Source organism: Carex rostrata, chromosome 6 (assembly GCF_964058835.1).
Source record: "Carex rostrata chromosome 6, lpCarRost1.2, whole genome shotgun sequence".
Taxonomy (NCBI): domain Eukaryota; kingdom Viridiplantae; phylum Streptophyta; class Magnoliopsida; order Poales; family Cyperaceae; genus Carex; species Carex rostrata.
This window is the reverse complement of record NC_135923.1, coordinates 12,400,509-12,472,144: the sequence shown is the minus strand read 5'-3', so window position 1 is coordinate 12,472,144 and position 71,636 is coordinate 12,400,509. Positions and strand designations below refer to the sequence as shown.

At 35.9% G+C, this 71,636-nt stretch overlaps 6 protein-coding genes across 7 annotated transcripts; 4 read left to right on the top strand and 2 right to left on the bottom strand.

The window, feature by feature from the left end:
* Positions 1 to 17,959: 17,959 nt before the first annotated feature.
* On the top strand, positions 17,960 to 24,728 carry LOC144555410 (cell division control protein 48 homolog C-like). The gene is made up of 12 exons (XM_078303730.1): positions 17,960 to 18,250; positions 19,086 to 19,872; positions 20,294 to 20,657; positions 21,009 to 21,228; positions 21,895 to 22,047; positions 22,123 to 22,239; positions 22,529 to 22,633; positions 22,874 to 22,939; positions 23,030 to 23,094; positions 23,530 to 23,731; positions 24,161 to 24,301; positions 24,442 to 24,728. The coding sequence occupies exons 1-12, from the start codon at positions 18,059 to 18,061 to the stop codon at positions 24,490 to 24,492; spliced, it is 2,463 nt and encodes an 820-aa protein (XP_078159856.1). The 5' UTR covers positions 17,960 to 18,058; the 3' UTR covers positions 24,493 to 24,728.
* Positions 24,729 to 28,548: 3,820 nt separating this feature from the next.
* On the top strand, positions 28,549 to 31,581 carry LOC144555536 (Ankyrin repeat family protein). The gene is made up of 3 exons (XM_078303915.1): positions 28,549 to 28,918; positions 29,641 to 30,050; positions 30,595 to 31,581. The coding sequence occupies exons 1-3, from the start codon at positions 28,648 to 28,650 to the stop codon at positions 31,453 to 31,455; spliced, it is 1,542 nt and encodes a 513-aa protein (XP_078160041.1). The 5' UTR covers positions 28,549 to 28,647; the 3' UTR covers positions 31,456 to 31,581.
* A 1,516-nt stretch (positions 31,582 to 33,097) lies between these two features.
* On the top strand, positions 33,098 to 36,733 carry NFXL1 (NF-X-like 1). The gene has a single exon (XM_078303360.1). The coding sequence runs from the start codon at positions 33,308 to 33,310 to the stop codon at positions 36,557 to 36,559; it is 3,252 nt and encodes a 1,083-aa protein (XP_078159486.1). The 5' UTR covers positions 33,098 to 33,307; the 3' UTR covers positions 36,560 to 36,733.
* Positions 36,734 to 38,310: 1,577 nt separating this feature from the next.
* LOC144555130 (Zinc finger, C3HC4 type (RING finger) family protein) lies at positions 38,311 to 42,679 on the bottom strand. Of its 2 annotated transcripts, none has more exons than XM_078303362.1 (5): positions 41,943 to 42,679; positions 41,545 to 41,664; positions 39,422 to 39,554; positions 38,921 to 39,082; positions 38,311 to 38,825 (listed from the first exon to the last, which is right to left on the bottom strand). In XM_078303362.1, the coding sequence occupies exons 1-5, from the start codon at positions 42,404 to 42,406 to the stop codon at positions 38,664 to 38,666; spliced, it is 1,041 nt and encodes a 346-aa protein (XP_078159488.1). In that variant the 5' UTR covers positions 42,407 to 42,679; the 3' UTR covers positions 38,311 to 38,663. The 2 variants fall into 2 exon arrangements, with proteins under 2 accessions (XP_078159488.1, XP_078159489.1); XM_078303363.1 differs by having other exon boundaries at positions 38,921 to 39,079; positions 41,943 to 42,670.
* Positions 42,603 to 52,569, bottom strand: LOC144555639 (uncharacterized). Its single transcript, XM_078304038.1, has 5 exons — positions 52,175 to 52,569; positions 47,553 to 47,820; positions 47,220 to 47,472; positions 47,028 to 47,125; positions 42,603 to 42,701 (listed from the first exon to the last, which is right to left on the bottom strand). Exons 1-5 carry the CDS (start codon positions 52,567 to 52,569, stop codon positions 42,603 to 42,605), a joined length of 1,113 nt encoding a protein of 370 aa, XP_078160164.1.
* A 13,052-nt stretch (positions 52,570 to 65,621) lies between these two features.
* Positions 65,622 to 70,893, top strand: LOC144555409 (microtubule-associated protein 70-2-like). Its single transcript, XM_078303729.1, has 11 exons — positions 65,622 to 66,087; positions 66,173 to 66,258; positions 66,437 to 66,502; positions 66,584 to 66,754; positions 67,913 to 68,083; positions 68,167 to 68,322; positions 68,647 to 68,793; positions 68,877 to 68,948; positions 69,057 to 69,602; positions 69,714 to 69,901; positions 70,459 to 70,893. Exons 1-11 carry the CDS (start codon positions 65,862 to 65,864, stop codon positions 70,496 to 70,498), a joined length of 1,869 nt encoding a protein of 622 aa, XP_078159855.1. The 5' UTR covers positions 65,622 to 65,861; the 3' UTR covers positions 70,499 to 70,893.
* Positions 70,894 to 71,636: the final 743 nt, after the last annotated feature.

Here is a 71,636-nt window from a genome sequence, read left to right as displayed (position 1 = left end):
TCTCCGCATCAATCTTTCCCAATCGTTCCTGCGTCAACATTTCTCTAACAAAAATAACTGACCACATAGGTATAAATACTTCAGTGCATAGGTATAAATACTTGTAATACTTGATATTAATATTTTTAAATGTCAGCAGTGTCATATGTGTAAAATACTAGGTATAAATACTTAAATGACGAGGTATAAATACTTGCGTAATTACGAGCTCGAAAGTATGTCATCATGGATCTCATTTGAAAGATAAAATTGCGTAGAAGACGTTCGTGGTTTTAGATTCGCAAAATTCCTTATAAATCATGAGAAATGTGGACAAGATTGAATAAATAAAATTGGAGAAATAATAAGAGAATGAGAGTGGAGAGACAATTATCACGCTCCTAAAAAGAATTGACACGAATAAAAAACAGTACGTACAAATCTTAAAACAAATAGGACAAACTAGAAAGCCATCATACTCAAATTTGTATATGATGGACATTAATTAAACCCAAATTATTATCCTGAGCAAGAACATCCACCCTCCCGCTTTAAGGCATGAACCTTATTCAGAATTGAATATATTCGATCTCTTTCTCTCCAAGTGCGAGGAATATTTCCAGATCAAGTCCACAAAACACCAAAAAGAGAGATTTGTAAAACACCAAATTGAATATTTTCTAAAGACTTGTTTTACTTAATTTAGAGGGAGAATAAATATATGCTTTCATCACTGCACGAAGCACTCGAGGTCGTAATTTTTTTTGTTATAAATAACCTGAAAATTAGTTTCGTGATGTGATCTCTGATTAGTATATATATATTTTTGACGATATGAGTTGCTATACAAGATATAGCGAATGGATTTAAAAAACATGTCTAAAATGTTATAAGAAAAGAATAGGCTTTTATTATAGTAACAAATATAATGTTCTTTGTGTGAAAAGTTGTAATGTTCAAATAATTTAGTGATTTTATCTCCAACTTTTACTTAAAAAAATATTAAAGAGGCTTGCGCTTTAAATAATCTACAATATCCATTCCAAATACTATATCAACATCTCATCATAGACTATATATGTTTTGTTTGGCCAATGGTGGATTAATTTATGCCAACTTAATGCCTATCCTCAAATTACAAAGGTTTTACAGACGTTGACTTTCGTTGTGTTGAATTATTCTAAAAATAATTAGAGTGCATTCAATCATCCAGATAGCAGCATTAATTAGTGGTGATTCTCTTCACATGCACATAAACTGACACAGGTTAATATTTTAATGCATTTGAAAATTTATGAAAAGGACTAGTTTAGGGGATTCTAATTTCTAAACACTAATGCTGTAATGCATCTTCTGATGTCGATCGGATGTGTTTTGTATACAGGGGCACGCTATCTAAAAGATACCAAATTATTTACGGCGAAGATGATGAAATGATCGATGTAATTTAATTTTCCTTCTTTCTTTGTTCTTTTCGTACTTTTCTTTTTATTTTATTTTAATTTCTTGAAATCGACATATATATACTGCACGGATCTTGCAAGTAGAGTTGATGAATTCAGTGCAAATTCTCTGTGGGCAATGTATAATTTAATCAAAGGAAACGGAAGGAACCAACTTAATTATTTTGAGAAATATGATAATCCATACTAAATAAAATTAGTAAAACTTAAAAATGAAATTATACACATGTTATTTATGATGTAGATTGATTTATTAAATTTGATGTAATTTGAGTATATATATTAAGCCACTTGAAAATCGCTGATCCAACGGTGGCTTACCAAACAGTAAAAATCAGAAGCTACCGTTGGATCAGCGATTTTCAAAGTGGCTTAATAAATAGTAAAAAAATTCAAAAAAATGTAAAATTTGGTCTCTAAGCACATTTTAATATGGAGATGACATCTAACGGTTTTGATCGATCATTTGGACTTTAAAAATCGGAAAATGAATCGGTAGCACTTCGGCCGAAATGCTATCGGCAACAAATTAGCCACAACCTATATATATAGAGAGAGAGAGAGAGAGATGGGCTATGGTGCATTGCAATGCATGAACCCTCTTATGCATTGGATTTAAAGTCCAAACGACCAATCTGAACCGTTCATCTTGTTCTTCATATTAATATGTGCTTGGGGACCAAATTTTACATTTTTTGGAATTTTTTTACTATTTATTAAGCAATTTTGAAAGTCGCTGATCTGATGGTCCAGAAAATTTTACTGTTTTTACTGTTCACAGCAAAACAACAATTTTCAAAAATGCTTAATAAATAGTAAAAAAATTCCAAAAAATGTAAAATTTGGTCTCCAAGCACATTTCAATATGGATTAAACATTTAATGGTTCGGATCGATCGTTTGAACTTTAAATCCGTGATTATAGTGCAATGCATAAGGGGGTTCATGCATTGCAATGCACCATAGCCCATCTCTCTCTCTCTCTCTCTATATATATATATATGCTATGGCTAATTTGCTGCCGATAGCATTTCTGTCGGCGGTGCTGCTGCGTTTTATTTATTTTGTGTTGTCCAAACAACAAATCCAAACCGTTAGATGTTTAATCTATACTATAATCTACTTTGAGACCAAATTTTATATTTTTTGGAATTTTTTTACTATTTATTAAGCTGGTTTGAAAACCGCTGATTTCAATGCTGCAGAAATTTACTGAAAACAGCGGTTTTCAAACTAGCTTAATAAATAATAAAAAAATTCCAAAAAATGTAAAATTTGGTCTCCAAGTAGATTATAATATAGATTAAACATCTAACGGTTTGGATTTGTTGTTTGGACATCACAAAATAAAAAAAATCTGGCAGCACCTCCGGCTAAAATGCTGCCGGCAGCAAATAGCCAAACCCTATATATATATATATATAGAGTAAAGCTAGGGTGTGATGTGCTCACCAAGAGAGTTTGGTGAGCACAACTCCAAAAGTTCATCGGATCGATTTCAAACGCTGAATCTAAACCGTCGAAATCCATGTGCTTCATGAGTGATGCATGTGCATGCAAAATTTTGAAAGTTTCGAGTTCATTTGCTACACGATCAAGTGGTCAAAGAAATGAACATTTTATTAAGTTAATTTATAAGTTATTTTATATAGTCAATTTTTATTATTTCTTTGACCGCTTGACCGTGTAGCAAATAAACTCAAAACTTTCAAAATTTTGCATGAACATGCATCACTCATGAAACACATGGATTTCAACGGATTGGATTTGACATTTGAAGTCGATCCGATGAACTTTTGGAGTTGTGCTCACCAAACTCTCTTGGTGAGCACATCACACCCTAGCTTTACTCTATATATATATATATATATATATATATATATATAGGAATATGCTAGCATGCTATGCATAGCATAGAGCCCCTCCATGCAACGCCTTGGATTTCGACTTTTCAAAATCCTAATGGTCGATCCGAACCGTTCATCTTGTTGTCCATATTAATATGTGTTTGGGGACCAAATTTTACATTTTTTTGAATTTTTTTACTATTTCTTTAGATTTATTGAAAATCGCTGTTTTTTATGGTCCAGATTTGCTGAAAACAGCGATTTTCAATAAATCTAAAGAAATAGTAAAAAAGTTTCAAAAAATATAAAATTTGGTCCCCAAATACATATTAATATGGAGAACAAGATAAACAGTTTGGATCGACCGTTAGGATTTTGAAAAGTCAAAATTCAAGGCGTTGCATGGAGGGGCTCTATGCTATGCATAGCGTGCTAGCATATTCCATATATATATATGAGTGTGACTAATATGCATTTGGTAGCACTTCGGCCGAAGTGCTACCGGTCCAAATTTCAATTTTCAAAGTTCAAAACGTCGATCCGAACCGTTCAAGTTGATCTCTATATTAAAATGTGCTTGGAGACCAAATTTTACATTTTTCTGAATTTTTTTACTATTTATTAAGCCATTTTGAAAATTGTTGATCCAACGGTGACTTAACAAAACAGTAAAATCAGAAGTCACCATAGTACTTCGGCCGAAGTGCTACCGAAAGCATATTAGTCACACTCTATATATATTTTAAAGAAAGGTGGAGCTCTTTGTCTTTCAAATTCTATCTTCTGAGTTGCAAACATGCGGTCATGAACATTGTCTTTTGTCACTAGACCAAATGTTAATTACTTATTTCTTATAATTTGGGCAACCTTTATATTTTAACAAAAAAAATAAACGGTTAATTAAAAACCTCTTGACACGGTGGAGTCAGACTTTGAAACTATATATGGATGTCAATCATACAAAAAAAATTATGTCAAAAATAGAGATCAATTTTACCATACAGTGGAATTTTATTTTAAATTATATAGAACGTCATACATAAATACAAAAAATAAAGATCAATATGATCCATTAGCTATTTTTAAATCTGCATGTCTTAAGAGATGATCAATGAATTTTTAAATTGTATCATAATTTGATAAACAATCTATCTATATCAAATGCACCGACAAAAAAAAATAGATATATTACGATAATCTTAGTTGATCGTCACTGCTGTGGAACAAATTTAAGGTTATTTGTTCCCATAATTTCCTTATAATTTTAAAATTTAAAATTATATATATTAAAATTTAATTGAAATTTGTTTATGTTTTTTTTATATAGTTCTACTCCATCATACATTACTAAATGCATCACTGTAGTCTAAATTAAAATTCTACTTTGTGAAAATTTAAATTCAAATCCTATTAACTATATTCAGATTAGTCATTTTACATTTTAGTTCTCCAATTTAAATTTTCTCGTTAAGATATTTGTCTCGTGATTCTTTTTGGTGCTCCCCATCATAATAGTTGTTGATATTTTTATATCTGAAATCTAAAAGATTAAATAAATAAAAGATAATATAGATCTAATTAGATGTTTAATTCTTCAACCCCTGGTTTCTTGTCGAACCACATGTCTGTGCCGATCCGCAAGCCTTTTTTCAATTAGATGTTTAATTCTTCAAGAAAATGATTTAGTTGGTCACCGGCTTTCCATTGGTTCATTTTTTGTACTTATGAGTTATGATGTAGTTACAATTAAAAAATTCATATTATGCGTGCCTTTCAGATATGACGTAGACAACTTGACAAAGTTAAAATATATAGAGAGAGAGAGATGGAATATGGTGAGTTGTGAAGTAAAACAACTATTTTACTTCACACTCATATTTTGTGATTTTAAAGTTCAAAACGTCGATTCAAACCGCTCAACATGATCTCCATATTGAAATGTGCTTGGAGACCAAATTTTACAATTTTTTGAACTTTGTTTTGAAAATCAGTTGATCTAAAAAATATTGTACCATTCAGATATTTGATTTTCTACCTATCTAAAAAAATAGTAAATTTTTTTCAAAAAAATGTAAAATTTGGTCTCCAAACACATATTAATATGGACAACAAGATGAATGATTCGGATCGACCGTTTGGATTTTGAAAACTCGAATATTGAGCCTTCGCACCGTAGGTCGCTATGCAACCCATAGCACCTTAGCCTTTCCCTTATTAAAATATTAGTCAATAATTATGTCATAGTTGTTGTTCGTACAATAATCTTTTACGTCTATTTGACTAATTTGCAAAAACATATAATTATTGAATTTTACGATTTCTTCTACTTTGAGATTATGTAGGTTCAAAAAGAATTGGAATGGCAATATAAAATACTTGGACTGAAGAAATCATGAAAATATTCGTCAAGAATGTAAATTGTAATATTTAATAAATAGTAAAGCATGTTTGAGGCTGTTTTTATAGAGCAAAACGTTATGTAACGTTTGTAAATCGTTATAACGTTTTACTCCTATCAAAAACATCAAGTAAAAGCTTGATCAAACTCAGAGAAAACATAAAACGTTATAACGTTTTATATAAACGTTATAACGTTTTAAGGATATTAAGGGACTAAAATTCAGTTGTACAAAAGTCCTAAAAACGTTATAACGTTTTCACAAAACATTGTAACGTTTTAATTAAAAAATTAGAATTCAAAAATTATGTTTTTGATCAAGATTTTACAGAGCAAAACGTTATGTAACGTTTTATAAACATTGTAACGTTTTATAAACATTTAAGCTGAGCTGTCAGTCAATTTGAAAACCTAAAAATCGCAAAAGGAAAACATTGTAACATTTTCTGAAAACGTTATAACGTTTTAGCACAATTAGCTCATTTCTGAGCTGACTCTATAAATAGGTGATTGGGCTTTCTTCTCAAATCATCTTAGCCGACCCTAATCTTCTAAAAAGCGATTTTCTGAGAACTTAGCCTACTCCATTGTTGTGAGAGTTTAAAACTTCAAAATCCCTCAAACAACCTCAAACACACTTCACTAATCTCAAATTAGATTAGGTTAGAGTGATCTATTGAGTGTTTCTCTTGAGTAGCTTGAACTAAGAGACCTTGTTCTCATCTCTTTGAGTTGGTCGTTTGACTTCCCGCTTGGTGTGTAAGGGCTCAACGGTTCACAAGTTTTAATCCTTTCGTATTGGGTAATAGAAAGGCGCACCACTCAAGGTTGCGAATTCCCGGAGACGTAGGCCTTTGTTTTGCCGAACTCCATTAACATCCCGCGTGTCAAATTTCTCTAAACTCATCTATTTACTTTCAATTGCAATTTAATTTCAGTTTTGTTCAATTAGAGGTGCACTTAGTTTAACAATAGTGTTATATTGTTCATCAAAATATATATCTATATGTAATTTAATAAATTATTCGTACAAATATACAATTTAATAAATCAATTTAAGAACATATATCACATTTGTTGCGTTTTAAAGTGTAAACGGTCGGATACGGATAGTAAAAAGCCTTACCGTATCCCTATCCGTTATAATTTTTCGGATATGGATAGTCTCGCATACGAATACGGATCGGATAATTTAAGTACTTTTTCTGAATTCGAATTCGGACAAAATCGGATATTATTTGATCCGTTTACACCCCTAACCATAGCTCATCTCTCTCTCTCTCTATCTATCTATCTATCTATCTATCTATCTATATATATATATATATAGAGAGAGAGAGAGAGAGAGAGAGATGGGCTATGGTGCATTGCAATGCATGAACCCTTTTATGCATTGCACTATAAATTATGGATTTAAAGTCCAAACGACCAATCCGAACCGTTCATCTTGTTCTTCATATTAATATGTGCTTGGGGACCAAATTTTACATTTTTTGGAAGTTTTTTACTATTTATTAAACAATTTTGAAAGTCGCTGATCTGATAGTCCAGAAAATTTTACTGTTTTTTACTGTTCACAGCAAAACAACAATTTTCAAAAATGCTTAATAAATAGTAAAAAAATTCTAAAAAATGTAAAATTTGGTCTCCAAGCACATTTCAATATGGATTAAACATCTAACGGTTCGGATCGGTCGTTTGGACTATAAATCCGTGATTATAGTGCAATGCATAAGGGGGTTCATGCATTGCAATGCACCATAGCCCATCTCTCTCTCTCTCTCTATATATATATATATATATATTAATATGTGTTTGGAGATCAAATTTTATATTTTTCTGAATTTTTTTACTATTTATTAAGTATTTTACAAAATTGTTGATCCAACGGTGGCTGCTGATTTTACTGTTTTGTTAAGCCACCATTGGATCAACAATTTTGTAAAATACTTAATAAATAGTAAAAAAATTCAGAAAGATATAAAATTTGGTCTCCAAGCACATATTAATATGAAGAACAAGATGAACGGTTCGGATCGACCGTTTGAATTTTGAAAAGTCAAATTTAGACCGTATGTATTTCGGCCCATATACATTCGAATGTACCTTAGTCACTCTCTCTCTCTCTATATATATTCGGATACCAACCGGGCAAACAGTTCATTTTGGCATTGATTCCTGTACGAATAGGTTCACAACTTATTTGCTTATTGTTCTTATAATGGGTCTAAATCAGAATAAAATTCTGGGTTTAAAGCAGTTGGCTAGTCGTCTTCTCTAGTATTATCTACAAAAATAATTAACTAAATGACAAATCATAATAAATAAATAAAATGAATATAAGTTCAAGATAATTATAATTATTTTTAGAATATTATGACATCTGCATATCTCAGAGTTAGTTGTTTTATGGTTCGTATTAGAATATTATGACATCAAATAATGAATTCATCATTTCAGAATCTAAATCCAAAACAACAGTCCTCATAAATCTAACAGCTGTTTGCTCCTAACGCCAGAAAAATTTCTATGGTTTAAACTAGTTTATGATCAGGTGAAATTCTGTTTTGACCGTAAAAATGTGTGTTATTTACTGGTAACACTTGGAGCTGGAAAATAAATACTATATTTTAAAATCCTAAAAAAAAGTTTTTACAGATCTGTCCTCCAATTGGTTTTTTTTTTTAAACTGCACCAATCGCTAGGCCCACTGGCGACCCAGCTTCCATACCAGACCGCCAAGCCCACAGGTGGTTCACTAGAGACCTGACCGCTTGGAGCTAGGGCGGTCCTCTTTTTTTTTTTTATAAATATTTTCATTTAAATAATTTTGTGAAGTTTTGGTTTTCTTGTTTACAGTGTATGCTAAAAAATAAGACATTTGATATATTTATGAGTGAGATGTCATAATTCTTTATAATTTTGATTTAATTTGTTAGTTGGATATCATAACTCTAAAGATAACATTAATTAAGAACTTGACATTGATTCTTAATCATTTATTTTATTCAAATATACACAAAGAAATATAGTTAGATTGCCTCAATGAAGTTAACTTTTTTTTTAGAGAATAATTAGATTATTTGATTATTGTCAATATATACCATTTGCTTGGAGATAGGCAAACAAACACAATAAATAGTAAATGCATTTTACAATAATTATATGGATAATTCTCGAATAATCTCTCAGACTTTTGACTAAACAAAATACCAATTGTTGTATGTCTATCGTTGAATTAAAATTTAAACTGAATTTTTGAGGCACTAAACGATGTTTTTTGCAATTATGATGCTTCGGATGCACTTGGGGGTTCTCCCTCGAATAAAATTCGGATCCATCTCGTCCCCCCCTCCTAAAAGTGGTCATATGCGCAAATCCGACTTTCCTAACCAAAGTTATGGCTATTTAAAATTTTTTTGAAGCTAAACTTTGGAAATTCATAACTAATTATAGAAAAATTCAAATAAATTGAAATTTATATCAATTCTGTGTATTTTTGAATGCTCTACATGCTGGTATAATCACTTTTGCAGTTTGGTCCTTGTTTAGTTCAGACTTGATGATTTACCAGTAGATGTCAAATTTGATATTTTTAGTGCATTGCACTATACCAATGACCTTTGCTTAGTGCTTGGCTGCTGAGTTTGGACTTTGTACTATATCAGATGTCAGTCTATGATGCTTTGTGAATGGATAAAGATCTAATTTGAAGTTTGAACATATTTTAGTAGCTCTAGACGAATTCATAATACCCTCAACTGCACAAATTAATAAAGGCAGTCGAAATTTAACTTTTTATTTCAAATTCAGTTGTTCACATTTTGTGCAATACGTTTTTCTTTTCATTAAAGGCGTTGGTAACTCTAACATTTTTTTAGATGCTATTCTCGATAATTAAACCTATATTTTTTTTAAAAGAGTCAAAAATTTGTGCCACTAAATCAATTTGTTATTGTTGACGCACTCCTCGTGAACTCCGCGCAAAAAATATCGGAGATATTGGAGCGATATTGATTGCAATTTTGAGAGTCGGTCATCCACTGCTCTGCTCCGCCCACTCCATCCCTCGTTTGTCCGGTCCATCTTGCTTCGTCTCATTGAGCGGATGACTCACTTCAAGGGTTTCGTCTCTTGTCATCTCGCTCATCTATCTCAACTTTTTGGATTCGACTGAGAGTATTGTAAATTCGTCTCACCCTATAGTATCTACTATTGTGAATAAGGTATGCATTTTTATGGCTGATCCCGACAACTAGAATGTAAAGAGTTGTCGCTTTCCTCTTCTCTTTCTTCTTCTTCTTCTTCTTCTTCTTCTTCTTCTTCTTCTTCTTCTTCTTCTTCTTCTTCTTCTTTCCCTTCTTCTATCTCCTCTCTGAGGGGTGATTGTTTTGATCTGGTTGATTCAGTTCTTGGTCTGATTTGATTCAGTGCCTTCTCGATTTAGTGGTGACTGTCCCGGTCCGGTTTGATTCAGTGCTCTTTTCTTACTCTTTGAGTGGTGATTGTCCCGGTCGGTTTGATTCAGTGTCTCTCGGATGTGCATTCCTCTGGGTAGCGTCAATTTTGGAAAGAAGAAGACGTTTCATCCTCAAGGAAGGATGCGATGCGGTATTGGTCCGCCAGTCATGCAACTCGAAAAAATTACTGCTGCTACATTTCCAGTGAATAAAATCAGAAGGTCCACCTACTTGCTAATTGGGCGCGAATAGACTAATTCGCATTCTCTGGCTTTACATATTTGTTATTTCATAAATGATTTAAGTAGCTCAATGTATAGGTTTTAATTAAACAAAGAAAATCTATGTAATAACTACCTTGTAACCGTTGGATTAATGCAATTGCCTACGGGCTTTCAACCTAAAAAAAATTATGCCCACTACACTGAGTTTGTAGTGTCACTACATTAAGTCCGTTGTTCTGTCATTACTATCAGCATAAAATTCATCATGTTTTTCGCTCGATAAAAAAACAAACAATATGCTTGCATAAATTTTAATGTAACCAAAGAATGAACAAACAAAATTTATATAACAACGATTAGCATGCTTCTTTTTGAAAAAGAAAGGCAGAAATTCATTAGTATCCCTGACTAATTTTGAAATTACATAATTTTTCCTCTAAAATTCATTATATCATATTTATTCTTCTAAATTTAAAAAGCTCACAAATTCATCCAATGTATTGTCAATCTATTAAACTCATTTTACATTTATAAAATTATCATTTATCCTTTAATAAAAATAAAAATATGTAGTATGTCTGTTAAAAAAATGTTCAATATTCTCATTGGTCAGTTTATGTGGCAAATAGTTTATTTCTCTACCTGTGACGCATACACGGTGATATTTAGACATATGCTTGTGTTTGCGTCACAAATAAAAACAATGAACTATTTGCCCTCATAATTGGCTAATTTGAAGACAAAAAATTATTTCCCTTAAGCAATCTATATATTTTTATTTTTTTAATAAACAATAAAATTGATATTTAAAAACTTAATATGAGTTTTAATAGAAAAATAAAATAAATTGGATAAATTTGTGAGATTTTGAAAATTAAAAGAGTAAATATTATACAATGAATTTTAGAAGGGAATATGCGTAATTTTGAAGCTTTTGAAGAATATACATGCAATTTCCTCACAATAATTAAATATAAAATCATTTGATTCTCTTGCCGAGTCAGACATCAGTTCGAAAAAAATTCAGGTACTAGTCTACTAGATCCCACATTTAAGGTAGCTTTTTTTCAACCAAGATGACAAATAGTCAACAAAAGCAGCATCTCACCAACTGTGATCCAACAACCTGCGTTAATTCAGAATAGTCTCCATTCCTATGTTTATATACTGATTACTATTGATATTTTATGAGAATTTTGAACATGTATCTTCTACGGCCATTTTTATTAATATCTTAAAAAAAAAAAGATTTTTTTAAAACTGTCCGCATTCTTTTTTTTTTTTAAACTGTCCCGATCGCCAGGCCCACGGGTGGCCCAGATCCTCTAGTAGACCGCCCGGGCCAGGGGCGATCCGCTAGGAACCAAACCGCCTGGGGGCCGGGCGGTCCTTTTTTTTTAGAGAGATATCTTAATATTTTGATTCAAATAATTTTGTGAAGAAAAAATTATATTACAACCTTCAAAAATTTTCTTCACAAAATTATTTAAATCAAAATATTAAGATTTTTAAAAAAATAAAAATAAAAAAGAGGACCACCCAGCCCCCAGGCGGTCTGCTAGAGGATCTAGGCCGCCCGTGGGCTAGGCGGTGGGAGCAGTTTTAAAAAAAAACATAATACAGGGGCAGTTTTAAAAAAATCTTTTTTTTTTAGGGTATTAATAAAAATGGCCGTATCTTCTATGTACAAAATACTATTCAAAATTAATTACACTTATCGTAATTCTCTTTATCGACGACTATATACATAAATTTTATTCACTGCATTATGTAGGAGAAACAGTGCTGAAAGTGAACTCTAATAAAAAATTTAAAAAGTCTTTAGTGGGTGGTTATAACATATGATTTTGATTTTTGAATAGTTAATTCCTTGCTGACGAGGAAAGCGATTCATTTGTTGATGCCTCGATGGGTTCCTCGATGTGAATAAAAAAATAGAAGCTATATTCTGGGGTAGATAACTAATTATGGTTGGTTGGAGAGAGCAAAGTTTTATTGTGAAAAATGTGTTGGAAACTTAAAAGAGTCCGGTCCTCATTTATTTTTGTATCCCTCCTCTGAGGTTGGTTTGTTCATCAAACTATTTAATATTTAAAAAAAAAAATTCATCCGAATTTTAAATTTGCAATCTCTCACACATAAGATATTGTTTTTATCACTAAATCAGATATTGGTTTCTAAGTCTCGATATGTAAATTTTCTTTATCTTTTTTGGTTTCATGAACATAATGTGAGATGCTGATGTAAGACGAAGCACAAGCTACCAAACCAGCCTGGGATGTTTTCTTTTCTAAACCAGTATTAGTTTTCATTTCTGTACCAGTACCAATTTCTTATTTCACATATGTAATGAACTTTATTTATGTATTTATGTCTACAGATCTTTCTCAACGAAAAAAAAAAATCAACAAGAAGTTTCGGAATGTAACAAAATCAGGGCAGAGCTACTGGAGATCGAAAATAAATCTGCTGTAATTCTTGGGGAATTACAGACCCTGTAATCTCAATCCGAACCGTTGGTCTTTCTCGAGATTTGTGCATGAAAATTTACTTTTTTTGAGATCTGTGCAGAAAAAATTTGAACGGTTGATATTGGAATTTCAGGGCCCTGTAATTCCTCCCGGGATTACAGCAGATTCAGACTCCTGGAGATCAGGGAGAAAACACTTGTATATCTTTGATCCAAATTTCTCACCACTCGAGAACCAACCCATGTAACAAATCAAATTAATATAAATGAGGACTTGACTTTCGTTGTTGACGACAGCACGTCCCAAACTCTGCTCCTCTAGTACAAGTTTTGTTTGATTTAGTGAGATATTGAACAACAAGAAAAGAACAGATAGGTTGCTCTGATACCACTTGACCCAATCTCGGTCCCGGATCTCGACTTCGCTAGTGACAGGTCTCGAACACAGTTTAGTGGAATTAGAAATAAATAGTGCTAAGTAACAAAAGCAAGAATAAAATCTCTCTCGAAAAATTATATTGATACCAAAAGTTAACCCTTTCAAAAAGATGGCATGCCATGTCTTTTATAATACGGCCATCATAATAAATAACTTAGAAAAACTAAAAAGTCCAACTTAGAAACTAACAATACATAATGACTAATTCGTGAAAACTCTCGTATTTAAAACAACATAAAAAATATAAATAGTCAAATCTAAAAAATAGTTACATAAGTTTCATAGAAAACACATCATAATTTAATTATGCAATTAATTATTATAGGAAATGATGAACCAGTGGGATCTCCTTCTTAAGACTTGTGACTAGCTATTCAAGAGGATTGAAGAACAATTAACCCGTACTGAGTTCGAATTCGAGTTCTAATATGGATTTAAGTTCAAACCGGAATTCTAGTTTTCGTCAATTGTTCTTAAAAAAAACATTTTTTTTGCGAAATATTTTTATTTTATCATGTTTTTCACATAAAAAAATATTAAAAATTATATTTAAATAATTATCTCTTATTCTGAACATTTGTGTTCCATTCTATTCTATTTCCTGACACCACCTGATTGTCGACAGAGTTTTCCCTATTAAGAATAATACTATCAATAATATTTTTTTTTGTGCTGAGATAAAATATTATTAATTTTAATTAAAAAAATACTATTAACAACAGCATTTTTATTATATTTTCTTGAATAATTTTGTTAAAACACTACTAATAAAATATTGGGGGAGACTTGGAGTCAAGTCAGCCTATTTTATTTGTCTTGTTTCTTTTTTTTTTTCTTTTTACTTCCGAGGTTGGTTTGTACTTTTCACAGTCATGCTCAAAATTCCGATTCAGACAAAGAAGCACGACTTCCACTGATAACCTAGTCAGCAAAAGCTTGATGGAAACATTGAATCAGATTCTTTATATTACAACCTTCAAAAGAAGGATTCTTTATATTACAATATCTGTGTTAATATGTGGCATCGAATCTGATTCCATAATCTAGTGTGGTAGTTAGTAATTACTACTTAGTACATGTGACATCAATATGAGAGACTCCTTGGAATGTATAACTATTGCATGTGTTTGGGTCGTATTACTGTAAAAACGAAGGATGATGGAAATATTCGTGTCACGTATCACTAACTCGATGAGGTCATAGCATTATAAATCAAGTAATTTAGCAAAAAAAAAAAAAAAAAAAAACCATGCAAATATTAATTTTAGTGGGGTCAAATGGTCAATTGACCCCATTATCTTCCATCTCTCTCTGCCTGCCACTAATAACGTGTGTTGAATATTGGCGTTCACATTTATATTTTTGCTATAAAAATGTGGTTCATAAGTTTGAATAAAAATGTGGTCTAATATCAATATTTACCGTGTTAAATAGATAAACGAAGTTAATATAATCTTTCTAAATAAATTATTCAAACTAAAGGAAACTTTTTTGTTTTTATATGTAATTTTCTATATGGTAAAAGATAAAATACTATGGATGTTATAAAATTAATCGTAATTCATAATTTTTAAAAAAAATTTATATATAATTGATCTATATTCAAATTTGACCTCTACAGTTTAAATATATGGCTCCGTCTTGAAGAGTCACTTGATTTATTTTTATTTATTTATTTATGTGAGCTCATAGCTCTTGACTACCCTCTATTTTGAAACTCCAAACTCCAATTAAGCATTCGCATTAATTTGAACTCAAGTGTCATTACAAAAAGAACACTCTAGATTTACTAATAAAAATAAACCTCAATTAAAAAAGCTAGGCATCATATTAAAGAGATAAAAATTTCGACAGCTAAGTTTATATTTTGAATTGACTTAACACGAACATAATTAATTCTCGTACGGAATGGCCTTGATAAGGTACAAGTTACAATCAAAGAAATTTTAGAGATCAACCCCTTCTTTCCTGGTAAATCCCTCCATAAAAGTCGCACATATTTTTTCTTCTTCTATATCTCATTTCAGATGTATTAATTGCTATATACGGCACCAACATGTCCCCTTATTCTGTAATCTATAACCCAGTTTGTGATACACACAAGTCTTTAAATATTAACCACAAATTACCCACTAGCCCAATTATTTCAAGATTTAATTGACATTAAATCCGATTGAATATATATATTCTCTGTTCTCTTTGTTTCACACCATTTGTGTGGTACCCAATGTCTATCTAGATGGATAGAGAATTTCTGATACAAGTTGACCTAGAAAAGGAGAGTTTACTTTTCTAATTTGAACTTGAAGATTTCAATAGAGCCACTAATAAGTTTGATTTCGTGGCAACAAAACAAATTAAAAAGTTGTGTTCCTAATTCAACATCATCCTCTAAAGAGATGTAGAACTCGTGAATGAAAATCAAAAGAGTAACCCACCACCCACACCTCCACTTTGTAATTTACCACTTGTTTATTGTACAAATTTTTTAATGATACGACTAGCAAATTGTAAATTGCTGTGAATTAACTAATTCAGATTGTGAATGTTCAGAGATAAACATCTGGTTCAATATAGCTCCGCCACTATACATATTATAAATCAAACGAACTTGTACTATTATAAATGGATACATTACTGCAACTCAATATTAAACTTGTTTATATTCCACTCGTGGGCATTTCTCGTGACCAAATTATAAAAGAGAAGGGATTTAATTATATTATTTTATAGTGATACATCTTGACACCATATGTTTATAAGTTATTTTTACAATTTTAAATTTTAAATAGTCGATCCGAACCGTTTAACATGATCTCCATATTAAAATTGTACAAAATTGTTGTTTTCATACAATTATGAACCTTTGAAAATAGCAATTTTCACACATTCTAAATAAATAGTAAACTTTTTTTTTTTAAATGTAAAATTTGGTCTACAAGCACTTTTTACTATGAAAATTATGTTGAACGGTTCAAATTGATTATTTGCATTTTAAAATTACAAAAATAATTTATAAATATATAATATTAAAATGTGTCATTTTATGATGTAATTGAATCTCCCTCGTTATAAAATTCACGGGTAAAACTTGGATTATTGTTTTCTGATTTTGCAAGAATGTCCCCAAAAGGCCGAAAATTAAAACCTGTTCAGCAGAAAAAAAAAAAAAATGATAAAAGAGCTACTTCTTAACTTCCAAAAACCAAGCTTAACCTAAGCCCAAATCTAACATCATTGGGCTAAATCGAATTTTATCTGGGCTGAAAACACAAGTCCGTATTTAAACCAAAGAGGCCAGATATATGTTAACATCCCTCCTCTAAATTGTATTCAGTATTTAACATTTTATTAATTAGTTCTCTCAAATTCTCTCTTCAAAACGCAAGAAAATTCACACATATTGTGTTATGTTCGCTAACAGCTCGTTCGTTACTAGATCAAACTGTTAACGAGCTAGCTTGGTATTATTAGTTCGATTTAGAATTAACGAGTTCAAGCTGTGATCTAGCTAGCTCGACTAGGCATCAATTTGTGAATTTGTAAGCATTTTATACTGTCCAGTTCGATCTAGCTTAGTTCAGCTCAATTCAAAAAGTTCGTAAAATTTATTTTCTTCTTAAATAAAATATAGTCATACCCAGCGAGCCAACTAACTCGGTTCAGCTCATAACAATTTCAAACTGAGATTTCAGCTCGAACTCCTAAAATTAGCTCGCTCGTGATTTAGAAGAACCAGTTCGTAACAAATTCAAGCTGGACCCAACTCGTGACGAGCTTGTTGCCACCCCAATTATGGTATTGTGGGATATAAAAAATGACATTGTGTAATACATCTAAACCTTAGAAATTGCTGTTTTGTTTGTAAAATTTTATATCATAATAACGCGATAAACTTTTATAAAGCGAAGGCCCGATCGAATTCAAATTATTTAAAGGATCCATACCAAACTAGTTTGACAACATTAACGATCGTCAATATAACTTAAAATTTAAAAATCCGATAAGTAAAAATATAACCTATAGTTTATACATCATATGAATGAAATTTATAAATTCTTATGCACATTTCGCCATTTATTAAATTAAATGAACTCACAACCGTTCGTATTTAAAGACTTTTGATAAAACTCTATATGATTTTTAGATTTATATGAAAATTGATCATGATTAACCGATAAAGAAAACAATATGCTTTTAATTTTAATTTTTTTATGGCATGATCTGAAAAAATAAAATCGATCACAATTAATCCAAAAGAAATATAATAAGCCTATCTTTTTTCTTTTTCTTTTTTAGCATGATTTGAAAAAAAAATTATTATCTAAAATTTCAAACTAAAGTATTACCAAGAAATTATAATTCTTATTTAAAACCTAAACGGTTCAAAATCTGGAATGATCAAAGATCCGAGAACGGCCCAAATTCGAAACGACTAAAACACGAATCGATCCAACCCAAATGCGATCTAACCCGTAGATTCTCCTCTGGAGCGTGGCGCCCAAGTTTACGTGAGGTGAGACGGTGACGGTGAAAGGGACAAAAAAAAGGGAACGCTATCCTCCGCGGAGCTTTTAATCTGATCCGTTCATTTTAATTGGACGGACCAGATCAGATTTCAAAATTTGAGTCCCTCTTCGTCCGAGGACCAAATTAAAATCTCCGCACAGCTCCGCAGAGATACTCTCCCAAAAAAAGGGAAGGATTGGTAAAACCCTAAACAATAGTCGGTAGGGGACAGGCAAACGGAAATAAATCCCGAACCCACGCCAGAGAGAGATGGGGAAGAGGATGCGCCGCGGCGGAGGACGGTCGCCGTCGACCGGGCTCTCCAGCGAATCCCGTCTTCTTCGAAAACGCATCGTCGAGTCGAAACTGGAAGCCTCTCTCGACGCAGAGTCGGTTGCCTTGAGCCTCCGGAACCGCCACCCGGCGTATCGCCGCCTCAAGCTACAGCCATTCTCTCATCAGGTCCGTTCAACCTATTTCATCCCTTTCCTGTCTCCCACGTGTGCCAGTTAGTGAGGTTTTGTTTCCTAGCATGGAACTCAGGTTTTGTTTGGCTGAGAAATCAGGCATGAATTAATGCGGTTGAGAGTTGATATATTAATTGGTACTTGAAAAGAATTTGGCAGAACGACTGACTTACAAGTGTTAATTAGTTCAATCAAGTCATAACATCAATATCTTTGATGGAACTCACCTTTTCAATCTCATGAGGCCTTAATCCAGCTATACATATCTAAGAAAGCGGTTACAAGAGAAAAATTTACCCCTGAGTCAGTTTGGAACCTTGAAAAACACCACACTTGATACTGGAGATTAATTACAGTATTTCATTTTTCACTGGACTAAACCATGTTTTGAATTTTGTGTATTGAACCACATCGAAACATTTAATTGAAGTATAACATCTTTCATGGACCCCATTTTATCATAAAGTAAAAGAAGCATGAAAAGTGCGTGAACAGAAAATAAATGTTCATTCAAGACAGACTTGTCCAATATGGTAACGAGAGCGCAATAATAATTAATTACCATAAAAAAAGTTTTTAAAATCATAAAGCTAACCAAAACTTGTCTACAGGTTGTCCAGTTCGGCTCTTTTTATCGACCAAAATTACGTGTTCAGATCATTATATTGAATTATAAAACTCGAGTACAAAAAGAAGAAAAAGAAAAACTACTTGGATCACCAGTTAAAAAGGCAAAAAAGAAGAAGAAAAGAAACGGAATTGCCTTTCTGTTAGTACTGAATTCTGACATCATCCTATGAATTTTTTATATAAACAAAGTCTCTCTCCAGGTCAGCCAAGTCCTAGCATCCCTTCGCCATCCTTCCACCACTGTTGACACTTCCCATGATGATGCCTCGGACAGCGATAACTCCGCCTCTCCTACCACCTCGCACAAGCGCCGAAGTCGTCGTCCCTCACTCTCTGTGTCAGAATCTCGCCTCCTCCAGTTAGAATCCAACCATCATATCCGCCATATCCACGTAGACACATCCGATGAAGAATCTGATGGGTCCCAATCCACCTCCACCTCAGAAGGCGATGATCCTGATCCTGAGCTTGATTTTGATGTCACAAAATCCATTCTCAGAGACAGTTACATAAAAAAATCAACACCAAAACAACCGGTCAAAAGAGTTCAGGATCGTCCGCGGCCACAGGTGTCGGAAGAGTCTGCCTCGGCCAAATCACCGGTGAAAAACAGACAGGAGAATAATATGGAGATTGATGTGGCAACAGAAAAGCCTAAGGTTTTGGAAACAAATAACGGGCCTGTTAGTGAGGGAGGAGTAGCTGAGGGGTATAATGGTAATAGTGGAGGACAGGAAGGGAAGGTGGGGCCGAGGTTTGCAGATTTGGGAGGGATGAAGGGGGTGATAGAGGAGCTGATGATGGAGGTGATTGTGCCCTTGTGTCATCCTCAGCTGCCCAGGTTTCTTGGTGTCAGGCCTATGGCAGGATTGTTATTGCATGGTCCACCTGGGTGTGGTAAGACCACTTTGGCACATGCAATTGCAAATGAGACCGGGGTCCCATTCTATAAGATCTCTGCACCAGAGGTCGTCTCTGGTGTTTCGGGTATGGATTGTTTTTTTTTTTTTTTTAATAATTTTATGGTAATTGTACTTTCTTTTCTTCTCTCTCTCTCTCTCTCTCTCTTACTATTAGACTTCATTTTGTTTCTAAAGGATGTCAATTGTTTCTAAAGAACTATATTGGAAGGCTTTCTTCCTCTTTTTTTAAATTGAAAGAGGTGGGTAAGTTTTGAAATGAGGATTGCATTATTGATTTAAATTCCCCTTACATGGTGCTTATTTTTGAATGGAAAAACTAGAAAATTGTAATACTGTGCTTTATTGTCATGAAAGTAATTTTTTCTGAGTATTTCTCAGAAACTTGATTTAAATGCTATGTTATAACTTACTAAGCTTATTTAAGCTGCAAATTATGTGCCGATGATTATAACACAATTTTCATTTATTTGGTTCTTTCATATCAGGTGCGTCTGAAGAGAACATAAGAAGCTTATTTAAAAAGGCATACCGAACTGCACCTTCCATAGTCTTCATAGATGAAATAGATGCCATTGCATCAAAGAGAGAGAACCTCCAGAGAGAGATGGAGCGACGAATAGTGACACAGCTGATGACTTGCATGGACCAGTTTCACCAGGCTGTGCAAGATCAAGAACCAGACCTTTCACAGGATAAACCACCTGGTTTTGTGCTTGTCATTGGAGCTACAAATAGACCTGATGCAGTTGACCAAGCGCTGAGACGACCAGGAAGGTTTGATCGGGAGATAGCACTGAGTGTACCTGATGAAGCTGCACGTGCAGAGATATTGTCCATGCTGACACAAAGGTAGGTCTTAAGAATCCATATGGTACCCACAACTCAATATCCTGTACCTCTTTTATGTTATGGTATTTTTGGAACAGCTTGTGAGAGATATGTGACTTATTTGTGCTTTGTGTCGATGCTGTCTACATCTGGTAGTGTTATGTTCCCATGATTGCAACTTTGTGACGAGATGATATTTGCTGTCACATAACAGTTGAACTCGTCTCATCAACTTGGCAATTGACCAATCATGCATTAGGGTAAAAAAAAAAAAAAGCATCTGTGGATACAAGTTGGCCGACTCGGGGTCTGTACTTGACCAAACAAGTCTGAGACACATAAATTTATGCAATTGATATGCTGTATGTACAGGCTGAGACTGGAGGGCAAATTTGACCTTTTCAAGATCGCAAGGTCAACACCTGGATTTGTTGGTGCTGATCTGAAATCTCTGGTGGATAAGGCTGGGAACCTAGCCATGAAGAGGATAATTGATAAGAGAAAATCCAGCTTGAATCTGGAAGATTGGTGGAGGCGACCTTGGGATGAAGCTGAGATGGAGAGCCTTAGCATCACTATGGCCGACTTTGAGGTGTATATATATATATATATATATATATATTTTTAATTGCAATGGTTTTTTATTTAGAAAATCATAAAAAGAATGCCTAAAGCAACTCTTTTTCATTGCTGATTGTCTCTGCTATATACAAATGATATTTAAAGATTGATTTTGTGAGCGTTTAAAAATTTAGATTGTTTTTTTGTGGTGTTACGATCATTATGGCCACTTGTGTCATTATGATGTGGTTTTCTTTTTGTGGGACTTCTTTTTTCTGCTTTTGTGTGATGGTAATCTCCTTCACTTTACCCCTAAAAGCTGCAAGTTTTATAAAAGTGAGAGATACCTTTGTGGAAAAAACCTATAATTCTTCTTTGCCCTGTTGAGTGATTGATAGTAGACAGGTTATTTGTTTTGGCTTCCTTTCCAAAAGCAAGGGAGTTTAGGCGCATGATAGATGCTGATCAATCATCATGCTTTCTTACTGTTCATATACTTTGATATTTGAGAAGACTATGCATGTAAGCTTTTAATATGTTATAGCACATGTTATATCGGCCCTTATCGATAATAAAAGATGCACAGTTACAACTACTGACGAAACCAATATGGCTTACTGCTCAAGTTGTATCTGGATTTTTACCTGCTTAGCACTTTTTCTGATGCTTTAATTCCCATCTTTTATTATTTTTTCAGGATGCAACTAAAATAGTACAACCTTCTTTGAGAAGGGAAGGATTTTCTTCAATACCTAATGTGACATGGAATGATGTGGGCGGCCTTAGTTTAATAAGAAAGGTGTTTGAGCGATACATTGTTCAACGAATCAAACATCCTGAAAATTATGAGGTAGACTTCTTGTTAGTATGTTGCAGTTTTTGCTTTGAACTGTTTTCACATGCATTGCTTGATTTGTTTTTGAAGGAGCTGGGAATAAATTTCGAAGCAGGATTTTTGCTTTTTGGCCCTCCTGGCTGTGGCAAAACCCTTATTGCTAAAGCAGTTGCAAATGAGGCAGGTGCTAATTTTATACACATAAAGGTACTATTAATTTGTCATTTTGTATGTTGTTCCTTATTTATCTTCAGATTTTGTTCCTCCAGAGATTTTCAGTGTACTGGATTTTACTCCATTTGTGTGTGTGTGTGGGGGGGGGGGGGTAAGTTTAAGTTGAATCAGGACTGTCATTCTTCATAACAGTTCATATATTGGAATATGTTTTATCATTTCTTGAAAAACAGGGGGAGTATGCATTTTATTTATTTTTTATTTTTTGCTTTTTTTAAAAAAAAAGAAGTTGCTAGGATTGATTAATTTTTCTTTATTTCAGGGGCCAGAGCTATTGAATAAATATGTAGGTGAAAGTGAATCGGAAGTTAGAAAGATATTTGCGCGTGCACGTACCAACTCTCCTTGCATTCTCTTCTTTGATGAGGTAATTTGTTTTTCAGTTTTACATTATGGCCATACCATAAAGATAGCACCGAACTGGTACAAAACTGATATTTAGGCATAGTAGGTAGTTATTTGTTGGCAACATAAATGTAGCATGAAAAAGTTAAAGACATAGAATGGCAAGTTTTTTCTCTCTATATATAAAGCAAATAGTATAGCAAGTACATTATTTTTTCCTTAATATTTCCCAAGAAATTTCATCTTTCGTTATCTTTTTCAGGTAGATGCTCTTACTACAAGTAGAGGCAAAGAGGGAGGACGGGTAGTAGATAGTCTATTGAACCAGGTGTGCTTTACGACCCCTAAAATACTCTCTCACCCTCTCTCTTGCTAATTCATCTTTATTTTTTATTTATTTGTTCAATTTGGTTATCAGCTTCTTATAGAGCTTGATGGGGCTGACGACCGTCAAGGTGTTTTTGTTATTGGAGCCACAAACAGGTACGAGGTCCCACTTGTTACTGAATTTGATAAAGATCACATACTCAGATTCATACTTCTACCACATACATTATTTTTATTGAGTTGTCAAAGACTAATGTTGGTATCTGCTCTGATTAGTTTAGTGTGCAGAAATAGTAAGAGCCATAACAAAATACCATATGAGATTTTTTTTTTTTTTTAAATAGAATTCTCAGTATTTTCAGCCTTCCCTGCTGTATATCCTGTTCGGACTAACATAAAGATAATGAACTCACCAGGTGTAGGGACAAAATCAGTAACTTTTGACAGGATAATACCTTTCTATGTTTATTTTCCATTGTTTTGACTTTTGATAAAAGTGATCTTATCCGCATTATATGGGTTGTAATGCGGAAAAGACCTAAATCTTATTGCACAAAAATCCAACATTCTTAGCTTATTGTCACATGACAGGATAGAGGTGATGGATCCGGCAGTACTGAGGCCAGGAAGACTTGGAAAGAAACTATATGTTCCACTTCCTGGTGCAGACGAGCGAGCGGCCATCATGAAGGCCCATGCACGAAAGAAGCCCATTGATGTTGATGTGGACCTTGATGCTCTGGCCCGAATGGAGCGGTGCAACAACCTAACTGGTGCTGACCTTGCCTCTCTGGTAAAATCTCTCTCTCTCCCTCTCTCTCTCTTGCTCGCTCGCTCCCTCCCTCCCTCTCTGGGATGTTGATTCTGACTTTGTCTTTTGACCCAAACAATATTCCAGGCTCTGTGTAAGTCGTGCTTACATCCAATATGACCTGATCCAGCTTTATAGCATATTTTTTCAAGTTCTAGATCCTTATACATATTGTGTATGGGGATAATTGTTAATGAATTTCTTAGACAGAAATGTAGATTAAATTGTACATGCCACTGTAAATAATAATAAAACAAATCTGTATTATTTTTCAATTCTAGTAAAATAAATAAAAAAGAGAAATGGGGATAATTGTTATGGCCAAAACATCAAACCAACATGACTTGACATGTAATAATTATTGTCCCTATCTGTTTTTTTTTATTTTTCGTTTGTTTTTCGTGGTTGTAGATGAATGAAGCAGCTATGTTTACACTAGAAGAGAGACTAGACTTGGCAAATGAAGCCGGTAGTATTTCAGATACATGCTCTATTAAGGCATCTCATTTTGAGCTTGCTTTATCGAAAATAACCCCATCTGTCACCGACAAGGTATGTCCTTTGCTATTCTCTTTTACAGTGTATGGGTGGCAACTTGTTCTTTTGCCACCTGGTGTGCTGTGTGTTTCGTCAAGCATACCATGAATTTTTGTTTCTCGTATCTATTATATTTTGTGGTTTATTTTTTTCAGCAAAGAGAATACTACGAGGCATTGTCGAACAAATATCAAGCCACGAGGTAGCTAACTTTATTTACAACGTATAGTTTTTGCTCCGTTGTCTGTAGAAATGATGTATTCACATCAACAATTTTGGCATTGAGTTATTTTTATGTTTTTTTTCTTTTTATTTTTTTTTTTTTTTTTAAAGCTTGACAGCGACTGTCAAGTTGTTTGTATTAATAAGAACGTGCTATTACATCACACCTAATTAAAACAGAGAGGATATTAATGTTAATAAAAAACATCATCGATATGAAGACAGTATCCCCTTTTTCTGTTTCTCCTGTATTGCCTGAATCAGCAATGCTTTATCCACAGCATCATCTCCTGTACGCACCTACCAGCAAGCACACTTGCTGCTATCCTTTCCGCATCAAAAACATATCTGTTACGTTGTTTCCAAATACACCAGATTGTGCACATGAAAAACGCAGCCCAAGTCTTCCTTTTTAACCCTCTTGAGTTCTACACATACATCCAAGACTTATTCCATACCAGCGGTACCGTTTCTGCCGGTACCATGATTACCCTTCCCAACAACAATGCAATTTTGCCCCACACCTCTGTAGCGTAAGGACATAAGAAGAAAAGGTGTACTGCATTCTCACATGTCCCAGTAGTACATAAATTACATATCAGGTCAAGAGGCCCCGATATCAACTTCCTTCTGAACAATATATCCTTTGTCAGAATCTTGTTTTTTTTTTCTTTTTAGAAGTTGCTTTTTATCTGAGTTCTCAGTTGAACTGAATGATGAAGGTGATGTATGGACAGAAGCTATTTAATTCAAAATAATAGTTCCACTGGAAAAATAGAATTTTGTGAGAACTGTCTTCCAAAATTTAGTACTAGCATGTGAAAAGAAGAGGGTTCAAATGCCATGATCTTTTGTACTTTTATCCCTATTTTTTAAATGCTAATAACTTAAAATTTAAAATTCTAATGTCAAAATAAAATCGTTTGATTTGATCTATATATCATTTTATCTATGCACATAAAAGATTACGACATTTCGATCGTGTTTTTATTGTTATCAATAGCTCATAAATTACATTAATATGGACAAATTTTGGATGTTGAGTTTTCAACTCATTGATTCATATAAAAATAAAATTGATACTTTATGATGTTTTTTATGTGCTTTTCACATTAAATAGTTTTATTTTGACATATAAATTTGAGAAAAAATATTATCAGAAAATAAAAGATTTTTGAACCCTTTTCATGTAAAATTAAATCAAGTAATTCTTCTTTGTTTAATAATTCAATAGTACATATTGCCGATATAACTGTTGAGATTGTAATTCAATGATACAACAATGGACATATTTTTATGGTCACAAGCGGATTAAGGACGGAGTCGTTAAGGCCAGGCAACCATATGTGAGGGGAGGTACTTAGTAAATATGTTTTTTTAGTATCAATATATATCTGTTGGTGGCAATGCCAATAATAAAAAAAAAAACTGTTGAGATTGTATTTGCAGTGCCATACTTTGTTTAATAATTCCGGTTACGTGAAATAACCAATAAGCAAGAAACTTAAAAAAAGCGTAGAGTATTTTAGCTTCTGTACAAACCAATGTTATCAGAACTGGATCGGACCTCGACCTGATAAAGCTATAGGTTAATGGTTCACTGGTCGAACCGGTAGGTCAACTGGTTCAACCGCTGTTTTTTTTTACAACAATTATAGTTTATAATCAAAGTTTAACTGGTTATTTATTTTTGTGTCTAAATCTAACAAAGTCAAAGTAGTACTTGTCGAAATTTTGTAACTGGCATGGGAGAAAGGTAAAACAAAAAATAGTGTGTACGAGACTACAAAACTAACTTGTTTACAAGGCACAACCTAAAATATGATCGTAATTGAAAAAATAAACTTACTGCAATATTTAGATGAAAGCTACATGCAAATAAATTACTAATCTTTAGATAAAAAATTATGAATTAATTATTAATCGTCAATCGTCATTTAACAATTGCTACATGCATACTACAAAAAACTACATGCAAATAAATTACTACATAAACTATTTTTTAATACTACAATTACAACATAAACCATTTATTTATACTACTAAAAAAAATACACATAAACTATTTATACTACAAAAAGAAAAAATTATACATAAACCATTTATTTATACTACAATTACTACATAAACCATTTATTCTATCATTTATTCATAATTGAGAATTATTTATCAAAAATAAAAGAATTAAACACATACCTAACGAAATTTGTAGATCTGAAACTCTTTTTGTTCCTCTTTTTAAAATATACAAACTTATGTAATTAGAATAAAAATGACACTAATTATGAGAGTTAAAAAAAATTTAGATGAATGAAGAAAGAAAGAAGAAGCAGAAGAAATGGGGAAAGGAACGCACTGAGTGAGAAGGAAGAGAAGAAGGGAGTCACGAGTATGGGGATCGAACCAAAAAATAATAAAAACCGTGGGGACCCAACGGTCTGGAAAAAAAAATGAAGATCGTGGGGAGCCAACGGTCTTGAGGGAAAAAATGAAGATCGTGGGGAGCCAATGGTCTTGAGGGAAAAAAAATTAGAGAATGTGTAGACCGAGTGGTTCCCACGGTCTGGAGAAAAAAAAAAAATCTTCTATGGTACAATCGCAAAAAAGTAGAAAAATCAGAAGAAAAAAAAAAAAAAATTGGTAAGACCATATAGTTCCCACAGTCTAGAAAAAAAAGACAATTTTGAGACCGTGGGGTATAGTTCCCACGGTCTAGAAAAAAGACAATTTTGAGACCGTGAAAACCCCACGGTCCTTGTGATTTTTCAAAAAAAAAAAAAAGCTATCATATTATGTTCGTAAAATTCATTTAATTATTTATAGTTTACAAAAAAAAAAAAAAATTCCTCACTTTTATCAAAACGTGTTTTTCATCTTTTCGAGGTGCGGTCCCAAACGCTTGAATTTGGTGGCACACTGCAGTTGTGGGTCCCAAACGCTTGAATCGGTACAGTACAAAAGATACTTTATCGTGGAAAGTACAAAAGTCGACGCAAAGAAGTTCATAGTCCTTTCGCGGAGCAGAGGTAATCCACATGGACCACACCTATTTTTGTATTTCACAAAGCAGGATCATGAATAAATGCTTCGAGTACTCAAAATATCTATCATCTAAATGCTGCCAATATATTTCTCTCAATTATTTGAAAGGAATTTTTGCTAAACATTTCTCGTATTATTTTGATATATACAAAATTCCAAACTCAACCGAGTTCTAAAATTTCAAACATTTCTTGTATTTTTTATTTCTCATTTGTACTTTGTATTTCTCTGATAAATAATATTTTTATTTTTTCTTCTTGCACTGTACAGTATTCCAATTTATGCCGATGTTTATCATCCAATCATAATCATATTTTTCTCTTACAATTACATTACATATTTACAATATAAGCATTAATCTTGTTTTATCTTGACAGTAATATATCCAAGTCAAAAGTCATCAAAATTTGAAATTCAATTGATACATGATCGGGAAGTAAAATATTAACGGTTCGTTATGATATCATAACCGTGTGTTGATTTATCTATTATTTTTTGTACGCGACCAGCTTTGATTATACTTACTTTATTTGTATGCATTATATTTAATTTATAAATGAATACATCATTTTTTTTTTCATATGGACAAACATCAACCGTCTATATATATTTTTGTTTGATACTTAATTTTTAAAATTTTAATAAAAAATATAATCATGACGAACTATAAAAAATTAAGCATTATATACTTCCTCTTTAATTAAAACGCCTCAGTTTGAAAATGATAGATATAAAATTAAGGTGTACATGTATGTGGCTGTTGGAACTAAACAATATCCAACGCCACCTGTCCAGAATCCGAATTCCTGTGGCTTCACGAATAGCGTACAAAAGATGTCGCGGATTTATATCAAGCTTCAAATACCGAACAAGGTGTCACTTTCGCATCCCAAATCCCAATTTCTCAAATCCCTCACATGCTCAACACCAATCACTACACAATTACAACCAAAGACAATCTCGATTGCTTGTCACTTCCTCTGTTCCTCATCTCATATGATATCATTTTTTTTTTGTGGGAGACTATCACTCCTTCCCCAACTACTGAAATAGATAGATTGAAGCGAGGATAGAGACAGAGACACAGAGAGTTTTAAATGGATCTACGGCTCCACCAGGCCTTCTTCTCCGCCGTCCGATCGGGCGACGTGAAAGCCGTGCGAGAGGTCGTCGACAGCGCCGATGGCTCGCCTTCTCTAGCGGGGGCGCAGGCGGAGGGAGGCGAGACAGCGCTATACATAGCAGCGGAGGGAAACATGGAGGAGCTGTTTTGCTATCTCCTACCGTTCTATACTCTTGAAACCGCGACCATCCGATCGCGCCTTGATTTGGATGCCTTCCACGTGGCAGCAAAGTATGGCCACACTGGTAATTTTGCAGCTTTTTTTTTTCATCTATTCTGTCGTTTATTTATTTTATTCTAAAATACTTTGTCGTGGATGGGTATTGTTTTTGGAGATATAATTAATTGTGGGTCTAAGCTGGCAAAAAATTGGTTCAATTTTTGGCACTTTTGTTGTATCCGTCTTAATTAACATGTAGAGAATTTTTGACAGCGCAATTTTTTGCAACACAAATCTTAATATGGGTTGTTGAAAACTAAAATCAGTTGTACCAATATGGAGTTTTTGAAAACTGAAATCAATTATACTTTCTGATCTGAAACGACTAATGTCACCAAGAGAGAATCAAGAGATTTGAGAGAAAGAAGAATGAATCTTGTATTTTTGTATATATGAATTAGCACACGTTACAGAGAGGTCTATATGATATATATAGCCAAGCATACAGAGGCTATATCACAACTAACTAACTCAAGTCAATACAGCTACATAACAGAACAACCATCTAAGCCATCTAACTATAGTTATCTTATCATGATCACTTCAAGGGTTCTTATCAGCACCTAATTAAGTCAACAAAATGAGAAGAGTAGTTCGTGAAGTCAAACAGTATTTTCTGAGATTATTCAAGTCAAGATCCTGAAGGCATTTTGTCTGTCAAAACTCAAAAATTTATTTATGAAGATAACAAAACAAACCAAACACACTATTATGACGACTCTTCTTGTTAACTTTTTGCCTTTTCAGGAATTGTGAAAGAATTTCTGAATAAATGGCCTGAGACGTGCAAAGTTTGTGACTCATCAAACACCAGCCCTCTCTACTCTGCTGCAGCAAAGGATCACCTGGACATAGTCAATGCTATCCTTGACATCGACCAATCATATGCGAGAATAGTTCGCAAGAATGGCAAAACTGCTCTGCACAATGCCTCACGGATCGGGCACTATCGGATTGTAAAGACCCTAGTTCAACGGGACCCAGGAGTGGTTGCCATCATTGACAAGAAGGGGCAGAGTGCGCTTCACATGGCTGTAAAGGGAAAGAATCCTGATGTGGTGGAGGAACTGCTGATGGCTGATGTGTCAATATTAAACTTGTGTGACAAGAAAGGAAACACTGCTCTTCACATTGCCACGAGAAAATGGCGGCCCCAGGTATGCATATGTATTTAAATTGAAGAAAGGTTTACAAATACCATTTAAATATCCGACTCATACGCATGGTAAGGATTAAATTGTATCGGATATGAAGTATACTGGGCATGTTAATGAACATGATTATTTCAATAAATAATATGCTGGCCCCTAGGAATGTCTTGGAATTCGTAAGACATGGAAAAAATTGATAATTTGGTAATTCATATTCCCTAATTTTCTGAATGACAAAGTAACAATAGACTCAAGAACTATTATGTTACCTGTTGCATCTCTCAAGCTGTTATCAGATATGAAGTAGATCTGTTAAACACATTACTGAAACAAACATTGATTCATTATTAGTTCACGACGGCTTCAGTTTCAGTTTCAGATTTAATAAATTAAGAAACTGAAACATCTCATCTTGTTGTAGCAATGGAAAGCTTTTTAACAGCTTATTAGTTAAATTTTGTAGAGATTTCTTTGAATTTGCATGCCTTAGTTCCTAGTAAGTTCTAAATGATAAATCTATAAAAGACCTAATTCCTTGCACTTCTCCCAGATGGTACAGCTCTTACTCACCTACGAGTCCACTGAGGTGAACGCCATCAATAACCATAAAGAAACTGCACTTGACCTGGCCGAGAAAATCCCATATGGTGAATCTCAAAAAGAAATCACTGAAAGCCTCTTGGAGCACGGTGCGAGGAAAGCCTGTCATGTGGGGAAGGTTGACGTGAACTCCGAGCTGCGTCGAACTGTCAGCGACATAAAGCACAATGTGCAGGAGCAACTCATTCAGAATGCAAAAACAAGCAAACGGGTCAGCGGCATAAAAAAGGAGCTGAGGAAACTCCATCGAGAGGCGGTGCAAAATACCATCAATTCGGTCACCTTGGTGGCAGTTTTGATTGCTTCCATAGCTTTCATGGCAATTTTCAATCTGCCTGGTCAGTATTCTCAAACGGGGGAGGCATACATAGCTGATCGTATCGGGTTTCGGACCTTTTGCTTGTTGAATGCAACTGCATTGTTTATTTCTCTTGCGGTTGTGGTGGCGCAGATCACTCTTGTTGCATGGGAAACTGGTGCACAAAAATTGGTTATCAGTATCGTGAATAAGCTGATGTGGTCAGCATGTTTAAGCACATGTGGTGCGTTCCTGTCTCTGGCATATGTTGTGGTTGGGAAAGAGCAGTGGATGGCCATTGCCATCACGGCAGTTGGTGGGCCCATCATGGCGGCTACTCTGTTAATTTTGGGCTATTTGGTGCTGAGACAGAGGTTCAAATTTGGGGAAGATAAAGAGAGGCGCATTAAAAGAGCAAGCGGGAGCAAATCATTCTCTTGGTCTCTTCACTCGGATCACATTTCGGACATAGATGCATTTTCAGATAATGACAAGAAGATTTATGCGCTTTAGTTAACTTCTTTTAAATATGCCACGGTTGTTTATCTTGTACAAAGGCATGTTAGGCTGTAAATTTGAACGAATATGGTGTTTCCCTGAATTTGGAAATGGAAATGGGAACACCTCGGAATTTTACCATTCGCCATGTGTTAATAACTTAATATAGTGAGATTAGTACGAGGGAGAATCTAAGGGGTATTTTTTTGGGACTTTTGACTGTGATTCCAGTCTTTGGGTGCTTAATCTGTTAATCAACTCATGGTGCGATATGCACTAAACTAAAGACTTAATAGTTGTTTGTGCAAACTAGGGGAGAGTGGTATTTATATCATCCGCGTGTTATAATATCTTATTTGAATGCTAATGCAAACCAATGCATCACATAGGCAATGCGGTTAATGTGAAAATTGCGTAGGCCGACCCTTACTGTGGCTGTGAATAGGGGTGTCAATGGGTACGATGCGGGTAGGATGGAAACATTTTCATATTCATACTCACTAAGAATAATCTTATTTATATCATATTCTTATCTATTAAGATTTGATCTTACTCTATTGTACTCTTATCCGTTAAAATTATCGGGTAACGAAACGGTAACAAGTGAATAATGAATAATACAATTATAATAATTAGTTTTATTATATTTTACAAATAGAACATCAAAATTCAAAACTCATATATTTTGAACATATACAATGATATTACTAATAAAAAATAAAAATAAAAATAATTGTGCAATCGATTTTAACTAAATTATATTTTTTATAAAACAAGAAAATTCAAAAACAAAAATATATCTTTTGAAAAATTTAATTATTTAATTAAAGAACAAAAATATACAAATAAAAATAATATGTTTAATATTTTGCTTACAACAAAAATAATACACTAAATAATAAAAGTAATCACTAATTATTGCTCAAATATTATCATATTATTATATTTTATATAAGTATCCTATAGGATAACGGGTACGAAATAGTCTTTACCCATACTCTTACCCATTTAGTTAATGAAAAAAAATCTTTACCCATATCTAATAAACTAACGAAAAAAAAACCTTATTTAAATCTGCTTTATCAAATACTGTACGGATCGGGTAAATGGCTAAAAGGGTTTCATTGACACCCCTAGCTGTGAACCTTTTTTTTATAATTGACTCAACTTGATTGGTTTCCGGGAAGAGGCTTTGTTGAAAACATTTGTGAGGAATTTGTGTGACCAGTATTAGTATATCTGATCGCATTTTAACTTCTCTTTTTTTACATATTAATAACTGATAACAACATAAGCCGAGTCTCCAACTAAAAACATAACAGAAAGTGTGTCTTTAAAACAGATTACTGTAAATAGCTTGGCTTACATCTCTTGTATTCTCTTCTATAAATACATCTACTGTAAATGTACACATTGTGATAATACAAATGTTCATTATACTGAAATCTATCTTCGTCATATTATGTCTCTACTGTTATTAATCGCCATAATAACCAAACCAGAGTCGTCACCTAGCCTTTTTCCTTTTTGTGAATGATTTTCTTAATTAATTAAAAAAAAAGATTTAGCGACAATTGATTTCTTGACAAGTGTTCGTCCCTACATTCTCAGCACGTAACAAACCGACTCAAACGAAGCCGCCTCGGCCGCGCCAGTCAAACCGATCGACTAGTCGCTTCCCTCCTCTCCACGTTTGCTTCGCTTTTTATGACCTCGACCGCACATTCTGACATTCACCTCCATCTTCCCCATCTGTATTAATTTTTAAATCCGCACTCTCCTGAAAGCAACGATAGAGGAGCAACCTCTTTTCCTCCTCCACCCACCCGCAATTGCGTCTCCGGCCTCGCTGGAACGACCAATCGCTATGCGCCCGGGCCGTCGGAGCAACACCACCTCTGCCTCCGACCATCGTGTTTGGGTCCCACGGGGCACCGCTGAAACTCCAACTCCGTCCCATCCTGCACCTGCCCCCATTCCGCCCCCCGCCTCCGATCAACCGCGCAACAATCCGCCAAACCCTAATCATGCTCCTGGCCATCGCTACAACCACCCCCGCACCCGCACCCGCTACAACAATTACAACCGTCCATCTCAACAGCCCACGCCTCCTGCGGGGCCCACAATTGATACCTCGTCAGCCTCTGTCGAGGGGGTCCCACAACTGGTGCAGGAGATCCAAGACAAGCTGGCGCGTGGGACTGTGGAGTGCATGATCTGCTATGACATGGTGCGCCGAACCGCCCCCATCTGGTCTTGCAACAGCTGCTTCTCCATCTTCCATCTTCCATGCGCGCGCAAGTGGGCCCGTTCGCCCTCCTCCATGGCGGATCCCATCACCGGTGGCTGGCGCTGCCCCGGCTGTCAGTCTGTCCAATCCCTTCCCTCGAAGGAGCTTTCGTACACTTGCTTCTGTGGCAGGCGCCGCGATCCACCGAATGATCTCTACCTCACTCCTCACTCCTGTGGTGAACCGTGCGGTAATCCTCTTTACAAAACACAAAACACCGGTGAGGAAGGTACGAAAGATAAGGAAGCAGAGGAGGCAATGAAATGCCCCCATGTGTGTGTGCTTCAGTGCCACCCAGGACCATGCCCGCCTTGTAAGGCTTTTGCGCCAAGGCGGCCATGCCCTTGCGGGAAGAATATCCTGGCCCGGAGGTGTTCTGATCGAATGAGTCCTCTTTCTTGTGGCCAGCAGTGTGGCCGTTTACTGGAATGCGGCCGACACTTGTGTGCGAAGGTGTGCCATACAGGACCCTGTGAATCTTGCACAGTTCTTGTTGCGGCCTCCTGTTTCTGTGGGAAGAAAACTGAGATGGTTCTTTGTGGTGACATGGCTGTCAAAGGTGAATTGAAAGGGAATGATGGGGTTTTCTGCTGCAACTCAGTTTGTGGCCGGAACCTGGCTTGTGGGAACCACACTTGTGGTAACAGCTGCCATCCAGGTCCGTGCGGGGAGTGCGAATTGGTGCCAACAAAGATTAAAACCTGCCATTGTGGAAATACGCAATTGAAGGAGTTGCGTGAGAGCTGCTTGGACCCCATCCCCACATGTTCCAAAGTATGTGCTAAGGCACTTCCTTGCGGAACCCATTTTTGTAAGGACACTTGCCATGAAGGGGACTGCCCTCCTTGTCTGGTCAAAGTTGTTCAGAGATGCCGTTGTGGGTTGTCAACCCGCAATGTTGAGTGCTACAAAGTCTCGGAAGCAAAGGAGGTGTTCCTATGCCCCAAGCCATGTGGCCGCAAGAAGAACTGTGGGAGGCATCGTTGCAATGAATCCTGCTGCCCCTTGTCACAAAACTCATCCCAGATGGATTTTATCGAGTGGGACCCGCACCAGTGTTCTATGCAATGTGGAAAGAAGCTTCGGTGTGGGCAACACTCGTGCCAGGTTTTATGCCACAGTGGCCACTGCCCACCTTGTCTTGAGACCACATTCACTGACTTGACATGTGCCTGTGGAAAGACCTCCATCCCGCCACCTGTCCCTTGCGGGACCCCACCCCCTTCATGCACCCACCCTTGCATGGTCCCCCAACCGTGTGGCCACTTAGCAACCCACACTTGCCATTTTGGAGCCTGCCCTCCTTGCATTGTCCCAGTGCCTAAGGAGTGTATTGGAGGCCATGTTTTGTTGAAGAACATACCATGTGGCTCAAAGGAGATCCGGTGTAATCATCTGTGTGGCAAGACACGTCGCTGCGGGTTACATGCGTGCGGCAGACCTTGCCATGCCCCTCCTTGTGATGCAGAGTCTCCAGATTCTAGTTCTAGCTCAGAGTCGGACGAGGTGAAACACTCCTGCAACCAAGTTTGTGGCGCCCCGAGGATGGATTGCAAGCATACATGTGTTGCCCCATGCCACCCTGACATGCCTTGTCCCCATCTGAGGTGTCAATTTTCTGTCTCAATTACTTGTCTGTGCGGAAGGATTAGTGCCTCTGTACCGTGCTGTGCTGGCGGAAATGGTGAGGTTTCGTCATTTGAATTGAACTTTATTCAAAAGCTTCCTGTACCTCTCCATCCCCTCGAAACAAATGGGAAGCGAGTTCCACTTGGTCAGAGAAAACTTGCCTGTGATGAAGATTGTGCGAAGCTGGAAAGGAGGAAGGCTCTTGCTGATGCATTTGACATAACCCCTCCAAACCTGGATGGTCTCCACATAGGTGACAACTCAGCTGCTGTGTCAGAGTTGATCTCGGATTTCATGCGAAGAGATGCCAAATGGGTTATTTCTATAGAGGAGAGGTGTAAGTTTCTAGTTCTTGGGAAGTCGAAAGGATCTAGCTCGGTTAGTGGTAGTAGCTCTATGCGAGTGCATGTCTTTTGCAGCATGTTGAAGGAAAAAAGAGATGTGGTAAGGGTTATAGCTGAGAGGTGGAAGCTCTCTGTGCATGCAGCTGGGTGGGAGCCTAAACGGTTTCTGGTTGTACATGCTACTCCCAAGTCTAAGGCACCTCAGAGGATTTTGGGGTTGCGACCAGGTATGCCAGTGACAGCTCATCCACCGATTTTTGACCCACTGGTCGATATGGACCCACGATTGGTTGTGGCAATGTTGGACCTGCCACGGGAGGCTGATGTTAGTTCACTGGTGCTGAGGTTTGGAGGTGAGTGCGAACTGATTTGGCTAAATGATAGGAATGCTCTTACCATTTTTACTGAGCCGGCTCGGGCTGCTACTGCTTTGAGGCGACTGGATTATGGGTCTGCTTATCATGGAGCAGTTGTGGTAACGGCAGCCAGCTCTGGGTTAGTATCTGGCACGGGTACTGGAATGGGAATGGGAGGGAGTGGTGTTGGTAGGAGTGTTACTAATCCATGGAAAAAGGCCCTCGTTTCTGATCCGAATCCATGGGGTGATAGCGGGTCAGTGGTGGATTCAGTTGATGATTTGACAAGGCCAGTTCGGCTTGTGAATGAAGCGGCCCCTCTGCCAACTTTGACTAATCGGTGGAAGGTTCTTGGGTCTGATTTGGGTTCAAATAGGATAAATAATGCATCTGTGATTGAAGTCAATAAAGGTGAGGAGGGTTCTTCAAGGGGTGGAAATAAACAAGAGGCTGCTGAAGAAGTGGCGGATGATTGGGAGAAGGCATATGAAGAAGAATGAAGGATAAAAAGCTTCTTTTATTTTTTTTAATTTTTTTTAAGCCTTGATGTAGTAGGGTTTTAATGAATATTTGCCAAGCTTACAAATATTTCTATGCTTGGTTTAAAGTTACTATTCGGGGTACCCTCTCTATAAGAATTTTGCTGGTACTTGGAATTTTAGTTTCCTTGTTTCTAAGAGTTAAAGCTGCTTATTTTTTGCAGCTTAAGGTAAAATCACAGTATATCTGGAAGAAGTTTGTTGAAATTTTGTCTTGCTCATTTCATGTTTCAACCTGTGCTGTTATTTGGTCAGTGCTCTTTACATGTCATTAAGTGCTCATTCGGTAGATCCTTTGTGAGCCGACCAATTTCCACACCAACTTTACCCACCTTTCATAGCTTCTCTTCATTCTCTCTCTGATATTGTCTTCCAAGGTGAATTGATGCGCAGACCAAGAAGGGTTCAAATAGAAGCAATCACCCTGGTCTCTCTATTAAGTTCTCCAATGTGAAGTTAATAGTTTCCTAATCTTTTTTAACAGATAACTTCCTCTTGATTATTCTATACAAAGAGGAAATGTGATATATTTTATTGCTTTAATTGATACTGTTGGTTTATCTGTTATCTGATTCAGCTTATAAGCTTTGATCTTTTGTCCTAATTGTTAGGTGAAACTTATTTTATTTTCTCTAATTCCGGTTGTTTTTTTCTTACCATCCTTCTCACACTTTCTCAGTAAAAATGTCTTTCAAGCTACTGAAACGGGTTTTTATGCACTGAAATTGAACCCACAGCACAGTGGATCAGTACAAAATTTGTTGACAGAGAAAGTGCAATACATAGTCATCTTTAGTCCATAAATTGGAGAGGAGCCTAACCGTATTTTTATCATTTACTTTGAGAAGCTAAAATTTGAATTAACTATCAAAAAAATGAATGTGTAAGATTTGAGATCTTTTTTGTATTTTTGTGCTTGTCAAAATTTACCAAACGATAGCATGATCCAATTATTTAAATGTATTTTGCAGTAGACTGGTATCAGAATGATACAGGTGCAAAATTGTTGGTATGAATTGCTATGCTAGGATTTCCATTGATGAAAGCATTGCATTAAAATTGTAGGTATGATCAGCAAAGCTGCTATAGCCATATAGGTAAGCCAAGCACCGTCTTCTTTTCCCTTCATCATTTACCTGATGTTTTCTGATTTTCTGCCATGGATATCATGTAGTGTTAGGATTACTGGTTCAGTCTTGGGATGCTCAAATTGTAATGATTTGTTCAGCAGATTTGGCATCGTGCTGTAATTTTGATCTTTTTCAGGGTTAGATCAGTGAGAATTGAGAAGGATTGTTAGAATGACTAGATTTTTCAGGTTTTTGTTTATTGAGGTTTTATAGGGGCCAGTGACTTTTAAAGGCAATGTGGTTAGCAAACCAGGCGCATGTTTGATTTGGTCCAAGCGACGCCTGTTTGATGTATGTTAGAGATGTACAAGATACCATAACCTAGCTCAAATGAGGTAAGACGGCCAGACGGGAGTCAGTTTTTAATTTGGGTATCTTTTGCAATTTTTCATGTTTGAGGGTTTTTAAATTGAGGCCACTTTTTAATTGAAAGAACATTTAAATTAATTTCAACCGTTCCATTAATCAAGGTAATGAATGCTGCCTGTTTACATGGTTTCTCAACGACTTAATATGAGATTGAAGAGGAATACAATTTAAACGTCCATTACTACAAACAGAGCAGTACTGAGAGCACGAACATGCACAGAAAGATTGCATCACCTTAATGATAAATTCAAATCAATGTAACACATGCAATAAGTCACCCCCTTGAGTCCTTGACAAAACCGATGATAAATTACAAAAGCTGGAAAGTTTTGTTCAAAGACTAAACCCACAAATTACCGTCATGGAAGGAAAAACTACAAACATTTTCGAAACCTGTAACTGGGTTACCCCAACCTCAACACTAGCTATATAATCTAAACAACACTGACTTCATCGGTGCTGATGAAAGCTCTAAGAATGTCTATCACAAGTTTCTACAAGCTTTGCAGTAGTGTTTCACTATGTACATGACAAGAAGCTTTATATCTTAGTGTAAAATTAGATATTCATGGAGTTTCAGAGCCCTTGAGAATGTTGTACTTGCAAAGCGGACAGGTTGCATGGATCCGAAGCCACTTGATAATGCATGTAGAATGGAAGTGATGATTGCATGGAAGTGCAGAGAGCTCCGTACCATCTTCATATGTTGCGAGACAAATGCAACATTCCTACAAAAGATCAATTGAAAATGAGAAGGCTAACCCACTATTAATACTTGGTATGGAGAAAAAGACTAATTTCTGAAAATAAAAGGAAGATTTACCGCATCTTCTCGAAGAAGAATGCGTTCACCAGTTGATGACCCGCTGTTATTCAGAATAGGAACCATTACCCCCTCGTCAGCTGATTTTTCTCCAGTCTCAGATGATTTAGTGTACTTGTATCTTGGAAGTATGCCAAGGTCTGCATCTGATGCACCATCCTGCTATTTTCGATAAACAGTAAAATTCAAATAATAAAAATGAAGTGCGCCAAACTACAAGTTGTTTAACTATGGTAGTTTCATGCATTCACTTCCTGGCTTTGGCCGACACCAGTCACACCACACTTGTTGAACAAAGACCAGCAGGTACAACATAGCATTTTATTTTTATTTTTCCTTCACCTTATGCTCTTTTTTAGCTAATCTCCAGGCTTAAGTATCCAATTATAAAGTTAAACAATTAAGTTGGTACCAAAATAAAAAATTAAAAGCATCCTTATTGGGACCAAAAGAATGTACAGGTATTGGATGATTAGCACAATCTGAGGATAAAGTTCCTACCTGGCCAGCAAAAGCATAAAGAAGGGCGATAACACAAGGCAGACAACAACAGAGGGCAATTCCAATAAAGCATGCTAGTGCCACACAAAATATAGCAAAGAATACATCGAATGATAGAAATATAACCATAACCCTGTCAAAGATCAGATACTAAACATGATCAACCAAACTTGAAAAACTTCCAAAATAGTACATGCTTTCCCAGAAAATTAAAAACAGGCAAGCAACATCATCACGGAGCTTGATTGGTTGATTGCCCCTAATAATAATTACACTTGGACCAAGGTAACCTAAAATCACCCACAGGAGCACAACTCGTGATTTGGTACAGACATTCCCAATCACAGGTGGCCGGTGACCCAGTATGGTGGAAACGCCACTCCGGTGAAGAAGAGAAATTTCATAGATTTTATACTCACAACCCTAGTTTTCACTTTGTATACCGAGGTTCAAAGCACAAAAATTGCATCATATCTTGCTTTAGTTTAAAGAAAAAGAAAAGAAAACAACGCGGGTCAAAAAAAAAATAGGAAGGTGGTCTCTGGCTGGATGAGGAAGAAGAAATACGTGCGTAGACGGTTTGCACATCTGTATTACAAAAACTAAAGTTTGTATTGGCTTATGATTTGTTGATAAGTAAATAACTTGCTCTGTTGTCAAGCATGTGACAGACAACATGGAGCACATTTTATTGACTTGTCACACTGTGTAACACAGTCGTAATAAAAAGATTTTCAATATATTATTAAATATCACACCAATTGTTACACACATTTACTTATCAGTATTGATCCATTTGTTATTATGTTTTCCATAAATATCTTATTTCATTCCAACTTAAAGAGTTCTGAGTCTCATATTTTATTCATCATATAAAGGACATTTGAGGCTTTCTTCTAAGTAAATTTACTTTCTTTCAACTCTAACACCCTGTTTGGATGGAGAGTAGAGAAAGGAAGGGGAGGTGAAGAATAGAAGGGAATGGAATGGAATAGAAAGAAAGATTAACATATTTAACTTTTTGTGTTTAGATGATTAATGAGAAAAAATAAATTTAACTTTTCTTTCCGTCTCATTTCTTGTCTGGTTAATTAAAATTTAGAATGTTAATGAGAAATTTGGTGGCTGTTGTATGTTTGTAATAAAAAACTTGTATGAGAATTATATTGGTAAGATATAGAGTTGGACATTTGTATTATTTTTTCTAAAAATATTTGCAACAAAATTTCTTTCCATCCGTTACACCCCAAATTGGGAGGAAAACCGATTCTATTAATTACAATGATATAAGGTTAAACCTTTCACCTCTGTACCCTTCACCTCCGATATAATTTTGTCAACCAAACACGATTCGACGGAAAGTTTTCTTTTCTTTCCATTCCCTCCCTTCCTCTACTCTCCATCCAAACATGTAAAAAGAGTTAAAAGTTTCTTTTTACTATAGGAGAACCTCAGTACCTTCATTTTTTTGTTTTCCTTTTCTATTGATGCAATATATTTCTCTTAGTTAATAGAGTTTTAAACTTTTAATCTATTCTTTTCTTGTATCTCAGTGAAACTATGTGGCTTCTCATTTAGATCTGTTGGTTACACAAACATTCATAAAAAGAAAACACATCACAGAGAATATGTTACAGTTTAGTTTTACAGCATTGGGGTTGGTCCTGGTGAGAAATTATTTAGTGTCACAACAGTGGGGTCGGTACTGCACATGAACCTCTACTAATGCAAGGGATTAAACCTCGATTGCCCTTTGTCATCTCTCAAAGTGAAAAAATGTCTACCATTTAGAACCAAAACAACTTTTTTATCACATGGGGAAGATATGGATTCACTTGAATAAAAAATACAAGAAATTCATTTTGTTTGTCACATTTATAAAATAAAATCCAAGGATCCAGCTAGATTTGACCTCCCGGAATTCTAGGTAGTTGCTATTTCTGACAATTTTGAATTTGGGCGCCGGAATATAGTTAATGAGGTATCCGTTTTTCTCATGTAGTATATGATTGTACCATATATAAAATAAAATGCGACCAACTCATGTAGTTCCTAATACCATGTAGTATATGATTGTACCATAGCAAAGTTTGGTATGTACCGAACTGAAATGTGAGTCTTACCAGTAAAGCCTAGGAGCACTCTCCATGAGCTGATCACCACCTGATACAACCCAGTAAAAGCCAATTACCCACCAAAAGAATGACAATGTAGTATTGATAGACTCGCATTTCTTCACATAACTGTAAAAACAAGCCACTGTCCATCAGTCCATTATCCATAGTTGTAGACATATCTAAATGCATCAAGCAATTATAAAAGAAACAGTATTTCTTTTGCTTTTTATGTGTACAATAAACAACATTAATTCCGCTCATTTTTCGGCCAAAATTTATGCATCACAAAATGTGACCTCTTCCATTAATTAAAGCTGATGGTTATATAATGCCAATTCCATGGCACTTGCAAATTTCTAGCTACATAAATTTGTTATTTAAAATTTAAGAGGAAAAAGACGAACCTGCGGGATTCATGTTCCTCTTCACTATCTTCATCCTCTGAATCATCACTGGTACTCTCCTCCAAACCTAGCCGATCCCTAGTTCGCCGTCTCCTGAACTCGGCCCACACCAGCACTACATGCACCAGGCACTGGAGCCCATACCCCGCAATCCAAACCCTTATTGGTGTCTCAGGCTTCTCATCTCCAGTTGCCGCCAGCACGGCAAACGCAATAGCCACAAACGCCACATTCCATGCTATATCAAGCGCCACCACAGGCCGAGAGTGAGCCCAGTCGACTCGCCTCCTCTCCAGTTGTTGAGCTGCCGTTTCTCGGACAAGCATCGATGGGCCCCGCCGGCCAGAGGCTCGGCCCAGCAATTCCGCGAAACGACTCGTCCGAGCGAGTTGGGTCGGGCCCCGGTTAGACCGGAGGAGAGGCTCGGGCGAACCAGACCGGGTCGAGGAATCTTCGTCTGCCATCAGGAAGCGAAGAGATCGTCGATAGGGGAATAAATTCGAAATGATTTCTAAGAGGGGAAAACTAGATGGAGTGTAAATAGAAGAGAACTATGGGGGTTGAGATGCAAAGATGAATAGTAGATTGGAGACTGGAGGAGCTCCAGTTTCTTCTCTTTCGAGTTTTAATGGGTTTGACTGTTGAGTTCCTTCTGTTGTGTCATGGTTCTTCGGTGTTCCAGTCGAGAAGTCGCTGAATGCGAGAATGGTAGATGGATGAGAAGTTAGATTCTTTGTTACGACTTCCTGTCAGAACTCCCTGTTACGAATGGTGGATGGACCCACAAACGTATGATAATACTCTTTGATTTGCCGCGATCATTGTTTCTCCATCTACTCCTCTCCTGTTATAAATAAATTTCAATTACAACCTCTCGTAATAGAGTCCGTATCCCCCCGGTACCTGAGGTGCAATTAATAAAAATGGACGATCCAGATTAATTTCATCCAGGCTAAACTCAATCCGGTAGCTGTTGAGGCTATGTGGGATCTGCTATGAGATTCGTGCCAAGTGAAATGAATGGTCCAGATTCAGAACTTGCACCTCAGGTACTTGGGTGATGCGGATTCCTAATAACGTGACATCTTTGGATTTGGGAAATAAATCTGTTAACGATGGGATTGTAGATCCTAAAATTTCAAATTCATCCTTTTATTTATTTTTTGAGTTCTACGAATCTCTATGAATTTTTTTATTTTTATGTACGAATCTCAAAACCAATAAAAGGTTAGATTTGAAATTTTAGGACCCTATAATCTCCTTAGAATCGTAGCAGATTTATTTCCTTGGATTTGACATGCTCGTTTTTATTTTATTTATTAATATATAATTATATATTGTTAATTGCTTAATAGTGTTTTCCAAATTTTGTTAGTAAATCGTACTGTCATGTATATATTTTCTTTTGTCATTAGTTCCATTAATTCTCACAGACTTCAAAATTGATTATATCCAAACTGACATATCAATTTTTTTAATTTTGAACATTGTATGCCCCGTTAACCTCGATAGAAGGAAACATATTATTTTACCTTAGTTAAAATTTATTTTCCTAATAAATTTATCCACAAAAGAAAGTAGAAAGCCCACGATCATTGAACAAAATCTACATTGAGTACTTGATAAATAAAGTACACCAACAAATACAATATATCAAAATTTTGTCACTGCTGCTTCTTTTTCTTAAAAATATAGACAAAAAAATATACATGACTAGTTTATGCAAGCTACAGCTGCTGTGCTCCTGGTCCTGGGCCGTTACGAGGATCAACCTCCCATTGACCCTTTGAAAATATTCTCAATAAGATTAAAAAAAAAATTATCAATTGACTGCCTCGACCTAGTTCAGCTGTGGGTGAAAATTGAATTGAGCCTCCACGGTAAAAAAAAATAATATTAATAATAAAAATAAAGCTCTAACTATTATATTACAAACAAACATTTAATATTTTATAAGGATGCCGAACTACGTAAAAAGTAAAATTAATACGAAGTCCACCTTGGGCTTTGGTTATATTTAATACCGGGCTTGCATCATGCTTGGGCTTTGGTTATATTTAAAGGGCCGAGCCCATCTTTGCGTAATTGAGAAAGTATTCAAATTAAATTAATGCGAAGTCAGCACAAAAAATGATGCTAACCTTGAAAATCCATGCAGCCACGGCAATTGGGAAAGATCTATTCTATTACAAATTTACAATTGTAAATTTGTAATATAGACTTATTTTGGAAAGAGCAGGAAAGTCAACAGAAAAGATAATTGTAGTGCAAATTCATTTGATTTTATTTTAAAAAATAAAAAATAATGTTTCATTAAATTAAAATATTACGAAAATGCACCGTCTCGTCATTTAAGTCTTCCATTAAATTAAATTAAAAAATAATGTTTGATTTTAGGTCTTCCATCACAACTATCACAATTCAGTACTAATTATTTGATAAATGATTAAACAATTTTTAAATTTAGCAAAGTTTAGTATACACCGCAACAACTAAATAGCAATAAACACATCTGTTGCTTTCATAATTTCGTCATGTATGCTTAGATTACTTTTTTTTTCTTTTTTAAAAAAGGTGCAAAAAAATTATCAAATTTTGTGGAGAGACTACGACTTCTCAAAATTCACAATACTAACCTTTAGAAATTTTTTTGCCTATCCTGAATTTTAAATTATTGACACAAAAGTCTCTACTTTTGAATCTTTAATAATTTTATCCTAGTTTGTAAATACATTAGTTCACAGGTCAAAATGAATGCAGATAGTTACAGCAATAGCAAACTGACACCACTAGAATACGAGATATCTCATATCTGGAAATAACCTTTTGACTTTCTTCAACGATATCTTTCAGTTGTAAAAACTCGATTAATCGGGGGCTATTATGTTTATGTCAATATGTAGAAGAATATTTTTATTTGCATGTTCTGCGGCGATTTTTATTAATATCCCTAAAACAAATCAAAATTTTAAAAATGCCCCTGCTCCCAATTTTTTTTTAAAAATGCCCTGACCGCCTGGGCTTCGGGCGGCCCAAAAAAGCCTGTGAGGCGCCACCCCCTGGGGCGGCCCAAAGCACAAGTGAGGCGCCACACAGCAGGGCGCCTCATGGGTGTGTGTGTTTTTTTTTTTTTTTTTTTTTTTTTTTTATAGAGAAATATTAGTATTTTGATTTGAATAATTTTGTGAAGAAAAACGGATTAAAATTCATAATAAATCCAGGAATTTAAAATTCAAATACATTACTAAATAATACAGTACCGTCGAGTCCATAGAATAAGGTAACATAAAATTCATACAGCAACAACCAGTTCAAATATCAATTATACAAACCGTTACATTTAAAACATAAAATACTACAACAACATACAATTGGGGTCTAAGCCTTACGAGACGAGGAGCTTGCTCCCTTTTTTTCCTCAGCCCGACGGACGCACGCAGGACACTCCCACGTAGTGAGACGAGCGTCGTTCAGCAGATCTGCATGCGGGTCCATGCAATTGGGATGAACAGCTTTGCCACATTTATAACAGAAGAACATATCCACCATATCTCCGTTCAACTCACATAAGCAGCACTGTCCCCATCCAGGTGGAGGGACCCTGTCCACCCAGCCTTCCATCAGCATTTTTCTAATTGATGGATCAAGAGTGCTCAGAAATTCTTCATTATTTTTGGGTGAAAACAATCTTTCCAAATTCCTCATCGCGTAGGCTTCAGCCGTCCAAAAATTATTAATGAGTGCTCTTTTTGCTTCGCGTTCGGTTTTAGTTCTTCCTCTATTTTTTCCAACTTTGGGTGCCATTATAACTAGGGTTTCAAGTGACAGCAATTGATTAGGAAGGCTAATTATGTGCGTAATTAAATACTAACTGTACAGTAATCAACGGCTAATTAGAAAATAATTAGAAAATATATAAAATAATTGAAATAAATATTTTAAAAATAATTAAAAGAAATATTTAAAAAATAATTACAAAAAATATTTAAAAAATTATTAAAAAATTATTTAAATTACCTGTGGCTGTAGTCGCCCAGAAAATCGCCCGAAATCGCCTTGAGCGCTTTCTCCCTTCTTTCTGCCTTTGAGGTGGAAGGTAGACTGATGTTGGAGTGAGAAGAGAGAGAGAGAAAAAACGAATAAATAGGCATCCCTAGTGGACCGCCCGTGGCCCAGGCGGTCAGGACCCTAACAAACCGCCCCTGTCACAGGCGGTTTGCTGGGAGTGTGGGTCGCAAATAGTGAAGAAATTGTAATTACTTGAATATAATTTCTTAGTTTGAATGTAATTACTTGAAATATACATGTGCTGCTTTTAATTATATTGTTGAACTTTAATTGTATTGTTGAACTTTAATTGTATTGTTGAACTTTAATTGTATTGTTGAACTGTGTTATAATAATGAAATGTAAAGTGCAAACAACATAATACCAACATGAACATAAAATAAAAAAACGTAATGTCAACATAATACAGCAGTCCCATAGTCAAAATACTACAGTCAGAAATATATCACAATAAACAAAAACTCTACAATCATCATCTTCGTCTCCTTCCGGATAGAGACAACCTAGGAGCCGCTACGCCCTTGCCATGCCTGTGCGGCTGCACGCGCCTCTGCGGACTCACATCTCGGAGTGCATCCTCTCCCAAATCCTCCTCATCGTCCCCCATATCCTCATCCTCGTCCCCCGTATACATGTGCTGCGTACCTGTCCTGGCTGCCCGTGGATCAAATCCAGCAGCTGACTCTGCATTGGCGGGCTGTGTACGCAGCTCCCATGGATCTTGCTCCCAGCTTGCAGAATACGTGGAAGGAGGCGGTGCGCCAAATAATGCAGAGACAAAGCCATCTGCAGTCTGAGATGAACTCCCACCAGCCTCAAAGTCATGCTCCATCTCCACTCCATATCGTGGTTTGTGGGAGCCATACGCCTCTGCATCTGTATCTGCCGGGTCCAGCTCATTTATGCTAAATATGGGATCGGCATTCCAACGAGGTGCTCCATCCTAGATTAAAATAATGTTAGTTTTGCTACATACAAAGAACTCTGCAACAAATAATGGTATAATTGGCGACTGACCGTGCCAAGCTCTACTGCAACTCCGTATTTATTTTTATAAGCATCCCATCCTTGGGTATTCAGCACCCAGTCGTGGAACGCCCAACCTGAGTCATCAGCTGCATAATTGGAAGTTAACTGAGTTAGAACGAACAATTCAACGGAAATAAGAATATTGTGTGTGTCGTACTTTTAATATTAACTTGTAATTACCTGCAGGAGCTTGCGGCATCTCATCGCCGTAGACAGGGACTCGTTGATAATCTGGATTTCGCGGTGCAGACTGTATCTCCCGCCAATTGATGTTCTCCCCAGCATCGCGCAGCATGCCAACGAGGCGGCCTTCAAAACCGCCTGTCTCCACGATTGGTGCAGTGTGCTCGAGCATCTGGCATCCTATATATCGCCAAGCATCCTTCGCCATGCACGCCAAGCTGTGTCCAACTCCTCTCATAGCGGTCAACAGCTGCACACAACATGATTATGCCTACAGTAAGTAATCTGGATTTGCACTTTAAAATTAAAGTATGTTTCGGTTTTACTTACCGCGCGAGCATTGATCGGACCCCAGGGCATATAATTGCTGGATGAATCCATCAGCCTACGTCGTAGGGTCTCGCCATAATGGCCTGTCAGGTAGACTGACGGCATGCCCCATCTCTGGTACCATACGGCATATCTCAGATCCCCGGGACCAGCACCCAACGATGTAGTATCTGGCGGGCTCCATAAGTGCTGCTCCGGATGTCGAGCCCAGTTGTACTGCATGACGAAATGCTGGCTCCAGTCGACTTTAGCCTTAGTGTGCGCCGTTCTGCAAGTGCAATTAATTAGAAAGTAGAGAAACAGTGGATATATTAAAGTTAAAAATTAATTAAGTAGATGGTACTTACTTGTGGAACTTGTCGGTAGCATCCTTGCCCATCAACGGGTGCTCCGGGATGAAAGCATCCAAGCCAAACTGCCGGGATACCCGATCGGGGTAATGGTACTCCACGATCCAGAAACAGACGACCGGTCCCCGATAATACCATAGATGTGTCTGCTCTAATGTCAGCGGGCTCAGCCATCTGCGCTGATACCATGCACGATACGGAAACCAATCGATATTCCCATCTCGGAGCATCTGGAGCTGACCCCGGACATAAGAAATCCCCCTGCCCCTCTCTTCATGATCGTGATGACTGCCCCATATGGCGGCGTATGCGGGGCATCTGGCTGGCTCAGGGCCTCCCCAATCGGGATGCGGCAATGGTATGACTGGCCGGTTTATGGGCAGATGTGACCACGACCAATGCTGAAGCAGAAGCAGTGGTCCAAAGAGCTGTTTATTCTTGACCTGAAAATTTAACTTACAATTCAATCTGGGTGCTTCTTATCCATCCTTCAATAACAACGTATATTAATACAGACTTACCAGACAAGCATGACAGAGGCCTCTGTATAAGTGGGCGAGGACAGCTCCACCCCAGTTCCATCTCGATTATTTCTCCAGGTCCCTCAGCAGGGAGAGGTACATCATCGGAACCGCGTCACCGCTGGAATCCTCGAACATGACAGCACCGCACAAATCCAGCACATATGCTCTAGTATACCTGCAATATAAAATAATCAATGTAAATAATTGAGACGGTTGAGCAACTACTAAGTTAATTTAAAGAGTGTAATAGTACCTCCTGACCGCCTCAATGTCATCAGTATCAACATCTATCTGATTATGGAAGAAGTGAGACCGGAGTGCCTTTAGAGAAATGCAGTACCCGGAATAACGAAACTCCTCCTCCTCCCCCTTCTTCTTCTTATATTTCTTCTGCAGAGTCTTCGGATCACACCCTAACAACTCCGGTATCATCCTCTGCAGCTCTGGATGGTCTGAGATGCCGCCTATGGGGTCGCCATCGATACGTAAACCCCATAAGGCGCTCACATCACCAAGGGTGACTGTCATCTCCCCGACCGGGAGATGAAATGTATGAGTCTCAGGTCGCCATCTCTCCGCTAGACCCTGCATCAGAGACACATCGATCCTACTCTGCGGCATGGTGGCAAGCTGATACAAGCCGAGGTTCAAGATGTATTGCTGCATTTCTTTATGGGGGACGTACGGAATCTCAGACCTGCGGTGCCTCACCGTAAGCATGACATCGTCCTGTATTTATTATCAATTTGTCAGACTCAAATCGTGCATTTTTTTAATAACTCAACAGAATGTCATTTTTTAAAGTATAAAATTCACGTACCTCAAGAGATGCCAATGAGACGCGGTGCTTAACATGATGGGTCCATAGAAGAGGACTAAATGTGTCAGGATCATGCACACCATCTGGAAAATTGGCCTGAGACGACGGATCCGCTCCAGTCGGATCCTCAAAACCCCTGTCAGTCGTATCATCATACGACGACGGGCCCTCTCCAGTCGGATCCACCGAGGACGTGCCAGCTCCACTCGGATCCACAGGATCTGCACCCTCTGCAGGCTCAGCTCGTACTCCCCACCGTCTAACTCTAGGCATACTACATTTGCCAAAAAATATTAATCAAAACATACAATTTATATAAATTTTTTTTAATAAGAAGCATATACAATTCTGGGTTTACTTTTTTAATAAGAATTGCATGTATATAATCCAAAAATAATTGTATGTAAATAAATTGCATTTATATGATGTTCAAAAATATACAATTAATTTTGTTGCATGCATATGCATTTGCATGTATATACAATTAATTTACACTTTGCATGTAAGTAAATTGCATGCATACGCATTTTTTTTTTACAAAAATTAATTTTGTTGAAAATAAATAAACTTTACAAAAAAAAATGCATATACAATTCTGGGTTTATTTTTTGGGTGTATATGCAATTTGTTTACAAAATTAATTTTGCATGTACATGCATTTTTTTTTGGTAAACAAATGCATGCAATTTACTTACAATAAAAAAAATGAGATATAGATGCAATTTACTTACAATAAAAAAATATATATATCATTTTTAAACAAATATTGATATACTTCAAAATAATTAGTTTTACTTCAAATCTTTTATATTCATATATACATGTTTTTTATAAACTATCACAAAAATAATTTTCAAAAAATAAATATGCATATTTTTAAATCATAAACCCTAAATTGAAGTGTAAACCCTAAATTTGTAAGTAATTCACAATTGACAACCATAAACCCTAAATTTAACTATAAACCCTAAATTTAAAAAAAAAAATTCACAATTCACAAGTACAAACCCTAAATTCAACCATATGTCATTCAAGCAATTTTACCATAAATCATAATCCTAAATTCGAGCAATTGCACCAATTTAAGCAATTCAAGCATCCAATTCAAGCAATCAAGCAATTCAACCATCTAATTCAAGCAATCAAGCAATTCAACCATCTAATTCAAGCAATCAAGCAATTCAATCATCTAATTCAACCATCCAATCGAACCAATTCGACCAATTCAATCAATTCAACTAATTACTAACATTTCACCCTAAACATCGAATCAAACAAAACCGAATCACATTACATCATTTAATCACATTTAACCGAAACCCTAAACCCTAATCAAATCGAAAAAAAGAAAACTCACTTGTTCGATCGAGAGAGAAGCGAATCGAGGCGCGAGACAGAGAGGGGTCGGCTCGGAACGGCTTCTTTCTTCTTCTTTCTTCTCTTTTTTTCTCTTTTTTTCCTCTTTTTTTCGGCAGAAACAATGGGGGAGAGAGAGGAGGGGCGGCTCAGATGGGGGGGTTATAGATGGGCAGTGGGGCGCCAGATGGGGGGGCGCCTCACTTGGCTTATGGGGCGCCAGATGGGGGGGCGCCTCACTGGTGTTGTGGGCCGCCATTTGGGCCGGCGCCTCACAGGCTTTTTTGGGCCGCCCGAAGCCCAGGCGGTCAGGGCATTTTTTTAAAAAAATTGGGAGCAGGGACATTTTTAAAATTTTGATTTGTTTTAGGGATATTAATAAAAATAGCCGCATGTTCTGTAACACCAACTTGAATGAATATATAGAAGCATATGAGTCAACGGAATTTATTATACATCTATCAATGGGCTGAAGGTTGTATGCTTAGCTGCCTTCGCACATTCATTTAATTTGTCACCCTGTATTGATTTTTTTATCAAAAAAATATATGGTGTGTTTTCCTAGCGCATGCTGTGCCTACACCCGCCTTTCCATCAAGAAAATATATGCGACTGAAAAATGCTTCGATCGCTTCTTGAGCTTTCTAATTAGGAAAAATTACTACAATGTTCCCTGTTGTAAATCAAGCAAATTAGTTAGGTTTTAACGTAGAATCACTGAAATCCAGCCGATTTGTGGGGTCAAAGACTGAAACAAGTATTGTTTCACAAATTAATGTGCCTAAAAACAAAAAGGAAACATAAACTGAACAAATCAGAGAAACACACCACAGAATATTTTACTGATTACACACGGTTAATGTAATTTTCTTTTGATAATACAAAATGAGAAACAAGAGAACAAAATCTAAAATAAAAAAAGGTTGTAAAACTAGAAAAGATCGCCATACATTGTCTACAATCTAGTATAGGTTCACAAAACAAAATCTGCGGTCCAAAAGGTAATAATTATAGACAATATCTACCCATCCTTTAAACTCGGATACTATCAGATTTACGGCCATTTTTTAAGAGTTTGATATTTTCACGTTACTAATAATGTAGAATACTTGTTAATTTAGCTATTTGTCTGAAAAATATTACATATATTTTTTGCAATTACTTTTCAAATAGTACGGGTATCTCCATCCTTACATTCGTTAAAGATTGCTCTCTTTGTTAGTTCTATAAATTATTTTGTTGTCATGTCAGCAAAATTAAATGCTTACAAATAAAAAAAAAATTCTAAAATCGATGTGAAGAAAAATTTAAATTGTTGATATAGTAAAAAAAAAAAAAAAAAATCAAATTTTACAAGATGCTCAAATAAAAAAAGCGTGGGTTATATCCCTGACACCCAATCAGAAAATGGTTTGCTTCCGGCTGCTATCATTCTATCAATAGTTTCACCACATTTAACACTAAAAAAGTAACTAATTGTATGCACAATTAATAAGCGACAAGATTTACCCTCAAATCCCAATCCAATATCACTATCCTTCCAATTAGAATCTAGGTCTAACCCTTGATCACCTCGGCTTAGCACGGCTCTTGCAAGAATTCTCCATGACTGGCTCCCTAAAAGATCCACACAATGACGTGGCATGGTGCCCGAACCTGAACCCAAATCCAAACCCCTTCTTCCTCCCCACTCTACGGTTATTGCCGGGTTCCTCGCCGGAAAAAGACGCGGAAAAGGAGGAGGTGGAGGAGGAGCTGATTAGGCGCTCGAGCTGTGTCGTGATCCACTCGATCTCGTACATATCAAGAAGGGTGATCGCTGGTGAAGAAGGGGATGCGGAAGCACGGGATGCCAGGAGATGGCCGGAGGGTCGGGGCGATGGAGGCGGGGTTCCGGCGCCAGCGTGTTTGTACCAAGCTAGCGCTGCTGCCTTTACAAGGGCGTTTGGACTAGAGTTAGATTCCATTTCTTGAGAGAGAGAGAGAGATGAATTGGAAAGCTGAGGGATTAATTAAGCGTATATAAAGGTGAATTAGCGTGGACTTTCAGTGCAAGTTTTGGTAAGCAGTTTGATTGGTTTCTTGGAGGTTGGGACTTGGGAGGGTTTGGACTTTGAAGAAGGCGATGAATCGGCGTGGTTTCTTTCTTCTGCTTTTTTGAATAAAAAATTAAGCGCCTGGAATTCCGATTCAGTGGGGACTCTCAGCTTTGGACCGTCTTGTGTGTGGGGTCCGTATTTAGTGATATCAGTTGGGAATTGGGACATGGGAATTGTCATATTTCTGACCAACGGGCAACGGAACTGAATCCTGATCGCTCATTTTCAATCTTTTTGATTCAGCAGCTGAGATTCGCCTTTCACCTGTCCAAAACGATCGATTGGCTAGACCTTATCTACCATCTAAAACCAACTACTTTACATGACCCACCCTTCATCTCTTTAAAAATAAATAAGTAATCTTCAATTTATATTTATTACGTTTAAAAAAACAAATAGCTTTTACTAAATCAAATATATACAATATATATGTAACCAGTCTTAATAAGTAAATTACGATTTCTATATTTTATCGAAAAGAAAATAAGGTAGCTGTTGTGGTTAAAATAGATACTTCTATTTTTTTTTTTTTTAAAAAAAAAAAAAGTTCTTTGCTCATTTGCAACAAGCGATATATATATTATGAGTAAGTATATGATGCTCATTCAGTCATTCACCTACTCGTGTTGCTTTTTATGTGTTGTCGGAGTTTTTATTTCACGCTGCTGGCTAGTGGCAAGTTTGTTTGTATTGATTTTGCTATTTCGGCATGTTTCGTTGACAGTGGCATGTATTGTTGAGTATCAGATTCTGTCCCCCCTGAATTGTGCAAGTTTATAAGGGCCCTAATAGGCCAATGTGCTTATTTTCCCAAAAAAAAAATGTAATGGAAATCGATCCATTTTACCATCATATTTCTAGGGCTGTATTAAAAGCTCGCGATTCATGAGCCACTCGAACTCAGCTCGATAACAAACTCGTTAACAACTCGTTTATTTAAAATTCGAGTTAGTTTGACTCGAGTTGAGTAACTCGTGAGTTAAACAAGTTGAGTTCGAGTTAGACTCAACTCGCTCGTTACAACTCGTGACTCATTTGATTAATGATTTCCTTCATAATTTTCGGCCTATTTTATTTTCCCGAGTAGATATAACTGACTCAAATTGATCCAACTCATTTTATTGTGGATTGTTTGTTAATTCAATATTTACTTCTCATATTATTACATAACAACAATCATCAGTTCAAGTGTTCAACATTTCAACACCTTAAACGAGTTGATTCACGAGCCAACTCGAGTTACTCGCGAGTTAAATTCGAGTCAGCGAGCCATCTCGGCTCAATATTCTCAATATTCGCTACATTAGTATTTAAAACAGGGAAATATATTTCATTGTTGCTTTCAAACTGGTAAAATGGTATTGTATATTTTATCTCTGAGACGAAGTCGGAAATTTTTTTTTTGATAGAAATCTGAATTAACCATTGACTATGTGTTGTGCTTCTTAGTGATGGAGATGGACAACCTGAAAACAAAACTGAACCAGCGAGACTCACCATTTTGCTATTCAATTCAGCATTAATTTCGGATTGAGAAATGAAATAGCTCAGCAAATCTCCTCCGTATATTGTTTTCTATTAGAGCTTACTCTGTGTGGACCTACAAACCAATCGTATCCTACCAATAATTCAATGTAGTGTGTTGCCCTGCTGCTTGTAAATAGCATCGCAGAGTGTAAACACCGCGTCAAAATCAGCTAGCGAATCTCCAACTGACAGATTTTATTTATCAAAATAATAATTTTTACAACTGAATACACAAAGAAAAAAAAAATGAAGAGTTCGACATGGACTCTTTGAACAGAGAAGAAACACGCAAGTCACTTCATAAGTAACATCAACCACCTCAGCTACAATAATTGGGATAAAGTTCTCTATTTATTCTATTTCAATTGAGAAGAACGCGAGATTTTTAATTGAGAGACGATCTTTTTTGTCCAAGCATCATCAAAGGTACAGTTCCAACATAGATGAAGAAAGAATACAATTCACATTAGAGACAGGGTAACCCCAAGATAATTTCAGATATACCTCTTTTACTATAACAAAACAATAAATAACATAATTGTAAATTCAAAATAAATGTTAAAATTTGTTTCATCCTAAAATTTTAACCCGACGTGTGAGCAAAGATTTCCTCGTAAAATTCAGATTTTCATTTGAACTTGTGAACTTTAAAATATTAGGTTAATAGTGAACAAAAATATATATCAGGTTAAACCTTGTACATTTAATTTTACTTTATGGGCCTTTTGTAATCAAAAGCCTTTTCTCCAAGATTATATGGGCCGAATTACGCTTGCCAATTCCAACCCAGCCCACCTAGAGCCTATAAAGCTGCCCATTTAAAACTTCCCTCGTACATTCCAAAATTGCTACTTCAACGTTATACATAGCTGTACTCATTAAAAATTTAAAACTATGGATCAAAGAGGTATACCAGTGAATGAAAACGCTGATTGAAACTATGAATCAAAGACGAATACCAGTCGAAATTGAAATATTCGGAACACCGTTCGCTTAGGTACAATGATTTATACGGGCGAATGAAAGGTTGACTTATCTTTGCTAATCAATCCTGATCAATGATTCCGAACAATGATGTATACCGGTGAAATGTGTTGTCGTCGTCGGTTTTCACATGCCAAGTCCCGGCAAAATCGCAATGGTATAGGATAAACACCTTTTTTTCATATCCATCCCAAGCAGTGCCATCAATTAAGCACAAGAAGAAATTATTTTCCTCCAAGCAAAAACCTCACCTTGATATGTCACAAGAGAGCACCATAAATAGAGAAGCTTCAAGATAAAGATGCATTTATTCTATTTGCTGGTGTCTTGAGAAGGGATAATGTTCACCTAATTAACCGGAGTCCGGAGGTGCATTGGATTCCTGGAAGTGATGGCGTGCGGTCTGTTTCAGAAAAAGCGGAAAACAACTGAACAGGCAACTGAAAAAGGAACCGGGATTCGAACTCAGAAAGGTGGGAAGATAGGTTCAGATCCTCTCCAATTGTGTGAATTTATAGAGAATGTTAATAGATCACGATCGTGCAATTTGGATTTATCCGACAGTTCAGATTTTGGGTGACATAAAAGAGCAGGCTGGTTTTTGCCAGGTCGTCTGCTTTCAAGAAAAGAAGACCAATCCTGATCTGAACCATCTGATCTTAAATGGTCGGTTCAGATTTGTCTGTGCGTTCTGATACTTCTGGAGAGTTGGAGAGCTGAACACGGAGCATTCAAGAAGCATGCTTGTAGACTTGTAGTTTCGAGTTTCGACTTTGAGTCTAGTGCAGAATAGGCTTTTGTCACGAATAATACAACTTTTTTATTTTTTTTTCAAATTTCCATTATTGACCATGGCATTCTTCGTTCTCTTGTCTTTTGATGAGACTAGGTCTCATGGATATCTATAGGTCTAATGAGCTTTAAAACTGTCCAATTTCATTTAAAATTTATGTGTATGAAAAATGATGCAAGCATGCACGAGTATTAAAGCAGCTATATTGTTGGAAAAAAAAACGAGAAAAAAAAAGTAAGGCTATGGTGCTATGGGTTGCATAGAGGAATACGGTGCTACAGCTCAATATTCGAGTTTTCAAAATCCTAACGGTTGATCCGAACCGTTCATCTTGTTCTCCATATTAATATGTGTTTGGAGACCACATTTTACATTTTTTGAAAAAAATTTATTATTTTTTTAGATAGGTAAAAAATCAGCCATAGCACCGTAGCTCCTTATGCAACCCGTAGTACCATAGCCTTAAAAAAAAAATATTCATGCCTTCAGATTTTGATATGAAGCGAATATTGGCCAAGTAATTTTGGACTTGTGGTTTATATGTGGAAAATATTACCTTGGACACTTGAGTGATCAGATATAGTTCTATGCTTTCGATAATTATACTATGTTTTTGAAATTTTTGTTTGATTTTTAAACTATAATGGTGTTGGATTGTGAGAATTTTTTTTGAGGTGCAAGAAATTATCTCAAATTAGTTTAACCCATGGTGTGTGATGTGGCGAGTGAGGAAAAACGTCTGCACCAAATTTTTTCCGATTCTCCCTCTTTTACAAAAATCCAACCCAACTATTCCCTTTTCAGTATAAATTATTATTTCATTTCTAAATAAAAAAAAGTCCACAAACTGACTCCACTCTTAATTATTTTCTTTTATTATTTTTTTAGAGAAAAAAGTAGAGGTCCAATCTCTATTTTTCATTAATCATACATCATGGGTGTAGTTCAAATTCTTTTATTTTATTTGAAAAATATAATTATAATTATGGAGGTAAATAGCTGTTGATGAACACACCCGTGTTAATATTCATAAGATCATCATGTATTTAATAATTAAATTTTAATTAATGTCGTCTTCTAGCTCAAAATGATTAGCGATGTTGATCACGTAACCTCCGAACAACTGGCCGATCGATCCATCTCAGAAGCCATCACTATAAATTAATCAAAACTAACTTGAATAATATACATTAGGGATGATAATGATATATAATATCTCAGCACCACAAGATACATCCATTTCCCAATGCAGATGTGACATGCGATGTTTGGGGAATTCACATCCTCTCCAATACCTGATAAGGGAATCTTTTACAATTACTAGATCTGAACCGTACCTTTTAACTTGGCACGAATCTCAAAGCCCAAAAATGGGGCTCCTACAGTGACCCGAATCCCAAGCCGGTTGAGATTTAATCTCAAACCGTAAAGTAAGTGATCCTCTGCAATAATTGTGCAATACCTGAGAGGATACGGGTTCTGGGTTTGAGAAGGCCGAAGGTGTAATCAAAGAACAGACAACTGCTCAATCCACACAAAAGAAAAAAAAAACAGAGAACAGACAACTGAGGCCATCTCAGTGCAGCGAGTATTTAATATTTGACGTCAGGCTGGAGTGCGCCACTGTTTCAAAACCGTTACATGTGGAGCCATATAGTTTCTGACAATAGATCAGTTTTTTTTTCGTTTAATGTTACGGTCTTACGAGTGCGTATCCTCTGAGATATCTTAATTTTTGCGTGACCGACGTGTCCAGTGCCTATTCGGGGTGATGTAGGGGTCAGTATTATTTGTGCTTTGAGATTCGTGCAGAACGCATTTAAACGGTTGGGATTTTCCATAAAGTCACGCAAAGTTTGAGATATCTCAGAGGATACGAATTTTTTTTTTTTTTTTTTTTTTGATGAAAAGCCCTTAGGCAGAGGATACGAATTCACGGTGTTACGGAGGGGCCGTGTTTTGAATGCGTATCCTCTGCATTAACTCAAAAGGGGAATCTTTTGAGTTAATGAATCTCAACCGTTCAATTGTAAACGGAGTCCATCCGGCCTCCGTCTAAAACATAGGATCTTTAATATTAGCGTGGATTTTAATTCGCACGAATCATAAAGCTGATATGACGGTCCAAATGCATTAACTTAAAAGATTCCTTTTGAGTTAATGCAGAGGATACGAATTCGTGTTTTTTTATTTCTGACATTTGCCAGGTGTACTCCTAAAATATGTCGCGGATTGTTTGAGGCTTTGAGCAGATGATCCTGTCAAGTATTCTTCTGTGCTTAACAATGAATATAGCTAATATAACATCAGTGTATATAACATTTCAGTCTATATAACACCAACACCAAAACCTATCAAATCGGGTTCAAATGATGAATCCAAACCGTTCAAACCAATTTACTTTATGAGCGATGCGTTTACATGTAAACTTTTTATATTTTCGAATTATTTTAGTATCAAATTAAGCAGCCAAAAAATTGAAAAATGAATGTATTAAAATTAACTTAAAAACTCAAACATTTGACCGCTTGACTTGATACCAAATAAACTGAAAAACTTATAAATTTTACATGTAAACGCACAACTAATGAAGTAGATCGGTTTGAACGGTTTGGATTCACCATTTGAACTCGATTTGATAGGTTTTGGAGTTGGTGTTATATTGACTGAAATGACACTGATGTTATATTAGCCATACTCCTTAATAATACACGGTAAATTATACCGGTAGATCTAATAAATAATTATGATTTATTTTTAAAAGTGTTATTATCAAATAGAAACGAGAGTTGCATTTATTACTTAGTTACTCACTTATTTGAAATTTGTACTACTTATTGGGTCTTGAAAATACTGATGTTATGAAGTACAATTTAGGATATGTTCCGCACATCATGTCTTTATAAATAGGAAATTCCATGATATAAAATAAAATTTATAAACATGCGAATAACTGTATGAAAAAAGGTTCGTCAAGTTGAATTTTTTTCCAATGAAAATAATATTTTTTTCATGGAATTAGTGAGAAACTTTTTCCATAATATGGGAAACAATTTAGATGGTTTGAAAATATTTAGTGGGCCAAAATTTTCATGTATTTATATTGTTTTAATTGAAATTAAGTTTGACGATTTTAAAATAATATAAATGATACTAACAATTGAAGAGTGGTTTTAGGAATGGATCAACATACACTACTCAAAATGAAAAAGAAATAAAAGTTCAAAGATGCTTTACACATCAGATTTATAAAATTTTGACTTAATTTAGTATAAAGTCAAGCAATAAAATAACTTTAATGCATTCTTTTTTAATTAATTTCTTACTGTTTGACTTCATATATACTAATTTAATTTACAAATTTATAAATTTGACATGTAATCATATCAATTGTAAAGTATATCGTTTGCAAAGGCTTGAATTCATTATTATGATATTAATATGATATGTTTTGAAGTTGAGCTCACAAATGACTTGATAAGCTTAAGAACACCACAGTTCTACTCTGATCAAATACATATATAGCAAACTAATTGGTTGTCTTACCGAGTATTATGTTGATGATCATGTCTTGACTCAAAATTAATATTTAGTAACGTGTTTGTGATATGAATACAATATGACGATATCTAAAATTAGTGATTTAGTTATAACACGAGTATGATTCAAAAATAGTTTATTATTTTATTATATAAATAAAAATATAAAAAATATTGTTATTTTTATTAAATAAAAATTTATACAATTTTTAATATCGTATTATTCATGCATCTTGTTAAATTTAGGTATAATCTGAAGAGATGTTAAAAATAATTAAAATATAATACGAGTATTATTTGTGAATTTTACGATAACAATATATGAACTTGCATGAACATTGGCCACAAACAATCACCACTACTCGGGAGATTAGGTTTCTTTCGCAAGTGTTCTCGATTCAAGCGATGCATATCCTCTGAGATATCTCAACTTTTGCGTGACCGACGTGTCCGGTGCCTATTCGGGGGTGATGTAGGGGTCAGTATTATGTGTGTTTTGGGATTCGTGCAGAACGTATTTAAACGGTTGAAATTTTCCATAAAGTCACGCAAAGTTTGAGATATCTCAGAGGATACGAATTCGATTCAAGCCGGTCAAAGGTATACCCCGGACTCTGGCATCTTACAAACTTAGACAGTCCTGACTAGCGGGACCCACTGGGGGCCACTCATTATGGATTCTGGTAAACAAGTTTTATCACTGGTCCTATATTTAGAAAATGAAAATCACCTCCTAATTCAATGTTTTTAATGCCTCTCTATGACTATTAATTGTCTATCTGTTTACACATTGGATGTTATTTTTCCATCCAAGTAATTAATCATATCAATTCCTTTTTCTATATCTGGCAATTTTGGCAGCGTTCAAGCTCATATTAAACTGTCATGCTAATAAATTACAAACTGAAAAATTAATTATTGAATTTATTCGGTCTTGAGCTGGTGTAACGTATAATTTTTAAGATTATTATTTATTTTCTAAGGTCTATATTTCTGACTACATAGAGATTTAAAAGATTTGATAATCTAGCTTGTTGAATTTTTTTTTTTCAATTTCCTATGAATATTTAAAGTTGAAAAGACTGACTTCTATCGTTATTAAAGAATGTTCAAAATTCATTCTTACAGGGGAGCTATTACTTTTTCAATCTAAAATATTGTCGGATCGATTGCTTGAATTGTTTGAACTTCGAAAGTAAAGATAAAATATGTGAGATATGATGAGACATGAAAAATATATATAATCGTAACAAAATAAAATTACATATATAAAAATACCAAGGAAGATTGAATTCATTTTTGTTTCTACTTTTATGTGACGAGAGAATAAGACTGTCTTTGAGAGTTTAGATTTTGACAATTAAAATAAAGAAAGGAGATTAATATGTCCTTATTTGTGCTGTCTTAAATAGCATGATATTAATATATCTTACACTATTCGAATTAGGACAAGGACAAGTCAAACATACTAATCCGAACAAAATTATTCTTATACTATTCATGGCCCAAATTAGAAAAATAAATATAACATGTGGTCCTAGAGAATCTTGTTATGGATTGGCCATCTTTGCTAAGTGTTTTTTTGTTAATTAAAAATTAATTATCTGTGCCTAAAAGTGGTTGTCACTGATAGCCAATTTACCATAAGTGGCCGTACAATCAATAGTACTTGAATCATGCAATTCTCATGGGGTCCCATGGCTCAATGATTTGGCATGTTGCATCTTTATCTCTATCCCCCTGGTCTAAACTCTAAGGTCCTGTTCGGTTGCACCAGTGGGAATATGAATGCGTACGGAAATCAAAAATTTTGAACTGAAAATTACTGTTCACGTGGAAAAAAAAAATTCAGTCTGAGTGAATTTTCATTTTCCCACGTGAACAGTAAACTTTAGTTTACAGCCGAACAGGCCCTAAATCGAGCGTGCATCATTGCAAATTTGCAATTTAGTACATTTTGTTGCCCTGCCTTTTGTTATATAATTCTTCTCTAATTCAACAGTGTTAGATCAGAATCCCTTTGTTTAATTTGAAAATTATAATTCTTATTTGTAAGTGGTGGCCTGTAAAATGACATAATCTTGTGACATTGAATTTAGTTAGGTCTGATTAAATTAGTAGATTGTACGTCCTAATCTTGTAGTTGTACATCGTATTACAATATCCATGGAATGATCTTTTTTGGTAGCTAAAACTTATTATCATTATCAATTTATAATTAATCTATAGATGTATTCATTGCAAACACGCGATCGTTCTTTTGCTGAGTCTAAGAAGTTTTGTACCTTTTTTTTAAGTAGAAAAAGAGTTATGTGCTTTAATCAGGTGGAATACTCTGATTTATCCGAAATTTATTTAGTTAGCACTATAATAATTTAAAACTAAACAACTACCACTTAAAACTTTGAAATTCAAAAGTTACTATCCACACATTTGATGCCCTAGCTATGAGTGCGCACCAACTGTATATTTTTTATTTTTGTGTTATGTTATGTTTTGAAAATTGAAATTCTGAATTTTGTTTTGGATGTTGAATTTTGTTTGCTTTATAATTTTATTTTTGTTAGAATTAGACAGAGAAACTAAAAATTAGCTAAAATAAATTCACATAACTAATAAATTATACTACAACATAACTAATAAAGTCTACTACAACATAACAAACATTCCATCGAAAAAGTTCAAATTAAAATAAAACTACAAAAAAAAGATGAACTACAATACAACCACCTCTTGAACGAGAAAACTAAAGAAAAAAATATATATTGTCACAACAATTATTAATTTTTTGACATGTAACTTTATAAAAAACAATTACCTTATTGAGTACGGTTTCTAGCATCTTTTCTCCTTCTCACATTCTTTCAAGGGTTGCTCTATTGGTCTGGTGACCCTTTCGTCTTCCGTCTATTATGTCCATCCACATGGGGATCCAGTTTTGTTGTCTCATATCCAACTTCATTAACCGATGCTCTGGAACTAAGATCAGTCATTCGTGCATCGACCAACACATTGATTGTCATACACATGGAATTCACCACTCCATGTGTCGATGAGTGTGTGAATGTTGTAGTAGTAATTTACGAAGACATTTTCATCCAAGTTCCTGTATTTTTTACACATTTGTAAGTAATGTCATCCTCAATTATAGTAATGATTATGAAGTTATTATTAGACTTATACCTTAGACGACACACCGCCAACACATGAAAAATCTCCGAACGGGTGTTTGTCCCCACGACTTGATATAAGAAACTTTCGCCTAATAAGCACATGACGACCATAATCCTCATTATTGTGATCAGATGCCCCACCATCGTCACTAGCATCCTAATTTTTCTCTACCACTCGTTCTTCGGGATCATCGTCTGTATTGTCAGCATAATAAAGTGGCTCCAGGGTTTCAAATCATTCTTGATCAGATTGGATCGACTAGGACCCCCCTTTAGATGGGGATCAACTAGTACCCGCTAAAGTTAGGGGCCGAGTAGGACCTGTATAGATTGCTCAAGGACCCGACCATGGGTCAACTGCAACAGAGGCCTGGTGTTCTGTTTTGGGTTGGCTACCACATATAACTCTAGGAACTTAAAACTAGAGGTCATATTCACGGTCTTTTGGATATACAACCCTCAACTGTTATCGTCTTGTATCAGGAGCTGTTGGAACCATGTTTGGTTGCCTTGACCAATATTGATCCTTGCGGACATTACCAGTTCATAATAACTCAAGTCAATGCCAAGTTGTTGGTACACTTCCCTAGTTATACCTCTAAAATCTAAACCCAATCCGATATTGATAATTTTTTGGGATTGGGTATTGTAACAAGCACCATTTTGCTGTTGTAATACTTCACCACCAAAATATAAAACAATTCCGAGATGGGCTACGGTGAGTTGCGAAGTAAAACGTGTTTCTACTTCACGTCGTATTTTTATTTTGAAAGTCCAAATGACCGATCCGAACCGTTAGATGTTTAATCCATATTGAAATGTGCTTGGAGACCAAATTTTACATTTTTTGAAATTTTTTTACAATTTATTAAGCATTTTTGAAAATTGTTGTTTTGCTGTGAACAGTAAAAAACAGTAAAATTTTCTGGACCATCAGATCAGCAACTTTCAAAATTGCTTAATAAATAGTAAAAAAATTCCAAAAAATGTAAAATTTGGTCTCCATGCACATTTCAATATGGAGAACAAGATGAACGGTTCGGATCGACGTTTTGAACTTTAAAATCGCAAAATATGAGCGTGAAGTAAAACAGTCGCTTTACTTCGCAACTCACCATAGCCCGTCTCAACAATTCCAATCATAATTGGTTGAATTAAAGGACCATCCTAACAATTATTAAATTTACATTAAATTAAAAGAGGAGGGATTCAATTACACCTTTTTTGGTGACACTGAATTACACTCTCGATTTTCAAAGTTTTCAAAGTTCAAATAGTCAATCCAAACAGTTCAACATAATGGATATATTAAAATGTGCTTACAAATCAAATTTTATATTTTTTTGGAATTTTTTACTATTTATTGAGTATTTAACAAAATTGTTATATACAAACTATTGAATTTTTGTATCCATCCTAATAAATAGTAATTTTTTTTGCAAGCATATTTTTAACATATCCATCATATTGAACAGTTTGGATCGACTGTTTGGACTTTAAAAATATAGAGTGTAATTTGGCGTCACCAAAAAAGAGTGTAATTGAATTCCTCCTCAAATTAAAAATACTATTAAATAATTCTTAAAAAAAGGACTAAGATGAAAAAAACTATTAAATAATTCCAAAAATACTATTAAATAATTCTTAAAAAATAAATGACTAAGATGAAAAAAAACCTCACAAGTTACTCTTTACTCCTTAGCTCCATCGTCTGCCTTCTTAGTGAATGAAAAAATATTGAAATTTTCGCTAATATAGAATAGAAGAGTTGGTACGCACTAAGGGGAAGTGCATCCCCAACTGGGGGCAGTGTTGTACTCTCGGGTAGAGTACGGGTATCTCGGGTAAACTCGAGACGGGTAACGGGTAGGGCGGCGGGTACGGGTAGGACGGGTAGTCGGGTAGAACGAGTACGGGTAGGTTGGGTAATTTTTTAAAGAAGTGTACCCTACCCGTTTCATACCCGTGCCCGTCTCGGGTAATGGGTACCTCGGGTAGGGTACGGGTATTTTTTTTCTGGTTTTTTTTTTTTCAGTTTTTAATTTTTTTTTTTTTTTGTGTTTTGTGTGTGTTTTTTTTTCTTTCTGTTTTTTCTGTTTTTCAAAATTTGAATTTTAAAAGTAACAGGTAATGGGTAAAGGGTGTGGGTAGAACGGGTAAAGCATGCAGGTAGAATGGGTAAAGTATTCGGGTAAATGGGTGCGGGTACGGGTACAACGGGTTCGGGTAGGCGGGTTTCGGTTACGGGTAAGGCGGGTACGGGTTGGGCGGGTTTTTTTCCCAAATATTGGTACCCTACCCGTCTCAAACCCGTACCCGTTTACCCGCCTATACCCGGGCACGGGTACGGCTACGTTGGGTAACAGGTACGGGCGGACCGGGTTCGGGTAACCCGTTAAGGATATTAGCAAAACTCTAGCTGGGGGCACCAAATTGGTGCCCTTCTTCAGCTAGAACATCAAATTGGTGTCATTTTTCATGATGTGCGGGTGATAACTTTTGAATTTCAAAATTTGAAATGGTGATTGTTTAATTTCGAATTATTGAAATACTAACTAAAAATAATTTCGGCGGATTTATATATCTAAAAAGGAATTACATATGGGGCAGACAGGTAGTGGTAGCACTGTCGCAGAGCGAGAGAACGTTGACTGACTGCGGGACCACATGTCAGCTTCTCCCATCCAAACAAAACGATAGGCTAGGTCCATCCAAGTTTTCGATGTACGGATCAGTTTTGGCGGTGCCAATGTGCTATGATCCTGTTGAACCGGCTCTCTTAAAAAATGAGTAGTCCAGTGTCCAGTCTAGTTCAGTGTACTAATATGATAATTATCAATAATCACAACTGTTATTAAATTAATCCTTAATTGTCAGTAAACATTACTAATATGCCCCTGTCCTTGCAAACTCATCACGCTCTGGTCCCAAGTCCTAACCCCCTCGCTCGCTCTCAATTTTAAAAAACCTCTCTGCTAGAAAACAACAAAAAGAGAAAAGGGTGATTCGAAGATTAGGGTTTGCCTTTTCTTCCCGCATTTTCTCGCATTTTTTTTGCAACCATTCGATCGACCAGGAATTCAAAACCTTAGTTACCTCTTATCCGAAGCTCCCGTGTATTGGAGCGTTAGTGTAGATCTGAAAATGGCTGATATGAGCGGAGGCAGTGGCATGGAGGAGGGAAGCGGGGGTGGAGCAAGTGGAGGTAATGCGGCGGTTCTCGCGTCGTCAATGTCGTTTAAGGGAGCGTCGAGGCGGCGGACGGCGCCGGCGATCCGGCCGAGCCTGGATGCCGACGAGTTTATAAACCTTCTTCACGGGTCCGATCCTGTTAGGGTCGAGCTTAATAGACTGGAGAATGAAGTCAGAGGTGCTGATGCATTTAACTCAGTGAGCGGATCTCTCTCAATTTCGTCTCGTTATTTTTAGTAATTTCTTCTTACAATTATGTACAGATAAGGATAGAGAACTAGGAGAAGCTCAGGCGGAGATAAGAGCTCTCAGATTGTCTGACCGTGCCAGAGAGAAAGCTGTTGAAGAGGTAATTTTGAAATCATTGCATTTTTTTATGTATTTCTAAGTTTTTTTGAAATTTTTCTCATAATTCATTCCGAAGTTGAGATTAATTTCTAAGGTAAATGTAGATGTTGAGACTTGAGAGTAGGCCTGCCTTATTCCAATGCACTATTGCATACTTTCTTTTTTCTTCATGATTTCAGCTCACAGATGAACTGGAAAGGATATACGATAAGCTGAAGTTGACAGAGTCTCAATTGGATACCAGAGTAAGTGGGTTGTCTACTCCATCTTAATGTTAGTTCCTGATTTCTATCCAATTGGCCCTTATATATAGCATTATCTCGCAGAATCTAGAAATCAAGAAAATAAATGATGAGAAAAAAGCCGCCATGGCCGCCCAATTTGCCGCAGAAGCGACACTCAGGAGAGTACACGCAGCACAGAAGGATGATGACATGCCGCCGATTGAAGCCATTCTTGCACCGCTAGAAGCAGAGTTGAAGATTGCTCGTCAAGAGGTACCAACACTATTAAGTTAAATCTTAGTTTAGAAATTTTTTTCTTCTTTGATGTGTCCCCTGTACCTACTCTGTTACTGACTGTTTAATGGTCCATAGGCAATCGATTTTCAGAAGAGTGTCCATTTTGTATTCTATTTTTTGAAAGCGTGTCAACTGCGAATTGACATACTATTTGTAGCACTTGGGTGTAGAATATCTGAAAATTTGAATGAGAATTCAAATTACATTTCTGTTCTAGCTAGCTTTTTTTTTCTATAAAAAATACAAGAAGGTCAATGTAAATTGTTGAGATGTTATATTTGCATTGCCAAAGTGGTGTGGGGGTGGGGATGGATTGTCAGACACCAAAACAGCGAACCTGTAAGACACCTAGGGCGCAATGCATGTGTATGTGCTACTAAAGATTCATAGATTGTTTCACAAGTAGCTTCAATTTTACTATTTTTGATAAACTAAAATGGCCAGTTCTATTTTAAGGTGTCTGCTGAGTTATATGCCATATTGTGCCAATTAACTTGAAGCATTTTGATAACCGTCAAGAGTACGAAAGGTCTGTTATTTCTCTATGTCATGCATGCGGAGTACCACCAACAATGTCCGTGGCAGTTTATTATGCCCAAAGAGGGGTCTAACGACCTATAGCAATATTGGACGATATTATTTAACTATTTAATTGTCCAAAGTCCTTCAGTTCTTAAAAACATGTTGTTTAATATTTTACAATAACTCCTCAACAATAAAGATCCATAGGAAAGCAATGAGGTTTGAAATGCCTCCATTTTAGCTGACTTTTAATATAAAAAAACTGTATACCCCAAATAACAAAATAGAACTACTAGATGTGATCTATGTTTCTTTTTTACACGATTGAGAACTTGTAAATCCCACATCAGTGGATTTTTACAATCTGTTGATCTCAAACAAACAAATTAGAAATGTCGTGATATTTTTTATGTGCTAGCAAATAAATGATGTAGATCTCATTTAACGGTTTTATGTCGATATTTGTGTTTTAAATTTAGAGCTAGTAAAGTTAAAAAGTTGAGGCATAGTGAGAGGCCCCAGAAGTGGAGGCATTTGAACCTCTCTTTGAATGAAAATGTTTATGGACTAGAAAAAGCTTCTCTTTATTCTATTCTTCTTTGTATTTTGTAGATTGCTAAGCTGCAGGAAGATAACAAGGCTTTAGACCGTCTTACCAAATCAAAGGAGGCTGCCTTACTTGAGGCAGAGAGAACGGTTGAGATTGCTCTAGCAAAGGCTGCGATGGTGGATGACCTACAGAATAAGAACCAAGAGCTGACAAAGCAGATTGAGATATGCCAGGTAGATGTTCTATAGATTTTTTTTCTTTAATGCAATGAGATAAAGTTCTTTCATAAATAATTGCTTGTATTAAAAAAATGCAGGAAGAAAATAGGATATTGGATAGGTTGCATAGGCAAAAGGTGGGTGAGGTCGAGAAACTTAGTCAGACAGTCAGAGAATTAGAGGAGGCTGTATTAGCTGGTGGAGCAGCTGCTAATGCTGTTAGGGATTACCAACGCAAATTCCAGGAGATGAATGTATATCTCCTTCTACTAATTTGAACATATAGTTTAATATTCAAGGAAATTTTGTTGCTTTTGAATGGTCTGGTCTGGTCGTGCACCCACAGGCATGTGATGCATGAAGGCCAAGTTGGTTAATTCGGGAACTATTGCTGCACAATTGGGTTAATGTTGTGACTTGTTTGAAATTTGAATGTTTCAAAACACAAGTACTGCTGCAAAAATTCAGGCCTGGTTCACCATTTGGAGGGCAGATAGTACCAATTAAACCTTGTACCGGTAATTCTATCCACAATTGAAAAGTTGCCTGTTGCTTAGTTATGATAATTGTTTTCTTAGGATGAAAGAAAAACTCTTGACCGGGAGCTTGCTCGTGCGAAAGTAACGGCAAATAGGGTGGCTGTGGTGGTTGCAAATGAATGGAAAGATGCCAATGATAAAGTGATGCCAGTGAGACAGTGGCTTGAAGAAAGGAGATTTATGCAAGTAAGAATTGAGTAAACTAAGTAACGCATAGAAGTTTTACACATTATTAAATCCTTATTTATATTTGTAATTGCATATTGCAGGGTGAAATGCAGCAACTACGTGACAAACTTGCGATAGCAGAACGGACTGCAAGATCTGAAGCTCAACTGAAAGTGAGGCTTGGTTCTCTCTTTCTGTCTCGCTTTTTATATGTCCATATAAGACTTATTGTCCACTACTGAGCTAACAAGCTTCTAACTAACTGTTATTTGATATCTTAGGAGAAGTACCAGGTACGCCTTAAGGTACTAGAAGATGGCTTGAGGATGACCTCATCAAGTGGGTCTACTCGTAGTAGTGCTGAACCGAAGGCTTTAAGCAACGGCCCATCATCCCGTAGGCTGTCCCTAGGTGGCGCTGACAATCTATCAAAATTATCTCCAAATGGTGTTTTCTCCAGGAGATCACCATCTTTCCAAATGAGATCGTCCCTCTCTGCTAGCAGCAGTATGGTCTTAAAGCATGCAAAAGGAACCTCAAAATCCTTTGATGGTGGAACAAGGTCGCTTGACAGGAGTAAGATATTAGGTAATGGATTGGGACATTTGCTCAATAGGTCTACAGATGCTGTTAGGAACGGTGAGACGAATGATACTTGGAAACCGAATTCAGAGGAGAAACCCAGTGATGGCACAGCAACAAACAGTGAGTCTAGTGATATGGTCTCTGGATTGTTGTATGATATGTTACAGAAGGAAGTGATTACTTTGAGAAAGGCTTGCCACGAGAAGGATCAAAGCTTGAAGGACAAGGATGATGCAATTGAGGTAGAAATTAATATTCTGTTGCCATATTCCTATCTTCTAAAACTCTTATGTAACTTGTAGGTGAAGCTTTATTTGTTTTATTTATTTATCTGTGTATTGTTGTAACTGAAGATGTTAGCCAAGAAAGTAGATACATTGACAAAAGCAATGGAGGTGGAGGCCAAAAAGATGAGGAGAGAAGTCGCAGCAATGGAAAAGGAGGTTGCTGCCATGCGTGGGGAGAAGGATCAGGAATCAAGGACCAAGCGGCTCAGTGCTTCCAAGACTCCTGCCAACAGTTCTCATACAATTCCTTCTAGGTAAACCCCAACTCACTTTAATACTTTGTTTTGAGACACGAAGCATTTTTGTAATACATATTGTATTAAAGAGACTAGTGTGTTTATACCGAAGAAATAATCTGAGAAGTATCAAGAGATGATGCAACAGCTCGATATAAACATAATAGATTTAAATAGAAAACTGTTAGAAGACTTTTATTTACCTTTTGCAGTCATTGTCCACTCAGAAACAGATCCCATCTTCATACTTGACATCTTCGATCTGAATTCAAAAGAAAATTCAAAGGATGTGTTACCCCTTGTACCAACAATGTAATAGCTTTATTATGAAAAGAAAAAGACGTCAACAAGGTATAATTAAAAATTAAGTTGGATCTAACACACGCAATGCTCTAATTAAGCATTGTTGTGACAAAATACTTCTCTGACTTGCCCACATTTGTTTTATCTTAAATCTATTTCATACCATACTTGAAACCCCCCATATAATCATTCTTATATTTAAAGGGTTGCTAAGTACTCTAATCTTTGCTCTTTAAGTAATGACATAAACTTGTAATTTTTAACATTATCAGAAGTTTCCCAAAGAGCGGCATGATGCGCAGCCATCAATGACAACAACAGTGGGGCCTCTGGCTCTCTCATTCTCTAACTTGGGAGGCGCATTTGGTTGCGGCATAGTTGCTTGTGTTTTGTTTTGTTTTCAGTTCCATCTTAATTTTTAGATTAAGATGGCATGGGCAATCATGCACAGTATTAACTGGTGAAGGGGTGAAACTAGTCGGAAAGCAGAGTAGAAATTTACTTGTGACAGTGAGCGATAGTGGGTGATGGTGGGCAGGTGTTGTGCAACTTTTGAGCAAGGCAAAGTTTCTCGGGGCTCGTATATGTTTGAATGATCTTGCATCAGATGTATTATTTAGTGAAAACCCCATGGCTTTGTTGTTTTCCTAGTTGTGAATATTCTTGTAATCTTTCTTGATTACTGAGTTATTTATTATTTTTGTTCGAAGTTATCTGGTACCGACCTATTTACTCTGTTTTAGGTGATTAGTTTATTGTATAAATCATACAAACGTTCTCTTGGTACATGTTGTGTTCCTTCATTGCAGTCCCGTTCTATTATGGCCTGCTCCAGGAAGAGGTGAAGGGTGGAAGAGCAAGGGAGGAAAAAATGATGTCATATTATTTGTTTAACAAAAATTTAGTAGGAGAAAAGGAGCAGGCACAATGAGTAAACTTCTGTGTTTGAATATTCAGATTTGAGCAAGTCTGTGGTACTATGCATATCACGGGTTGGTCTGTGCTACGGCTCAATTTTCGAGTTTTCAAAATCCTAATGGTCGATCCGAACTGTTTATCTTGTTCTCTATATTAATATGTGTTTGGAGACCAAATTTTACATTATTTGAAATTTTTTTACTATTTTTTTAGATATTTAGAAAATCACTTGATCTGAAAATTCTGGACCATCCAAAAACAGTGATTTTCAATAAATCTAGAAAAATAGTAAAAAAATTTCAAAAAATGTAAAATTTGGTCTCCAAACACATATTAATATGGAGAACAAGATGAACGGTTCGGATCAACCATTAGGATTTTGAAAACTCGAATATTGAGCCGTAGCACGGACTAACCCGTGATATGCATAGTACCATAGACTCACTCTTCAGATTTTGTAACTCTAGTTTGGCTGCAGAGGTGCAAAAAAGCCTCGAGCAACTATCTCATATTCTACTAGTTGTGGACCATA

Coding starts and splice junctions, on each gene's coding strand:
- LOC144555410 (XM_078303730.1), top strand. CDS start 18,059: ATGGGGAAGAGGATGCGCCGCGGCGGAGGACGGTCGCCGTCGACCGGG. Junction 23,732..24,160: donor GTGCTGACCTTGCCTCTCTG/GTAAAATCTCTC, acceptor TCGTGGTTGTAG/ATGAATGAAGCAGCTATGTT. Junction 24,302..24,441: donor CCCCATCTGTCACCGACAAG/GTATGTCCTTTG, acceptor TATTTTTTTCAG/CAAAGAGAATACTACGAGGC.
- LOC144555536 (XM_078303915.1), top strand. CDS start 28,648: ATGGATCTACGGCTCCACCAGGCCTTCTTCTCCGCCGTCCGATCGGGC. Junction 28,919..29,640: donor AGCAAAGTATGGCCACACTG/GTAATTTTGCAG, acceptor TTGCCTTTTCAG/GAATTGTGAAAGAATTTCTG. Junction 30,051..30,594: donor CGAGAAAATGGCGGCCCCAG/GTATGCATATGT, acceptor CACTTCTCCCAG/ATGGTACAGCTCTTACTCAC.
- NFXL1 (XM_078303360.1), top strand. CDS start 33,308: ATGCGCCCGGGCCGTCGGAGCAACACCACCTCTGCCTCCGACCATCGT.
- LOC144555130 (XM_078303362.1), bottom strand. CDS start 42,406: ATGGCAGACGAAGATTCCTCGACCCGGTCTGGTTCGCCCGAGCCTCTC. Junction 39,555..41,544: donor AGTGCTCCTAGGCTTTACTG/GTAAGACTCACA, acceptor GATCTTTGACAG/GGTTATGGTTATATTTCTAT. Junction 39,083..39,421: donor TTTATGCTTTTGCTGGCCAG/GTAGGAACTTTA, acceptor TATCGAAAATAG/CAGGATGGTGCATCAGATGC.
- LOC144555409 (XM_078303729.1), top strand. CDS start 65,862: ATGGCTGATATGAGCGGAGGCAGTGGCATGGAGGAGGGAAGCGGGGGT. Junction 68,084..68,166: donor AGCAGATTGAGATATGCCAG/GTAGATGTTCTA, acceptor AAAAAAATGCAG/GAAGAAAATAGGATATTGGA. Junction 68,949..69,056: donor GATCTGAAGCTCAACTGAAA/GTGAGGCTTGGT, acceptor TTGATATCTTAG/GAGAAGTACCAGGTACGCCT.
- LOC144555639 (XM_078304038.1), bottom strand. CDS start 52,569: ATGGAATCTAACTCTAGTCCAAACGCCCTTGTAAAGGCAGCAGCGCTA. Junction 47,126..47,219: donor GATGCCGCAAGCTCCTGCAG/GTAATTACAAGT, acceptor CCAATTATGCAG/CTGATGACTCAGGTTGGGCG. Junction 42,702..47,027: donor TTGCAGTAGAGCTTGGCACG/GTCAGTCGCCAA, acceptor CATTCGTAACAG/GGAGTTCTGACAGGAAGTCG.